This window comes from Mytilus edulis, chromosome 11 (assembly GCF_963676685.1).
Source record: "Mytilus edulis chromosome 11, xbMytEdul2.2, whole genome shotgun sequence".
Taxonomy (NCBI): Eukaryota; Metazoa; Mollusca; class Bivalvia; order Mytilida; family Mytilidae; genus Mytilus; species Mytilus edulis.
This window is the reverse complement of record NC_092354.1, coordinates 59575136-59647224: the sequence shown is the minus strand read 5'-3', so window position 1 is coordinate 59647224 and position 72089 is coordinate 59575136. Positions and strand designations below refer to the sequence as shown.

The window sequence follows — 72089 nt, the reverse complement described above, 5'->3', positions numbered from 1 at the left end:
GAGACCAAGAGACGAAAATCAAGGACGATAACTGTGTACTCGGACCTAATAGTAGAACATGGTAAATGTAACCTGGTTTTATAGCTAGCTAAACCCCTCACTTGTAGGACAGCCGCATAAAATTTCACTATATGGACAACAATGTGTGACCATAACAAACAGACTTGATATGTATAAGTGTCAATACAGCATTTAACAATATGATGACATAAAAATAAAACCGGAAAAGGTAATCAACATTGCACTAAATAGAACATGTTCATTGGAGATTTTTTTTTTTTATATAAAAATCTAATTATACAAACGCCGTTTAAACTGATTTACACCGGGATACTCCATACAGATAAAATTAAGTTATTTATTCTATATGTCTTGTTGCTTACAAAATGTAAAAATCCCGTGGTAAATCAATGAGGAATGAGTAATGAACGTCGATAGATGTATGGCTCAAAAATGGAACATATAATTTAGAAGCTCCGGTAGATTACCAACGTTCTAAACTCGTATATACATTTGTACAATTTGAAATTTACTAACGATGATAATAAAAAAATCTAACGGATCACATGACTCAAAACAGAGCGGACCGGATGCTTGAACTAGTAAATTTCATAATACGTGAGTCAATGTTTCAACCGCCATTGCACGTTATACGCAGTAAAATGCAATTCTAGGACATGAAAGATTTTATAATTATCCAGACCTGCCCTTTCCTTTAAGTAGATATTTGCATTTACCTAGGCTTTTTAATGAAGGAAAGTTTGCTAACTCTTTTACATTTAGTATGATGTTTTATCGTATTATGGATGAAGATATCAAATGTTTGGATACACTTGTAGAAATGTATATGGCAAAATTCATTTTCAACTATGTGCAATTTGCTAAAACCTTCATTTGACATTCTTTATCCTTGGTTTGGGATCAATTCAGTAGTGAGGCTAGCTATTATTAATAGGAAAAAACTTCTTTAGTTGACCATTTATCAGATATATACATAAAAATGTATCAAGATAAAAACGATGTTCTAGGCGATGAAACATATTTTGTAAGTAGTGAACAAAAGGGGAAACATGATACACAGAGGAACAAGTGGTAAGTATGATTGAATTTAAATTTTAGTTTCTTGTGTACAATTCGGAAATTAGTATGGCGTTCATTATCACTGAACTAGTATATATTTGTTTAGGGGGCAGCTGAAGGACGCCTCCGGGTGCGGGAATTTTTCGCTACATTGAAGACCTGTTGGTGACCTTCTTCTGTTGTTTTTTTTCTATGGTCGAGTTGTTGTCTCTTTGGCACATTCCCCATTTCCATTCTCAATTTTATTGAGTTTCTTTTTGTTTAAACTTTCATGCAATCTGCTTGTTTATATATAAAACAAGAAGATGTGGTATGCATGAGACAACTCTCCCCAAGAGACCAAGTGAGAAAAAAATTAACGGCTGTATGTCAATGTACGGCCTTCAATAATGAGCTCGTTTTTGGTGTTTGGTTTTTCATTTCTAACTTTTACAGGTTTGTTTAAGTTTCGGATTGTACAATAACAGCATCAATGGATACACATTGTTTATCAAAATAGACAATATCTGTGTTGATGCACCGAATGAATCATGATATCAAATTTCCAGTTCACTCAGCCATATTTACCTAATCATGAGTTCATTTGTGTGATTTCAGTTTCTCTTAAAGTTTTTGAATTTAAAAAAAAAAATGTTTTTTTAATAGATGGGTTTGAAAACAAGCGTAACGTTATGGTATTGTCATAAACAGTTATGAAAACCCATAGTAAGTATCAAAATAGAGCTCAAAATCTAATTTGTGGTATGCAGGTTTCATCAACGCAACTACGTGAAAATGTAACTCGATCTATCAAAAATCATCCATGATAATAAAATTATAAGATATTAAGAAAATATGAGTGACTATAATTTCTTACATCATTGCGGGTCCACTTTACATTCGGTGTTGGGAATCCCGTAACGTTACAGATTAGTCTAGCTTCTGTGTAGTATTCTACTTGTATAGTTGATGGAGCATGAATCAACGGTGCTACATGAGGTTTTTCATTTTTAGCTGCAAAAACAGTTCTTAACACGTAAAACATTTTTTAGAAAAGTATAAAGCTCAAATCGATGTTGAAATACGGCTTAAACTTACAGTGAGATGACATTTTGTGCTCCATATTTAACTTTTAACTCTGTGACTATGAGATAATGAACAGTAATACACCAGTCTTCCTCAGAACAAACATACAGAGTAAAACATTCAAATGGAGACTTTAAATAGAGAATAACTGTTAAGTGTCTTTAAATATCAGCTGTATGTGTACAAGGCTAATAAACAGGTGTAATGCGTGCTTTAGCGATCTATTGCTCCTGTTTCGAGCAGAGTACAAATACATCTGATATTTAACTGATACTTAAAGACACTAAACAGTTATTATCTTTATCCTGCACTTAATTCTGTATATTGTTTGTGCGTTGAAAAACACATCGTTTTGCATTTATTTTCGATTTAAAATCCCTTGAGGCCCGCGTAGTAATATTAAATTTAAAATCATAAATTCAGCCGAAGACGGATACACAAAAAAGAATCTCGAATGGTCAACAATAATATATTGCTCAAGGTAAATAATTGTCTATTTTAACATAACAACTAATTTCAACAGTAAAAACAAATAACAAAAAATATTGTCAAGTTTGAAACATTAGTGTACGATTCACAATTTTTAACTGAATTTGACATTCACTTAACATACATGCTGGAGTTGACATGGTTGATTTTGTTACACATGCATACATTCAAGTTTTGAAATTGATGATTGTCGTCGTAGAACATACTGGGGTTCATGTTTGTCTGTTATCAGAAAATTGGTTTAGTTCTTATTGCTCTAGAGAAATGTTTGAAAAGAAAGTATAAAAGTAATTGTTATTTCGCATAAGGTCAAACAATGCGTCATTGGAATGCGACTGCAATATACATTCTGAAGTCATGCAGGTTCATACAACACTCGTCAACAGCAATACACAAATGAAGTCCGGTAGTAGGAGGAGCTTTAAAGCGATATCTGTATAGTATACAGATACAGCATAACGATACTCGTAGAGCTGTATCTGTATAGTAAGACACCCAATTGCAGGATAAATGAATGTAAATCACATTATAGCAACTTTGACGTTGCCACTTAAACTGCCTGCACCAGATGAGCTTTCCTAAAATTAATGTCTTTCAATGATGTTCGAGGTAAAAGTATATGAAAATTCTAAAACCTCAATACAGAAGCTGAAGAGCTTATATGATGTGCAAATAGCAGGATGAATACAGCAGCACAAGAAGTGTAAAATCTAATTTAATAATCCTGATGATTAAAATCTTCTGTTGAATGAGGACTGATCTTCAACAATCTTACCTTTTACAATTACTTGCACTACTTTTCTATCAATACCGACTCTGTTCTTGGCTGTACAAACATAGTTTCCACCATCAATTGTAGACACATTTGTAAAAACTAGATAATGCGCTACCTGCATTGCATTATGTGGTAATGCTGTTGTCTATTAGAAAGAAAATAATGTCCATTTTTGGAGGGGCACTAGCTAAGAGATACATACAAAAAATAAACTATGATTTTTATTGTTCAATCATTAACGAAAGTGAAATAGTGAAATAACAATTCCTTACTATTAGCAGCTAGAATTGTTCAATTTTGTCAAAATAAGCTTAGACACATCGATGATGAATAATTCACTTGCAAGTGAATAATTCGACCTCATTGAATTCGTACTCATGTGAAATTCAATTTTACTTCTTTAGCTAGAGATGGATTATGCATGATTGATGCGTTTTGGCTATTGAAAAAAAAGATGTCAACATTAAAACTGAACCAAAAGTAAATCGTTTGATTGACTGATTCGATGCAACAAAAACCTTTCTTATACAAGTTAAAATCGAAATTAGCTTATTTTTGTAACCTCTAAATTGAAATCAAACAGACGTTAGAATCATTCATTTGCATGATGTCTATATATCTTTTTATATTCATGTTTATGTTTGAAAGACATATAATGATGTTATATGCTGATAGTATACTCACTTCAAGAGATTCCCAGGTGACAGATGGTATTGGAATTCCTTCTGCATCACACAAAATAGTCAATACACTAGATCCCTCTAAAACTGTTTTAGAATTAGCAAGCAATACACTGGGCTTGATCATAATGGAAGGCTCTTTAAAAAAAAGAAACATAAACTAATGTCCTAGTATGTTCAATGTGAAATAAAAGAGCTGGCTGTATAGTGACGGCGAGTGCATGGCAGATGTTCAAGAATCGACAGAGATGCATGGATAAGGTGTCATGTATAGCAGCTGTGTTTATTTCTTCTAAAACGTTCATCGGAAGACACCAAAATAAATATTCCGTAGCAACTTAACAAATAACACACGATGTTTTGAAATATAGATGCTAAGTACTGACGTTGTTATTCATCTTTATTAACTGTTGAAGTGTTCTTTTATTTTTATTTTTATATTACTTTAACTGTTTAGTTTATTTCATTAATATCCATTTGACGTGGCTAAATACTTATACATTTTATACATCCTGTCAATTTGTTGTTGTGCTATGGTAGACTTTGGTATTCTTGTCTTTCATTTTTGATAAGGTGTTTTGTATATTTGCCTTTTTGATTTTTCTTTGTTTACATATTTGTTTGTTTTTACAACGATTAAGATTATAACACGATGTTGACTGCTGTAATTCTATGTATGACATTTTTACTTCTTATGTCTGTTTATTTTATTTCAACATCAGTGTCAATACAATCTAATTTTATTTCGACGGTCATACAGGTGAAAGGTTAAGCAAGGCATAATACCAAGTTTAATGCACCATTTTTTAAATAAGGGAATGCCTGTACCAATTCAGGAACATAACTTGTACAGCTGCTTTGTACAATGGTTGGCTGATTGCAATGAACAAATAAATACAAAGAAAATAACAGTGGATCGAATAGTCAAGATTTTTATACAGAATTTCATGACGATTGAATTAGCAGGAACAGGACAATTTATCAACTAAAGTACCGTTGAAATAGAAAGTCGCATACTACAATGTACTATACCTTTTTCACAATCATTTCCGGTAAATCCGAGAGGACAGTGACAAGTATGACCAGTAGTTTGGTCATCTGTACAGATCCCGCCATTATGACATGGATTACTATGACATTCTATATCTTAAATAGAAAGCTATATTTATACGTGAATATGATTTTTTTTTTATACAAGTCAATAACTAAAAATCCGTAGTTTATACTTAGAATGTTACCGAACGGTATAAATCGCACTGGACGTATTAAAATATTTAGTATCTTAACATATATTTATAATAGTTCGTTCTTGCCTGTTTTATCGTCCAACACACATTTTCTTTAATGATATACAAATCCCAAGTATAAAAAAGAAGTGTAAAGACACGTTCTTATTAGCGATTTAACATAATACAGTGTTTTTCACTAACTTCAAGATATTCCCAGGTGACAAATGGTATTTTCCTGTATGATCCCAAACATATAGCAAGCGTCGGCTGAGCTATTCAACGTTTAAAACAATATAATATAAAGCTGCAACATTATCTGTTTGGTTTATTACACATACTGTCTCATATATAATATTCAAATAAAAGATGGAATAATACGACTTGGAATTTTATTTTTAATAAGAACACAGTTTGAAAAACATGCACATATATATGAATATATCGTATCACACTTACTCATTTCGCAATGTTTGCCAGTATATCCTACAGTACACGAGCATGTGTAGTTATTATGATGGTCTATGCAACTTGCTTTATTTTGGCATGGGTTGCTTGCGCAGTCATTGATATCTTCAAATACATTTATTTCAAGAGGATAAGCTATCATATGATAGTAACTGCTAGTAGTCCTTTGTTAATTTATGTATTATTGTCATTTTGTTTACTTTGTTGTGTTAACTATTCTGACATTGGACTCAGACTTCTCTTAAACTGAGTTTTACTATGCGTATTGTTGTGCGTTTGTTTGTTCTACATTGGTTGGAGGTATAGGGGGAGGGTTGAGATCTCAAAAAAACATGTTTAACTCCGCCTCATTTTTGAGCCTGTCCAAAGTCGGGAGCCTCTGGCCTTTGTTTGTCTTGTATGATTTTTTACTTTAGTTTCTTGTTCATAATTCGGAGTTTAGTATACCGTCCATTATAATTGAACTAGTAACATATATGTTTAGGGGCCAGCTGAAGGACTTCTCCGGGTACAAGAGTTTCTCGCTGCATTGAAGATCCATTGGTGGCCTTCGGCTGTTGTCTGCTCTATGGTCGGGTTGTTGTCTCTTTGACACATTCCGTATTTCCATTCTCATTTCAAACATATTCTTAAATGCACCCTATACGGATTTTACAGGGTACTTTTCCTAAGGAGTAAAGAGAAAGAACGAGAGAACGAAAAAAATCGGCACGACATTTTTACGGCCACATTAAAAACTAGGTTGACCGATACAATGTATATGTTTTTCAACTCACCAGCGATATGTGTTTGACGTATATTGTTATCCATCAAAATAGTCGTATCATCTTTTATTCGATCCACAGCATTGTTTTTCGATTGCGACAGTTTGATTATGTGTAGATATGCATTGTAGACGACAATGCCTGCATAGCAGAAGTTGCATACCTCGACAATCCTAGATGCTTTCTAAAAATTAATGCAGTTCCCCTAGATTTTGTTTGTAACCTTGATTTGTATTTTTATAAATGTATATATGAAAGCATGTTGTCTTGAATTAAACCCCTTTTAAAGCAATACACAACTGTACAATTATTTAAAAATAAAATCTTAGTTAATTTTTTAATATCTATTTACCCATTTCACAGTTCTGACCAGTATATCCAGATTTACATGTACATAAATACCGGTTTACATAATCGTGACACACTCCAGAGTTCTGACAGGGACTACTAGCACATTCGTTGATATCTTAGGGATAAAAAATAATAACTGATATTATTATATTATTTGAAAGCTTATAATTGTGTTTGATCGGGGCCTTTGTTTGCCAGTAGTTGTCGTATGTCTTTTATCGATTTTCGGATAACTTTATTTACTCGAATCTGATCGTTAGTGATCTCTTTAATATTGTTTCACACACTCTGTTATATGTTATTATATGGTATGGGCGTTGTTGACATGTAGCTGCTTTCATAATTGTCCTAACTATCTTTGGAGTTTGTAGAATAGCTGTCTTTTTATCAATCATGTCCGCATGCATTCATGATGTAAATAGGAAGACACCCACATAAGTCCAGAATATTTGTCTCGAAAAGGAGAAGTAATCATAATTTTTTTGATTTTAATTTGAACAAAGCAAAAGAAGAAATGTTTACAAAAAAACCCTAAAATAAACAAAGAAAAAAAACCACCCCTAGATATTATTCCGCAAAATTTCAATACAACGATAGAAGACGGTACCTAAAATTAAGTAAAACTACAATAACTATAATATTCAATTTCCGAAATAACAAAAAGAGGTAGCATTTAACATCATTGGAGTACATATTTTGATCAAAACTCAATAGGAATATGACAGTTGTTATGTATTCGTTTGATGTGTGTGAGCTTTTATTTTTTGCCATTTGATTAGGGACTTTCCGTTTAAATATTCCTCAGAATTCAGTAGTTTTGTGCTAACTTTTTATCAATATTGATCATTGCACTATAATGTTCTTTTTTTCACATTGTATTATCTATTTAGGAATTACATTACATTTATTTTTGGGATTTTTTACTGTGTGAAGATTCCATTTAACGTATTGTTATTATTATAGTCTTCGCCGCCTTGACACTATGATTTCCAAACATAAATCAAGCTTCCAAAGTAAAAACAGTACGTTTTCAGGCTTCAAGTACTATTATCAGCTTTGATGTGTCAAATCTGACCCGATGATTTTTTCATCCCTGAAACTAGACACAGATGATTTTTTTTTTATTTTTGATATCAAGAATGTGTATATATTCTATAAGTGCAAATTTATGAAACAGAAAAGACAGATACACCATGGATATCCCAACTTATTAGTCTAAAACAACTGAAAATGCAATGCCAAAAATAAAACACACTTAAAATGATGGACCAAATACAAGATTACTAACACAACCTAGAAAACCAAAGATATGGAAAAAATGCATTCTGAAACAATGCATTATACTGATGTAAAACAAGAAAGCAAACACGAATTATGGATTAGGATTTACTGATATATTGTCTTGTATCATATTTGTGATACATTGAACAGTTTCTTTATTAACGTTTTCATGAGTCATTGTTTTTTTCTAGTGTCAATGGTTATACAGTTTGGTCATGTCTGCTCATTTTGTAGCTTATTGTACTATATTGGTTCTTTCCAATGTGAAAAGCTGTATGTTTAATTTGATTTAGATTCTTTTAGTATTTTTTTTTATCGAAATTAAAACAAAGGTTATGACATTTATTTCAAATGTTCATTGGTTTTGTTTTTGTAATGACGTTAAAGGGTTAAAAATTGTGTATATTTTATCATAGAAACGGAAGACAGTATTAACGTAGAATAATTACAGGAAGATCACGTTAATACTGTTTTCCGTTTCTATGATATAATATAAAATAAATTCCATGCTATATGAAAGTATAAAGCTATCTTAACCTTGAAACACACTGTTTCAGAAGGATTAGTGTTACAATACTGTTGACAGCTTAATAAAAATGGTATATTTTGGTATTAAAATTGATTCATTTATAGTGTCTATTCATTGGAAATAAACACATTTATTATAAAACCAGTTTTTGGTATGATACGGATTACGTTCTTCTCATATTTTTAATGATGGTATGAACTATACATCTTACGGGAGGAGTTGTGCTTGATTTTCATACGATGAAGACATAATCTTTCAAGCAGCATAATTAAGGTAACTGCTTGTAGTCCTTTGTTAATTGATGTGTCATGTTCATTTTGCTTAGTTTCTTTTAGTACATATTCTGACATAGATCTAGGACTTCTTTTATATTGAGTTTTACTGTGCATATTGCAGTGTGTTTGTTAAATCTACATTGACGTTGTGTTTCGGGATAGGGGTGAGATCTCATGCACAAAACATACTAAATCCCGCAATATTTGTTCGCCTGTGCGAAGTCAGCAGACTCTGGTCTTTGTCATTCCTGCATAGTTTTTAATTTGAGTTAATTTATATGTTTTGGAGTTTAGTATGACATTCATTTTCACTAAACTAGTACATATTTTTGTTTAGGGGCCAGCTGAAGTCCACCTCTAGGTGCGAGATTTTCTCGCTGTGTTGAAAACACATTTGTGGCCTTAAAATGTTTTCTTACTCGTTTGGTCGGATTGTTGTCTTTTTGACACATATCCCATTTCCATTCAATTTTATGAGTTATTTATAGCCTTACAGTGAAGATCAGGGAATTTAAGAAAAAATAATTTTATGTGATTTGCATATTAAGGAATACGTTGATATGATTGATCGAGGAGGCTCTTGACGTTATTCATATTAAGATAGACGACGTTAACGGAACTATTTTTTGTAACCAATGTAAACAAGAAGGCGATGACCATAATCTATTTTCACTTCGAGTTTATTGTAAAATTAAACGTTAAACAAAAAAAAAAAAATCATTCGAATGATTATAAGTTATTATTGAAGTTTATTTTTTTATCAGATAGCAAATGTCATGGCGCTCTTTTTTTTTGGCGTAATCAAACAATAACTTCATGCGCCAGGCCAATTCGACATTTACGTTTAAAGAGGTTACGAATGGGGAATTAAATTCCCTATCTCCTTTTTTAAAAAGTTATAAAGATTCAACGCCATTTATAGGAGTTCATTGGTATACAAACTGGACTAGGTCACTCACAAACATTTCATAAAAGTCCGTATGACTCTAATTAGTTTGCGACTGAATGGGCGAGTTTATACACCTATAAATTATTGCTTCAAAAATCCTCGAATAATTTGACGTTGTGGCTCGGTATGTTTCATTCTCAGGTGTCATCAATTTATGGTATAAATATGATGATCTGTTTGATTTATGTTATACAACCTTTATCACAGTTACTTCCAGTGTATCCAGCATGACAACTACAACTGTAAGATGCTATTCCATCAGTGCATATTCCATGGTGACAAGGATTGCCTTGGCATTCGTTAATATCTGACAAAAATAATTATAGATGTTATTGTAAATTATTTGTTCATAGTCAATGACACATAGACGTATCAGGGAATGGCGGAGATGTTGTTTAAGACAAAAAAAAAAAAAAGTAAATTTAAACTGTCTTTTGTTGAGAAAAAAATCTTCACTTTTAAACTTTTAGCTCAATTAATACAATTATCGTAAGTACACGATTTATAATTTAGGCGAACGAACCTGTCGTTCCACCAACAGCAATCGGTAAATAAGAACTGTAACATAAAAGAAAAGGAACACACAATGAACGTGAGATACCTATATATTTTTTAATTGTAATAAAACGGTAATTATTGAAAAAAATCCGCCCGTTTAATATTTTTGACAAGATAAAAGATAAAGCAAGAATTTAACTATTTATTCAGCAACGCATGTTAATTGGTGGCAGATATTTTCCGGCAATTGTTCATAACTAAAACAATATTATTTAGAGACGTAAAAGAAATTGCTTTGTGTGTAGGCAATGTTACATTGTCGAAATTTAGAATATGAAATTTTCTACTAATTTTGAACATACATTGAAAATTCCTATGATAAGACACGAATTTAAAAATTTTAAGTCAACAATTTTTACGAGGTACACGTTGTATTCGTGACATCTAAAATATTGGAAAATGTCCACTAAGTGATCATTTAGGTCGCTATAGAAACGAAAAACTAAAATAATATCGTTCTTTAATTGTAACAGATTATTCGAATCATACCGAGAAGAGAGTGGGCATTACTTTTTAAAAGCATATATAAAAATGCTAGACTTTATGATCACCATCATATGTTTTATATTTGTCAGTAAATTTTGATGAAAATATCAACACAGCATATTGTTGTGTTGATAGATTTTTAAATTCATCTCTGATAATTTGCATTGTTTCACAAATCAAGTTCATACCATCTTCACAACATGAACCCCTGTAACCTGGATAACAGCTGCATAAGCAAGACGCATTGTAACAGCCAAATGGGCGCCCATTTTCACAACCGTAACATGCATCTACAATTGAATAAAATATATATGAAAACACATACTACTCCATGGCCTATACAAACATAGAACACATTTTTTGTTTTTACTATGACACTTAATCATATGTTAGAACAAAACAAGAACAAAAATTTAACAATGCAAATGAAAAGCACTTTTGCACTTTGATTTGAAAATATTTCGGACACAACATATTAGGCGAGTAACATTCAGACCTAAATCAAGTTTGTAATGCACCTATCTAACACACAGTTACATTTTATGTCTTTGCAAAGAAAAAATGTGTAAATTTCATTTTGCCCGGTCGTAAAAGTGAAATATGGTGCATTTTGTTTTAAAAATCTCGTTTATCGGTCGGAGGAGAAAATTGTCAGAGTTCACACCTTTTTAGCATTATGAACTAATTTGAAGCTGTGATGTTATGAAATCGGTTTTTGTTTACTTTATTCAATATAATAATATTGTTTCTCCAATTGGAAACTATATACACTTCATGCAAGAGCGGTAATGACGTCATTTCGACGTTTCAACTCCTCTGATATGAGTAGAACATTACTTTTGGCAAGATATGACTGAATACTTATGAATTTGATATTAAACGAACAATTTTATATTGCAACTTTGGTTGTAGCATGCATTTATTAAGAAAATAATGATGTTTTTATTTTAAATATACAAGTATAATAGTGAGATAAATATCTAAAATAAAACGATGTCAAAATTAGACGTTTTTGTCGCATCAACAATAAAGAAGGCCTACTGTTTGTCTAAAGGCTACCAACCACTTCAAGGTCGTAGACCGTCTGGCAGGTTATTTTCTTTTTTATATTTTTATATTTTTTCTTTTCTTAGATAATGTTTAGGGTACATCAAAGGGTTTTTGATTATTTGAATACATTGTTTTCATGTCCATTGTTAACTTATGGAACGCAATGTTAAAAAAATAACCACACTTTGCGACATTTCATCTTGCGTGATTTCTTAACACTGAAACCAAATTCACTTCATATTTTAAAATTGAAATGAAGTCTGAAGAGCTTCTTCTATGTCGTTATCGTCAGGGCCCTGTTGAATCGTGAATATATTAGAACAGAGGTCGCTTCCTTGACAAGGACATAGTTCTTTGCAACACACATTTTGTTCAACACAAACACATTCTCTACTACAAATTTGTTTTCCTTTACAAGAACAAATCAAATCCCTAGTAAATTTTGATGATATAATTAAAGTGATGCGAACTGGGATTGGATCATTGTAACTTTTTTTCCAATCTTATTCATATGGTTGGCAGCTGAGCTTCTTGGGATGTCATCTATTTGTTTGTTTGTATGCTGACTCTTTGAATGACGATTCGTCCGGTAGAAGGCGAACAAGAGAGCAGTCTTTGCTAGTTGCAAGTCCAACACGTAAAATGTAACTTGTATCGTAGTGACTTGACCTATATTTGCATTTTGATCATACAACTTAGATACAAGTTTTCTCGCAACATAGATATAGATGTAAATATCTGAGTATCTTAGTTGTGATTACAATGTAATCCAGGTGTTGAAAGTACAAATTTGTATTCTAATGTAGAATGTTATAAATCTTTTGTACGCAAACTCTGACTGTGTAATAAATATGAATGTAAAACGTATGTGCAAAAAATATGAAATAGATTTTTTTTATAGTAGAGTTCACTGTTGATCCCTGGACGATGGATCATTGTAAACACAGGGCCCCTTGTGTATACTTCTCTGGGTTATACAAGGTAAATTATATTCAGGTGATTTTCAATAAATGTATTTTATGTCTTTAATAACAAAAAGTTGTGATAGACGCATCAGTTCTGCAGATGAAGATTTCAACAGCTTAAAACAGACTTTTTTTCAATGCCAATATACTTGATGTGGTGTCACAACCAGTTAGATCGTGAGCTGCTGGTAGAATTTCACGTGTCATGTTTGTAAAGGAATTACACAACTCATGCATGAGGATGTATCGCCTACCAACCTTACCAATAGTGACAGAAGCCATGAATAGCCATAGCTGATCTGTGTTAAGCATTATAGGAAAGTAATGAACAGAAAGAACTAAAACATCAGTGTTGGAACAATTGACAATCGTTCTCCTTCTAACATTACACTATTTGAATTTGCATGTAGAGCAAGTGAAAAGTAAAATCACAAAAATACTGAACTCAGAGGAAAATCCAAACGAAAAGTCCATACTCACATGGCAAAATCAAATGACAAAACACATCAAAAACGATTGGACAAGAACTGGCATATTCCTGACTTGGTACAGACATTTTCAAATGTAGAAAAACGAATCTTGTGTCGTCTTCTTATTGTCTGCTGAACAAGCTTGCACAATCAGTTATTTGATCGAAAGTTACTTTTATTTTACGATTTCCAGATTTCAAAACGTCCCTGTTAGATATAATGTTTGCCCGACAGGCATAGGATAACTGGCACAATAACATTTCGAAAATGAATTCCCCGGTGAAGCAGATCGAAGCCTGTGTATTTCTGTTGTTTGCCAGGATTTGTTTCCAGTCTGGAATACCTCTTCCTTCATTAACATGGTATTCATGCGTCCACCAGCTTCTTCAGACCGACACATTCCATTGAATAAACCAGCATTCGGATATATAGCAAAGAACCCATCATTAAAGCGTGCTTCAACTTCTGCGGGTAAATTGAGCATATCAGCAAGATAAACAGTAGTCCATCCAGAATAATTATTCCTGTTGGTCACAAAAAAATACTGGAGCACGGCGCGGATAATTTAGAAACAAATCCCAAACCCTGACCGTAAAGGACACAGTACAGCCCTTTTCCTTAAACTCTTTCATTAGAGGCGCTAGATACATGTCATCAAAAGAATTCAGGGTGGCTATATCCTGATTCCATAAGGACATATAACCAGAAAATGTATCAGAAGGGCGTCCGATATAATATCTGGCATGTTGATTATATGATTTGAGGTCCTATATCAATCACATTAAGAGGACACCCATAGTGAAATCGTTGCCTCATATGTAAGAGTAAGAACTCAAACTGCACTGATGCAATGGTTTCAGAAACCATTTGAACAACGGTATATGCTGCGTATACTCCAAAATCAACTAGTAGATCTGACAGACCACAATCACCCAGAGTTTTTCAATATAGGCAATAAAGCATGCTACGGTGTGAAACCCTCCCAAACGAATGATATGATCCTGGAATTCAAAAGGCCTAGACCATTTGATCTGTTGGGCAAAGGCTTATTACTATTGGTAATAGGTATGAACTGAATACTGCTGACCGGATTTCATACACATAGCAACATGCCTTTGCATGGTAGTATAAAAAGTAGCCATATCGCTTGGTTTGGAGTCACCGACGATAGATGCATATTAAACTATGCTGACGAAATCTACAGGACACAGATGATTTACGGTGATAGCCTGGCCATAAAGAAATATTTTGTTCACCTCAAGTAGGCAAATAGAAATCAAGAGTATGTCTTAAGAGTGGCATTATATATGCCTAAGCCATGTCGTATTGTTTCAGCACTTCTGGCATCACAACTGGCGATCTTCTTGACTTATAGGCTCCGTGCATTTTTCGTAATGTAGACAAAAGAGGGACGAAAGATACCAAAGGGACAGTCAAGCTCATAAATCTAAAATAAACTGACAACGCCATGGCTAAAAATGAAACAGACAAACAGACAAACAATAGTACACATGACACAACATAGAAAACTAAAAAATACACAATGAAGAGATCAGATGTGGCCTCTGTCACTGAAAGGGAACGCACTTGGTTTACGTCTGATCGTCATTTCAATTCCAGAATCATTGGAATGAGACAAAGACTGAACCTAAAACACCGCCTTGGTCATCGACTGGAACGTCTCCATACCATCTATTGTCTCAGTATTAATGTCTACTTTTTAACAAATCTTTAAATGACAAAATATTTCCAGAACAATGGAAGATTGCACATGTTATTCCCTTATTCAAACGTGGTGACAAGTCATTACCTTCTTACTACAGACCAGTCTCCTTATTATCATGTGTGAGTAAAGTCTAAGAAAAAAGTGTTTTCTAAAATATTTGTAACCATTTACATGAAAATAAACTATTATACAAGTATCAATCTGGATTTATTCCAGGATGCTCAACTTCGTATCCGTTGATATAATTGTATAACAAAGTATTGAGTGCACTCAATGAAAAGCTTTTAACAAGCATTATATTTGCTGATATAAGCAAAGCGTTTGATACTGTTTGAATCAAGGTTTTATTTCATAAACTTGAAAAATGTTGGTGGAAACGATACTTGTCTAGACGATCTCAGAGAGTTGTCATAAAAGATTCATTATCAAACATTGGAAAACATAACGTTGGTGTGCCTCAGGGGTCGGTATTAGGACCCCTGATGTTTTTAATTTACATAAATGATATAGCTTATGGTTTGTCTGGTTTCGGAAGGCTTTTTGCAGATGATACTTCAATACTGAATTATACTTATTACTGTGTACAAGCATGAACAACACGACGGGTGCCACATGAGGAATATGACCTACGTACCCTTCTGGAGCATCTGCGATTCCCACCATCTTTTGGTGGTGTACGTTTTGCTCATTCTTAAGTTTTCTATATTTTGTTTTGTGTACTATTGTTTGTATGCTTGTTTTTTTTAAGCCATGGCTTTGTCAATTTTATTTGAACTCAATAGTTTGAATGGCCAACTTGTATTATTCGCCTGTCTATGTGCACCATTAGTATTTGTAATTTAAGTATAAATTGGAATGATTCACAGTGAATATGTATTTATTCGACAAGCCTCTTTTTCAATTACTCATTGAAGTTTCAATAATGTTCTTGTTGATTCCATGTTGCTGTTTTGAAAAAGGCAACAGGATTCTGATAAAATATATAATCTGATATATGTAACTAATCGTTTGAAAAGGTTTGAAGATATTCAACTTACTTACCCACTTTACGGAATAACAGCATAAATATTCCTGAAATATTTAGACAAATATACTTCTTCACCTGTTTGAATCAAAACGAGTACAAAAACATGAACAAATTGATTTTTCGAAACATTTCAATATTTACATATCGATTTGTCATGTGAGAACTCGTTAAATATAAACGAAAATGCATTTGAGTTGTTCGTAAATACCACTGCAACATATCGACACCAACACCAACAACAATGTATTTTATTTTGACCTTTGATCATTCTGAGTATTGATTTTTAAAATGTAAGCCAAAATTGTCCATAAAAACCAAATTCTGTAATTGACAGAACAAAAAAGAAAGTCATGCACGTGGTTCATGTAATAGATAAGGGCATAAAATCAAACGCTAGAACATCCTTCTTTAATCACTAGCAATGAAGCCCCAGCCAGTACATGAGCTACCGCAAAATTGAATAATTTAAGAAAATTACCCGTTTTATTATAATATTTTCAAGAGAAAACATCGTTTAGACAGGGAGAAGTAAAGGTCACTACAAATGAATACACGTCCACGATACTTAATTCGTTGATACACAGATGATGTTGTTACTTGTTGAATCTAATATTCCATACATATTCAACATGTTTAAATAAAATATTAAGTTTAGGAAGTATAATTACCAGTTAAAATAATCCAGGTCACTTTGTACTTCGTCATATTATCTGTCTTACACAGGTATAACAGGCACAAAAGAAAGATAAAGCATTATTTCAAAATAAATTGAAACACATGCAAAATTGCCGTAATCTAGTGATAAAGTATTTCATATTTACATCCAATATCTATCTTTCGAAAACGGAAATGCAACCGTTAGGGTTTAGATCGAAGGCATACCAACTTCAACACCACTACGTTCTTAGAAGTCATTTATTATTATACGCCGTCTTTTAGCTTAATGAACTAATTGTTGAAAATAGCTCGATATTGAGATCACTACCTTGGTAGAAAAAATATTTATGACAAAAAGAGATATGTACCGCATTTATATCATAAAGCCTTTATAAAAAACAGACAGAGGAAGCATTCCAATAGGACTATAAATTACACAACACCTCTGTGAGAGTGAAAATGAAAAGACGAAAAAAGTAATGAATTGTTATAAAATATAGAAAAAAAGAAAACTTACTTGACAACACGATTTCAACTCATAAATCTTGTTCACCAGAAATGAAAGCACAACATAATCAACTTGTTTTGAATTATGACAGTAAAATAGCAAAATTTGTTATAAATGATCAAAAATGGTTAAGATTTATCGTGTGTTTTTCTATGTTGTGATGTTATGCTTTTGTTTCAGAAAAAGGGAGAAGTTTTGGTACCAATAAAACGTTAAATCCCGCTGCAAATATATGCACCTGTCCTAAGTCAGGAATCTGAAGCACAGTAGTTGTCGTTTGTTTATGTAATTTATACTTGTTTCTCGTTTCTCGTTTTTTTATTTAGATTAGAGCGTTGTTTTTCCCGTTTAAATGGTTTTACACTAGTAATTTTGGGGCCTTTTATAGCTTGTTGTTCGGGGTGAGCCAAGGCTCCATGTTTAAGTTCGTACATAGACCTATAATGGTTTAATTTTATAAATTGTTATTTGGATGGAGAGTTGTTTCATTGGCACTCACACCACATCTTCCTATATCTATTACGAAAATGTATCTATAGTCATATTAATCAAAACGAGAAATCGAGAAAAAGTAAATTAGACTAAAGAAAATAAAAAATATATCATGTGTTTATTATCATATCATTAAAAAAGTTGAGACAAGATAAAAAAATGGATAAATGAGATATTGTTTTCCGTAAGTCAGATATTGCTTGCAACCGTACATACAATTCTGTCTAATAAAGTTTAGGTATGAGTTATATTCACAAGCAGTTTAACGGTTTGGCTAGAATGGCCGCATTTTCACCTTAAAATTTACAGACAAACCTGTGGATCTGGAAAAGGCATGGCATGCCTAAGATAAATACATTTCAAATATGTTTTGTGTTTTAGAAAAGTAAAAACATGCCAAAATAAGCAAAGTTCGGAAAGATGTTTGAGAACTTCCCAACAGATAATAATATATTGAGCTGTATTGATTGAAATGGACGTAGACACTCTTTCCGAATGAATTAAGACAGTGAGGTCGTTGATACAAATCAGAATTAAAAAACTGAATGGGTCTATCAATGCCCATGCTACGTCAATCTTTAAAGACCCAAATGTTGCAAAACACCTATCCTACCTCCATGACAAATATGTTGTTGTCCTCGCAGATAAAGCCCTAAACAACATCGTTTTTGTGTGTAAAACTCATTGCATTAACTGCTTCATAAACGAATTAGGTATTGACAATTCACTTGAAAACTCAACATATACCCTCACGACACTTACCAAAGAGGAAATCCTGGATAATCATAGGTCTGTTCTATGTTCCTTTGGAATTTCAACCAAAATTAAGAACTGGATATTCCATCACTGTATTGGATACCTAATATAAACTACATACGTGTCTTTACAAACAACGGTATATTGCTGGGTTTTCTAAGTGCTCCACGAAACCACTTTCTAAATTATTAACATCTGTTTTATCAGCAATCAAAGACGGGCTTCAAAGTTAATGTGAAACTGCCTATTCTAGAGGTGGCGTGAATCAGATGTGGATACTTAAAAATTCCAAAGATCTTTTAGAGTACATACAATCCAACTCTCTTTCATATTGTAACGATATTAAAACATTTGACTTTTCTACTCTTTACACAAGTATTCCACATTCCAAACTAAAAGACAATTGAAAGAGTTGGTATTGCTTTGCTTCATAAAAAAGAATTGCCAACGTAGATACAAGTATCTTGTCTTAGGGAGGGATAAATCCTACTTTCTAAAGGATCACTCTGATTCAAACAAAAAATTCTCTGAAACTGATATTGTCAAGATGCTTGATTTCTTAATTGACAACATATTTGTTACGTTCGGAGGACGTGTTTTTCAACAGACTGTCGGCATTCCAATGGGAACAAACTGTGCCCCTCTACTTGCTGACTTGTTTCTTTATTATTATGAGGCTGACTTCATGCAGTTACTTTTTTAGAAAGAAAGATAAGAAGTTAGCAATATCCTTTAAGTCTACATTCCGCTATATAGATGATGTTCTTTCACTAAATAATTCAAAATATGGTGACTATGTGGAACGCGTCTATCCCATCGAACTAGAGATAAAGGATTCTTCAGATACAGTTAAGTCGGCCTCATATCTTGACTTACATCTAGAAATTGAGGGTCGGTTGAAAACAAAACTTTACGACAAAAGAGATGATTTCAGCTTTCCAATTGTGAACTTTCCATTTCTCAGTAGCAACATTCCAGCAGCACCTACATACGGGGTATATATCTCCCAATAGATACGATATTCCCGTGCTTGGTTTTTCCTATCATGATTTTCTTGATAGAGGGTTGCTGCTCACAAGGAAGCTATTTAACCAAGAGTTCCAAATGGTGAAGTTGAAATATCCCTTCGTAAATTTTATAAACGCGATCACGAGTTGGTTGACCGTTATGGAAAAACCGTTTCACAAATGATATTGGATATGTTCCTTACGTCGTAACTACAACCCCCTTCGGTTTTATGATTGTGACCTACAGAATTAGACTATTTACCGGATTTGTTATCAAATAAGCAACACGACGGGTGCCACATGTGGAGCAGGATCTGCTTACCCTTCCGGAGCACCTGACATCACCCCTAGTTTTTGGTGGGGTTCGTGTTGTTTATTTTTTAGTTTTCTATGTTTTGGCATGTGTACTATTGTTTGTCTGCTTGTCTTTTTCATTTTTAGCCATGGCGTTGTCAGTTTGTTTTATATTTATGAGTCTGACTGTCCCTTTGGTATCTTTCGTCCCTCTTTTAGCAAAGTATTGCATTTGTGCTCTTTAATCTAACAGTAATTGAAACAGTAATTTACATTTATATTTGGAATGGAGAATGTTGCAGGAACATCTAAGTTAACTCCACTAAGCAATTTGATAAGTAAGATATGAAATCAGCTGCTTCAAAGGTAAACACTGTTGCTTGATAGGATGTTCTATACTGAAAGTCTTCAATTTTTAAATACACACAGCCAATATTATAGTAGAAATAATTAGAGCATCCAGTTTAGTACAACATATTTTTTCACAGATAATTAATTTTCATATTACAAAAATAGTACTTAGATACTGAAACACTTTTACAAACATTCGCCTGCTGATATGGGTATCGTATAGTATTGAGAGGTAAAGCAACGAAAGGATGAAATTTCAGTGTTAAATTGGTAACCTTTTAGTATAAGTTTATTAGAAGGATCGATAAGTTTACAAGAATAGGGTTCTAACTTTCCGGGCACGGTAAACAACATGGCCGTTTTATAAATGAACTACCCAAATTCAGTGAACGATGATATACGAACACAATAACATTACGGGAAAATGCACGATTGTGAAACCAGTAAAAGAGGGATAAAAGATACCAAAGAAACATTCAAACTCATCAATCAAAAATAAACTGATAACGCCATAGCTAAAACAGAAAAAGACAGACACACATTGTTCATGAAACACAACATAGAACACTAAAGACTAAGCAACACGAACCCCACCAAAAATTTGGATTGAGGTACACAAAAATTGACAACGGTGTAATTAGTTGGTGTTTAAATTATTATGATATCATCCGGGTAACTAACATGAATGATTTGTAGTCTTACCAGTACTCGGCCTACGAGTGTGATAGTTTATTATAGAATCGGTATCATCCCTATATTGCCATTGCCATGACATTATAAAATGCTCTTATGGGATCCGTAAGTCAAGCATAATGATTAATGAAATAATGAAAATCAAATCAAATAGTACTGAAATGATTTATTAATGCATAATTTTACATCCAATAAAAGTGTTTCAGTTTCTTCTCCTTTTATCCAACAGGATTAGCTATAAAACACAAATTACTTTCGTATCATATCATCATTGTCATATACGAAAATTTTAAGTAAAAACACAAATTTAGTACATGAATGTCATGGTTGTAGCCACATAGAGTTTGGATTTCCAGTTAAATAAATCGTATTGCGGTGTTCAGCTTATCTCAAATATTTGGAGGGGTTTCTATTGCTCAATCATTATATTGTGATGCAGTGTTTTTCGAATGTCTGTTTCAGTTTTATTTTGACCTATGGTTTTGATAGCCTTCTTAACATCTCCTAATCGTGCGTTTTTCAAATAATGAATGAATATAATTAAAAATGCGCTATATGAACCATTAAATTGTTGATATGTGAATTATTTACAGTTTTAAATATTTCGTTGGTAATCCTAAATTGATTCCTTTCGATGTGAAAGTAAAATAGAATAAAATATCGAACTCTGGCAAAATCTAAAGCTCAAACACATCAAACAAATGAATAAAAACTGTGAAAATCGTTTCATAAGCTTTGAAGGCTGTAGATGTGTTGCTGCTGAGCACAGTATCGTCAAAACTAGTTCAGAATTAGCTTAACTCTTTTAAACAGAAGACAAACAAACTTACGACTTCTCACAATGACGGAAACGGAAACGTGATCTTCCCCGAATTCATTTTGTGCAGTACATGTCAGCAGACCAGATTCTTGTGTGGTTTTATAGTACAAAGTAAGAACTGTACCACGATTATGCAGTTGATGTGATGGCATTTCGGTAGTGTGTTTGATGTACTGTAAATGCAATCGAAAATCAGTTAATAAAAACACAACCAATTAACACCTTCCTCCTATGAATCAACGAATATATAATATGATTGTGTTAGGAATGTATTTTTTTTATCTTCCTCTAATTATTATATTTTGTTTTGTCAAACTTGAACTTTGTAAAACGTAAAATCATAAAAATACTGAACTCCGAGGAAGATTCAAAATTAAAAGTTCCTCATTCAATGGTAAAAACTCAAGCACATCAAACGTTGGATAACAATTGTCCTGACTTGGTACAGGCATTATCTCAATTAGAAAATGGAGGATAAAACCTGGTTTATAGCTAACTAAACCTCTCACTTGTATGATAGTCGCATCAAATTTCATTTATTGACGACGATGTGTGAACAAAAACAAACACACATAATAGGTATCAATGTCAAAAATAGGGGTTCAGTTGTCAACATTGTATTATACCAAATATCTACTACTAAATAAAGAACTAAGAATGTCGAATATAAGAAGGACACGTTAAAATGCGCTTACAAATTGTCGGAGTGATTGGAATCCCGAGGAGAAAGCCAAGAAATAAACACGTAAAATAAAAATTAAACATCAACCGACCATTTTGTAAGTCCATTTAATGCTTGGTTTTGGGTGTCCCGTAGCTATGCATGTAAAATTATGGGTTTGTCCAACCATTATAACAGACGTTACAGGAGGGTTTATAATTTTAGGAACATCTGAAAAATTCAATAGTAATTAATTCTGCATTGAGGAGAAATTGTATTATTGTTTTATTTTGAATTGTTAGAAGAAAAACAAACCTTCTTTATGCTAAACAAAAGAAATGGGATTATTAAACGAATATGTAAGTCCTCTGCATCAATTTTTTGGATCTTTATTTCCTTAGATAAAATCAAAATATTGATTATGCGGATTTGTGATTGTCTTTTCGTCGTGTTTTCGTTGTTTTGCCATGGCATTGTCAGTTTGTTTTCGACTTAAGAGTTTGAATAATCTTTTGGTATCTTTGACCTCTCTTTTATGAATTGACGACTTTTGTGGTTTTAAAACTTGAAAACGAAAATAGTTATTTTGCTGAATGTTTATTACGTGAAAGTCAAAATTGCTCTATTGTAAAGTCTTACTCTCACACAATTTTAAAATGCACGTATCTGTCTCGTATTAAAAAGCAGGTAAGCAAATATGAACAAAATGACGGAGTCATTTGGAGTACCTTAAATGTTTTTCATTTTAATATTATTCCTGATTAGGCATCTTTAAATAAGAAGAGTCTATAATTATATTTTGGTTGTATAATTTTCAATTAAAAAACACTTACCATACGTTACTTTCAGTTGGATGTTTGCCTGACTGGTACCTGCTACATTTGTTGCTATACATGTGTAAGTACCACTTGTTGCATTTGTCACTCTATTGATTACCAATGTGTTTCCAGAAGACTGAACGACATTCTAAATAGCAATACATAGAAAAAGTAAAGCCGAGATGTAACAGTAGACAGACACAATTACAAGTTCTTTGCCATGGGTTTCTAGGAAAATAGACAAGCTCTTATGAGTTTGGAAAATTTAGGAACATAGATAAGTGTTAGGTCCTGCTTCTGTGAAGTGTAATCTGCTCAGTTGCGATTTTATATCATTTACAATAGAATAAATCTGATCACAAAATCAATTTCGTGGCGTCGGACCAATGTATATGTATAACAAAAAGAGATTAATTGTAGCAAATGTTATCGTGTCTAAATATATATATATATCTATATATTAAAATAATTGTTAAAGTTTACTGTTATTTCGAAAATATTATTATATGTTTATTATAATTGCAACAACCAAATGACCTTCACGACAGTGCCAACCATTTCAAAAGAAAGACAACCGAACGGCAAATTAAAAAAGATTATTTAAAAGCTGTTAAGAAAAGACAAAAACATAATTAAAAAATAAATAGATTAACAAATAGTAGAGTTTTAGCATTATTGTTAGCAAAATCTTACACTATTGTGCTTCCATATTACTGTTGGTGTTGGCACACCTGTGACGTTACACGTTAGTCTTCCTTCTAAGTAGTATTTAACTTCAACATATGACGTAGCATATATTACAGGTGCAATTCGCTTTTCGTCTGTTGCTGCAATTGTACAGTATCTAATACGTACTTGTGTTCCGTGTTTAAAATATATTCTACATTTTTATAAAGGTACAGTGTTCATAAATCTAAGGTATAAAACGTTACCAGATATCTCATATCTCCATTGATACATTTGCTACGGTAACCATGATTTGTTTTTTATGGGTAAGGCTGTATCTTTTGTAGACAAATTGTAAACTCTTGAAATAATCAAGCCTGAAGGTTGATTGGAAGTCTTAATGAGGTAAACATGATTCATTCAAATCTCTTCATTCAAGTTTCAAACAGTCTGGCCTAACTAATTTCGTATCACAACGTAGCGGTACTAAGGAACGTGGTCCTATAATTTGTTTTGAAGAAACTATTTGGAAATGGATTTAGTTTAGACGTTTCGTTGGAACTTGACCTTAACTTACATTTTGGGTCATACATAATGCACATTAAAAAGAGAATGCTAACTGTCGCCTTGGAGGTTAACAGTTTTAAATAAATTAACGTATACTGAACATATCGTAACTTTCACTTACACGATTTAGTGACTATAAGTATTATAAAGGGTTCATCAGGTTGCCTTATTTGAAGATCTTATTGTTCTGGTCATTTTTCGCCCATGAAATTGCTCTCTGTTCGTTATGGATTTTAAGATATTTGACGAAAACTGCTAAGTAAGCAAAAATTACATTTCAGGGACAACAGCTCCAAAATGAATTGCACGATTTTTTCTGAAAATTTTGCAAGATATTGGTTCCTACGTCAGACTTGCCCTTACAGCTTTAGTGTTTACGAAATTCATCCGAAATAATCCAAAATAGGAATGTCCGATTTTTTAGAAAATTTGTCCACAGATATACCTTGACCTGACCATCACTTATACCCATGTCAGATTTACTCTTACTGTTTCAGTTTTGAAATATAAGCCAAAACTAATTTTATCCAATGTTATATGTTTTACAACAGATTCTATAATTGTTGATAAAATCCCTAGATACTAAGAGAGAAGGATACAAAGGGACAAGAACATCTTAGAGATATCAAGGTACATTTTTGTTTAGTAAACAGTAAAACGAAAAACAGCTTTCTATTTGTAGATGAAAATCTTATTTATTTATTTTGTTATACATCGTCAGCAAATGTACAGAACATACCTGTTACAATAACTTAAATAACTTTTATATCGGTACCAACTTTATTCTTGGCAGTACACATATAAAGTCCACCATCAATTGTTGAAACGTTTTGGAAAACTAGAAAATGTGCAAGCTGCCTTCCATTGCTGGGAATGGATACTCTCTAATAACAATAAAATAGACCAACAGCTTTGAATATTAATTGTTCTCTGAATCATATACATTTGTACACCTTTTAAGCACACTGGATTTGTGTTGGTTATTTACTGGTGTGTAAGAAAGTTGATTCATTGTTAAGTAGTGAAATGCATAGTGAGCGTATAGTAGTTTTTCTGAGTTTAAAAAAGAAGATGTGGTATGTTAGCAAATGAGACAATCCACTAGAGACCAAATGACACATAGCTAACTTTAAGGAGTGGGTTTTGTCTGGTTGTTGAAGAATGTATTATATGGTATTTTTATGATTACATCCACTCTATTGAACTCTAGTATGGAGTTGTTGCAACGATAACCATACCAGAGTTCCTGGTTTGCATTTTGCAATAGATAATAATTGATATAAAATCGTTTTACTTTTATCTTGAGTTTAAGATGTATACTTACATCAAGAGAACCCCAGGTAATTACTGGATCCGGAATTCCTTCAGCATAGCATGGTATTATTAATGTTTTATGTCCTTCTGGAACAGTTTTTTTTTCAGCTAGATTTATTTTCGGCTTAACCAAAATGAAAGGCTCTGTATTTTTAAGAAATGAAACACTTAGTTTAATTATGCATGGCAAATAAAATGATCATGACAACTAAGATAGAAACAACATTTAGATATTTAAGTACAGGTCCATATACACGGAATATGGTGAAATTTTGGGAACTTTGTAAACCATTAATAAAAGTAACAAAACCATAGTATTACATCAATGTATGCCATATTTGTCTAGAAAAAATAGATTGAATGCATTCGCCGTCCGCATAGATAACAGTGTAACGCATTGAAAGTAGGTCAACATCGATATTGATTTTCTGTAAACAGCAGATGCCTAGCACACATATTTTATATCAAATCAGCAAAAAACATTATCAAATATGTCTGTTATCTTATTGAAAACTTATGAAATCGATTCTAGCAAAGCAACTCATAGTTTCTAAATTTGTCGAAAATGTACTTACACAAGTAACACGCGGCCTATGCAACCTGTGGTTTGGACATCAAGGAATGTATATAATTTACCGGATCACCCGAGATCACCCCAGTTTTTATCATTATTATTATTTTTATTATACAATATTTATATAGCGCATTATATAATTTGAAAAATTACCCTAAGCGCTTAACATGAATAAACAAAAAATAAGATGTATAAGGTAAAAGCAAAATATACAATCACATAAATACAATTTCTGAGCAGTGGCGTGTAAAATGAAAACATTGATTTTCGGTTAAATAGAATAATATAAAAGAATGTACAACCCACACAAAAAGTATCAAAAATTTAAAATTAATCAAAATGAAAGAAAAGTAAAAAGTTTCAAAAAATAAAAATGAGTTAAGAAATTTTTTTAATTTTCTCTGTATAAATTTAAAATAATGATTATCATTAAACCACAGTGACTCAAGTATTAAAAATTATTAAGTAAAAGTTCACAATACAATCAACTGGTAAAACAAATTGTTCATAAATTTCACGATTTACAAAAAATCAATGAAAGCACTTCGGAAAAAATATGTCTTAAGATCCTTTTTAAAAACGTCAAGAGATTGTTCATTTCGTAAGGATGAAGGTAAGCTGTTCCAAAGAGTTGGTGCGGCAATATCGAACCGTCGTTCACCATAGCGTTTTGTCCTAACATCGTTTTGTAGTCGTAACAGCATGCTTTTCTCCGATCGCAAGGCTTTACCAGGTTTGTAATGTTCAACTAATTCCTGTAGGTATGATGGTGCCTTGACATGAATTGCTTTAAAAATGTACAGCAGGAGTTTGTACTGACAACGAAAATGAACCGGTAACCAGTGCAATGAAATGAGAACAGGTGTTATTGAATCGTATTTTCTCTTGCGCGTTATTAGCCGTGCTGCTGTATTTTGCACACGCTGTAGTTTTGTTATTACACAGCTATTTGTTCCGTATAACAGCGCATTACCATAATCTAGTCGTGATGTAACGAGTGAGCACACTAGAGTCTTACATGCCTCATCTGTAATCAGGGATCTAATTCGACCAATATTTCGTATCTGATGAAAACATGCTTTTGTCGTTGCACTAGCTTGTTGTTCCATGCTGAGTGTTTTGTCAAAATAAAATCCAAGATTTTTCACACAAGAAGCAACAGTCAATATAGTTCCATCGAATGTTAGTTGGAAACTGGATAGTTGCTTTAGTTGTTGTTTTGGTGCAAACACAATTAATTCGGGTTTGTCTTGGTTTAATTTAAGCATGTTGATACTCATCCATGCACTGATATCCGACAAACAGTTCTCAAGATGATTGGAGAGGTCCGACCAGTCTCCAAGAGGTTTAATGACTTGATACACTTGCGTGTCGTCAGCGTATGAATGGTAAGACATCCCATGTCGCCTGCAAATTTCTCCGACTGGTTTGGCAAACATACAGAAAAGTTTTGGTCCCAACACAGAGCCTTGTGGTACACCAAAGCCGAGTCTGATATCATCCGATTGTACCGATCCGATAGAAACACGCTGAGTTCTATCTGTCAAATATGATTTCAACCACAACAGTGCCTCATCAGTTATTCCAAATGAAAACTCTAAACGATTGAGAAGTATTGTATGGTCGATAGTGTCAAATGCAGCAGATAAGTCAAGCATAAGCAAGACGACACAACAGTTATTATCAAGTGCGCACACAATATCATTATGGACGCGCAAGAGAGCGGTTTCCGTAGAATGGTAGGCACGATACGCTGACTGAACATGATCATAGAGAGAATAAGACGTGATGTGATTCCCAAAACGAGTGGCAACGACTTTCTCATTTATCTTGGATATGAATGGTAAATTTGAGACCGGCCGATAGTTTTTTAACACTTCTTTGTCTAAACTCGGTTTTTTCAATAGTGGTCTCACTACCGCATGTTTAAAAGGCGTTGGAACACACATTTCCGATATCGATCTGTTGACTATATTTGTAATAGCTGGTAACAAGTAGTCCAAGCATTGTTTTAGAAGTTGGGTTGGTAATGGATCGAGTTAACATGACTTTGTTGGAGACGCTAGAATTATTTTCCGTATTTCTTCATTGGATGCTGATGACAGTGATGTTAGTTGATTACCTTCAAATTTAATGTTAGCTCTCATAGGATTACTGTCACCTGAGGAGGTGTTTGTTGTTGACAGGCTATACATACTAATCTTCCCAACAAAGAATTCACAAAACTTTTAGGCAAGTAACTTGTCATCCTCATGCTCGGGTAGAAATATTTCTCTTTTATTTCCCATCAAAGCATTAGTCAAGCGATGCAGTTGTTTTTTATCGTGTCCAATTTCGGAAACTTTACTGGAGAAATAGTCTTTCTTGCATTTTATAAGAAGTTGGTTTGTTGTAATGCAAGACTCTCGGAACATTTGACGATGTATAGTCAGTTTCGTTTTCCGCATACGTCGTTCTGCTTTGCGGCGGTTTCTTTTAGCGACACGGAGGTCGTCTATATACCACTCGGTATTAGGTCGTAGTATTAAGTTTTTAGATATTAATGGTGCATGTTTATCAAGTATTGAACTAAGCTCAGTAGAATATAAGTTCATCAAGTCTTCGAGAGGTCTTTCTTGATTCTGAAAAATTTCCGAATTGACCAAATCGTGAATTATATCATCTGTACTGATATTACGCAGTTTTCGATAAGTCACTTCTTTGCGTTCTCTTGGAGGTTTCGATATTTCCAACGCTGAAAACAATGCTTAGTTTTTTTTTTACCTTAATACATCCTGTTAGAAAGATGCGTGGTTCCGTCTTCAGGTGAATCCTCCTTCCTCGGCTGTTTCGGCGCTGTCCACTACAACCTCCAGAGGTGCGCCGACTGGGGTGATCAAGTCCCAGCCCGAAACCACTTGGCTATCCATCCCTGCCTCTACACTTTACTGCTTCCACCCACTGTTCTGACCTTTTCCTCCATAACCACATTGATGCTGTCTCTGCCTCTTTACACAAGTTCCCTATCAGTTTACTTCTTTCCCCTCCAACAATACCAAGTGCTCTCAATGCTCGCCACATAGACTGTCCAACAAACCCTCTGCTTCCCACTTCCACTGGAAATAACCAAACCCGCCATCCATTGTCTCTACATTCTGCAAGTAGATCTTGGTACTTCAGTCTCTTTCTTTCGTAGGCATCTTCTATTCTTTCTTCCCATGGTACAGTTAGTTCCAGCAGGATTGCCTGTTTTGTTGAGGCGGACCAAATGACGATGTCAGGTCTCTGGTTTGTTACTGCAATCTGTGGAGGGAATTGTAACTTCTGTTAAAGATCTACCAACATTTGCCAATCAGTTGCTGTTACCAATATACCACTTCCTTCCACCTTATTCTTCTGACCTTTCTCTCCTTCCTTAACAAAATTGACAAAAGTAAGTCCTTCCTTGTTTTTCCTTGGCTTCCTGATGTTTCTCTCTAGGGTGTCTGCTAGTGTCCCTAATACCTTGTCGTGTCGCCATGTATACCTCCCGTCTTTCAAAGCACTCGAGAATGATGATAATATGTGCTCCAAGTTTGCTGGCTTACCACAAAGAACACACTTTGGGTCGTCTATCAATCCCCATGTTGCTAGATTTGTTGGGCTTGGCAATACATCATATACTGACTTCAGCTTAAATTGCAACCTTTGTGGCTCCATCTTCCAGATCTCATTCCATCCTAACTTCTGCTGTCTTGCTCCCTCCCAGTTTAACCAGCTTCCCTGCTTCTTCATGCTCACTGCCTTTACCATTCTACTTTCTTCTTTCATTGATCGTACCTCTTTCTGTACCAGATGTCTTTTTTCTTCCACTGTTGCTGTTCTCCATTTTGCTGTAGGTGTAACATCTAGCCCCTGTCTTCCAACTGCAACTCTGCCCACTATCTCACTGTGTTTTAATCGTGACTCAGCATCTTCTATCGTCTTCTTTGTTGACCACTTCCTTCCAGTTCTTATTTCTACTTTTGCTGATCGTACTTTCTCATCCCTGCTGTTTTTTAACGTCAGATGTTGTCTAACCTTGGTCACCTTGAATTCCTCAGTGATTGACTTGAGTGGTAGCTGTAACTTGGTTCCTAAACTGTATAGGCCCACACTGCTGAAACTGCGTGGTACTCCAAGCCATCTACGTAAGTAACTGTTTGATATTCTTTCCATTCCCTCTACCGTTGTCATTGGTACATCATACACAAGAAGTGGCCACAGCAACCGAGGCAATATCCCATGCTGGTAAATCCATGCCTTGTACTTTCCTGGTAGTCCACTCCTATCTACTGCCTTTAACCAGTCGTCCAACTGCTTATATGTATCTTCCACATTCAACTTATCTGACAAGATGTTGTTGAACCATTTTCCGAGACACTTAACTGGCTTCTCTGAGACTGTTGGTATTATTTCGTCTCCTATTTTAAACCTTTCCTCCTTGACTTTACCATTCTTCACTACCAAACTTCTGGATTTGCTAGGCTTCACTTTCATTCTTGCCCAGGTGATCATCTTATCAAGCTCTTGTAGTGTCCACCTGGCTTCGATAACTGTCTTTGTGCTTATTGTCATATCATCCATGAATGCTCTTCCTGGTGGTTGCCGTACTCCTGACTTCATCCATGGACCTCTGCTCTTCTTCTCTACTGACTTCACAATCATTGCTGCGGAGAAAAGGATGACAGATATCGTGCATCCTGTCACTATTCCCACTTCTAAACGTTGCCATGATGTTGTAAAATCCCCAACGGTAAATCTCAGCTGCAGATGGTTGAAGTACTCTCTTATCAGCTCTCTTACAGGTACATGGTATCTCTCCAGCATCAACTCAACTAACTTGTGTGGTACTGTCCCATATGCATTCGCTAAATCCAGCCAGACAACTGCGAGCTCTCCCTTTGAATCTTTCGCTTCTCGGATTATCTGTGATAATACGCTTGTGTGTTCAATGCAGCCTGATACACCTGGTACCCCTCCTTTCTGTACTGCAATGTCAATGTACTCGTTGCTCAGCATGTAGTTTGTCATCCTTTTAGCAAGAATAGCAAGAAATATCTTTCCTTCTACATTTAACAGTGAGATGGTTCTAAACTGTTTCAATGTTTCTGACTTCTCTTCCTTTGGTATAAAGCACCCTTCTGCCTTGTGCCAACTCTCTGCTAGTCGACCTCTTCTCCAGATGACTCTTATTAACTTCCATAGACGTCTTGTAATTCTCTGACAGTTCTTGTATACCTTATATGGTACTCCATTTGGACCTGGTGCTGATGCTGCCCTTCCTTGCTTGATAACATCTACTACCTCTTTCAACTTTGGTGGTGATTCATCAAAAACCTGCTCTGGATCCTCCGGGCGTATAAGTTGTTCTATATCTGGGAGTTCGTCTTCCCTTTTTGGATCACTGTGCATTTCTCTTAAATATTCTTCTACTTCCTCTTTACTAGCTTTTAGTTGTCCTGATCCTTTCTTCCCCAACAATCTTGATGTAAATTGGAAAGGATCTGATGTAAATTGAGCTCTTGCTTTCTCTCTCTTTTTCCTCCTTTTCCTAGTTCTCTCTGCTCTCCTTGTGATCTTGAGTTTCTTCCTGATGGTGTCCCTCAGCTCAGATAATGCTGGTTTTTCATCCTCTGATGCCTGATTATATCTTTTCTTAAGTTGCCTTAGGTCTTTCCTCATCTTTGCTATTTTGGATTCTCTTCTGTTCTTTTGACCCTCTCGCCTCACCACCTCTTTCTCATCTGCACCAAATCTGTCCATACCTATGTTGTAAATAAATGATGTCATTGATTCTATCTTCCTGTCTATGTTACCTGCCAATGTTGTGTTCAAAATTGCATCCACATCCTCATCAAACTGTTGCCATTCACTTTTACTTTTATTGTTGGGCCATTTTACTTTCTTTCTTCTTATGTTCTCACTTGTGTCTGGTGTTCTTTTTGGCTCTTGTGGCTGTCTGTTGTTGTCTAAGCCCTCCTTTTCCTGTTGATTCCCCTCTACCATGCTGTCCTCCTCATTGTACAACACATGGAGGCTGTGGTCCCTGTGGTTTGAATCTTGAACCACCTCCTCCTCCGTCTCACCAGGTTGCCCTGTGCGTTGTGTTATGCTCTGATTTGGCTTGCATTTCATCTTTCCCATATGTATCTTCAGACCTCGTTGGTTCTTGCAAACTTTCCCACAGATGCACAGATAATACTAAGTGATCACCGGATGGATTTCCTTTCCGATCGCACAAGGAAGGATCTTGGACGGATGGTACTGTCTTAAGCATTAAACTGTTTTCCCTTTTAATTACCACGTCAAGTGTATGACCATGGTTATGTGTTGGACCTCGTACATGATGTACAAGACCATGGTCTCTAAGTGTCTCTTGAAATTTTCGAGTATCACAATTGGATAAGTATGCTTTGTCTTTTATTTTCTACGTTGTGTTTCATAGATGTATTTGTCTTTAAGTAATTTATAATTTATTATATATCATTATCATTATATTTATGAGATATCAACCCTCCCCCTATACCTCTAGCCAATGTAGAAAAGTAAACGCATAACAATACGCACATTAAAATTCAGTTCAAGAGAATTCCGAGTCCGATGTCAGAATGTAACATAAGCATGATAAGAAAATAAACAAAATGACAGCAATACATAAATAACAACAGACTAGTAAGCAGTTAACTGACATGCCAGCTCCAGACCGCAATTAAACTGATTGAAATATTATGTCTTCATCATATGAATATCAGGCACAATTCGATTTAATATGGCTATATACAACCATAAACAAAACTTTAACCTAACTTAAAAAAAAAAACAAATACGAGACCTACGGAGGCAAAAACAAAAACGCTTCTGATCTATCGTAGGCAGGGCAAATAAAATAAGGAATTAGTTTATAATAATAGTGTACTGCGTTCTCAACATTTTCCAACTTATTGAATACTTTGTGTTGTTTGTCCTCTCGATGTCCTCAAGGTTTTTCACGATAAGGTTGCAGATAATTGGAATTCGTCCTCTTCTTTATTCTTTCAAATGTTGAAGGTATTTGTTTAATCACTTATGATTTTTTAAATATTTACCGTACGAAATTATAACCCATTTAACTATGATGATATTGCACATCTTTTTGTGAGGTAAGTTTTTTTTGTTAAATGACATTATATCCCTTTTGCTTCATGCAAATGCAACTAATACAATATAGACTCGATATATTATTGTTTAAATACAAAGTTTATAAAAAGTAAGATGTGGTATGATTGACAATGAGACAACTCTCCACAAAATACCAAAAATGACACAGAAATCAACAACTATAGGTCACCATACAGCCTTTAACAATGAGTAAAGTCCATACCGCATATTCACCAATAAAAGGCCCCGAAACGACAATGTAAAACTATTCAAAAGAGATTTTTTTTATGTCATTTCGATATTTCTTTCATTTAGCTTCAGATCCCAAAGAAGTTCACCAACTTCCACTAAGCCACAGTTGTGCAACTTTGCGGTCTTAGTTCTTGTACATTTACATAATTAATAATAGAAAATTACCTGTTGAACTCTCATTTACACGAGACTAATTCAAATCTTTGCAAATCAAAATGAGTCAATCAAAGATTATAAAAGATGATACATTAAGATTACAATTTATTAACAGTAATAACAAAAATTTAAACATACTTTTATTAATTTCATTACTTTTTGTAGTTGCTCCATCATTAATTATTTTGAAATTACTTCAACAACATGATGATGGCTGTATCCCTATTTTGACTATTTTACATTTTAAGTATGTTTTGTTCACGCATCGTTATAAAAGTAATGAATGGAATTTAGTGCCACTGTCATACAAGTGAGAGGTTAAGCGCTATAAAACCAGGTTCAATCCATCATTTTCTACTTTTGAGAATGCTTGCACCAAGTTAGGAATATGACAGGTGTTGTCCATTCGCTTGATGTGTTTTATTATTTGATTTTGCCATTGAATTAGGGACTTCCCGTTTTGAATTTTCCTCGAATTTCAGTATGTTTTATATTTTTCTGTTTATTCAATATTTTCATTTCATACCTAGAGTTTTACCGAAAATGAACCATTTTATTTTATATAATAAATGACGGTATTGTTTTTTTTTTATATTTCGTTTGTTTTATAAACAAGAATTCTGAATAAAATATTAAAATATAGTTAAACAAAATTCACGCGCAACAGTTATAAGGACATTTGAAAGACGTTTGATTTATAATAAAAATAAAAAAAAAGTTATCTCGCATACAAGAACTGCTTTGAATACATGATGAATCAGGGGAAGAGTTAATCTCACTTGGAAATGTACAGATGTATCAGAAGAATACAAAAAAGATGTGCATTTAACAAATACATTTTAATTTAAAACTTATGGTGAACCGTGCTCATGTTGGTCAAATGCTGATGCCTTTGTTTTCTGTTCCTTAGCTGTTAAAAATGAACTACTTAATATAATGTTAGATGAAGGATTCATATTATACTTTGATAAGAAAGATGTCAGTTGTCGATGCTATAAAAAGATAAACATAATGTAACCCGTTGCACAGTTGTGCCCTGTAAATCCAAGTTGACAGTGGCAGGTATGTCCTGATGCATAATTATCTATACATATACCTCCGTTTACACATGGGCTGCTATGATACTCTAAATCCTTATAAAGCCAATGACATTTAACTGTCCAAATTGTCTATGTAAATTGTAGGATATTTAAGTGTCTTACCTTGTTCACAGTTGTGCCCTGCAAATCCAAGTGGACAGTGGCAGGTATGTCCTGATGCCTGATCATCTGTACATATACCTCCATTTAAACATGGGCTGCTATGACACTCCAAATCTATTTAAAGAAAGGTTAATCGATTACTTCATATTAAAGTATGTTCAAGTCGATTATTTTGTTAATCATATATGCATTTCTGCATAACCACAATGAAAATACGATAGAGACTTCCTCCTTGAGTAAAATTTGTCTTCACATTATTTGTAACTGTCAACAAAACCCACAGAACGGATTAATATAACATCAAGTTAATGAGCACTGCATCAGAAAGGTAAGTAGCAATAAATGTCTTTAAAGTGATGCTCGAGGCCAAATTATTTGAATAACTCAAAACGTCTACAAAAGTTTTAGGTTGTTTTTTTTTTTAACTAAAAAACATCTAAAAGATAAATATTCAATAAGTAATTTTATTAGTTTATACTTTTAAAATCAGTAAAAAAACACATAATCTTAAATTGTGTGTAGTATATGTGTTTTCACATGTTGTGTTCATTAAAATATATCATTCACCGCTGGTATTTTTAATTTTGCGTTATATTGTATTTCAGGAAAACTGTTACATTTTATACATTACGTGAGCCAATGTGGAATAAACAAAGACACAGTAATACCAACTAATTCCAAAGAAGTTCGAATTTGATTTTAAAATATGTAACAAAAGAAATTCAGCAGAACTTACTTATTTCACAGTGTTTACCAGTATATTGTTCAGGACAAACGCATGTGTTTTCAAGCTCATGATCTATGCAGCTTCCTTGGTTTTGACATGGACTGCTGGCACATGCAGTTATACCTTAAAATGTACTTTAAGTAGTATTTGTTTTCCATTGATTTTAAATGAACACGAACAAATTTAAAGTCATTTCCACTTAAGTTTTCAATGATATATACTTATTTTGCTAATCAAGAAGTGATTAAATAAGGTTTTTAGTTTTCAACCGAAGCAGATTTTTTATGAGTTTTGCTATTCATTATTTTTTTTCAGTTTCATGTGGTTCTTTTTTTAATCCATTGATTTGAATGTGTAAGTTTGAGTATCTAATGACGGTTAACCAATACACACTTTGTTGCAAGAGATTTAAAAAGTACTACATGTATTTGCATTTCACGATATGAACTTCAATACATCACCTGGATAATGGATTTCAGATATTTATACGGTTGTTAACTTCTACGTCTTTTTTTTATTGGATATCTGTCTCATTTGCAATCTTACCAGTCCACAACTATTTTTATATAAAGGCAATAATTAATGACGCATACGTCACAGTGATGTTAACCGTCGGATATTGAAGCCATATAGGACATATAGCGACATCAGAAAAAACACAGATGAATTTTTTAAATTTTAATAGCATTAAATAAGGACCAAATATACAGTAATCATTATCTATGTTTAAACAATAATAATAAACAAATAATTTATATTTTTACAAAAAGTAAAAGCTTAAGTGTTATCATGGTTCCGTTCTACATTGCGATAGAGTTGGTGGGTTTGATCTCAAGTCGGGTAAAATAACAAATTTTAAAAACGGCATTTACTGCTTCAGAAATAAGACCGCCGTCTCTATGAGTATGAAAAAGACTTGAACTTGCACTTTAACAAAAATGGTGATCTATTTTAATCTGGAAACTATCTCTATAGACGCATGTGACGATTCCAAAACATCATTATATAGCTCTCAGGATATACAAAAATAACCTGGATACCTTAAGTGATACTTTTTCATTTTATTTTAGTTATTTAGTTATTTTAAGTGGTAAGAAAATACATACGATGTGAACAGCAACCTCCTTTCCATCCGCTATCACATACACATGTGCAGTAAGGGGAAACACAATTCGTTCGATATCCATGGCCACACCTTAAGTAGATCAGACACTCTCCTAAATGTTTTAAAAAACAGAACAATAATACGAAATTAAGTAGATGGTACACGTTGACAAGTTGAGACAATTGTATTAGTTTGTCCGACAGAAACCTATACAGATATTGAAATTTGTAGTTGATACTTAAAATGTGATACCAACAGTTGACCTCACTTTAAAGTTCTTACCTATACATTTTGTTGTTAGTTCTACCCTTGCACTGATTCTGACTGTTGAACGCTTAACATATCATGAGGGTCCTTTTTCTAGAACATGTTTGGATAGCAATATCGATAAATAAGTATACATTTAATTGTTAAATTGAATTCATTGAATGTGTTTCATTACTTATCTATATTGATTTAACTATTCATATAATTTGATACATTACTTATTTTTATTTGTTCAACCTGAAAGAATTTTTATTGACTAGGATTGTCAATTTAGCACTGCATCTCGATTCTCTCCTTTATCCACCATTAAAAGCTAACCGCCACGAAATAGCACTAAACTTTTGAAAATGGAAACAACAATAAATCAAACAGTCAATACGTTGTCGGTGAAGTCGCATCAACATTGAATGTGTTACTAAAGCCTCGGTCATACCTTAACGGATAGCTTGAACGGACGCTTAACGGATAACTTTTTTCAATCCGTTCATATACGTTAGACGTCCGTTCTTATCCGAGAGACGTTCGTTCATATCCGTTGCATGTCCGTTAAGCGTACATTTTATCCGTCGACGTCCGTTCTGTCCGGTGGAAAATTTTGAGCATGTTCAAAACTTTGAACAGATGTCTAACGGCCGATGAAATGTCCGTTGAACGTCCGGTAGCCGTCCGTTTTGTACGATACTCGTCCGTTTTGTTTTCGTTTTGTATCCGTTACGTGTCCGTTATACATCCGTTGGAGGTCTGGCAAATAAGTTCACCAACGGACTTCTAACCGACGTCTAACGGATAAAACGGATGTTGAACGGATGTGAAACGGACTTCTACCGGACGTATAACGGATAAAACGGATGATGAACGGATCTGAAACAGATAAGTGCCAATTGAAAATTTCACGTCAGAAATGCCAATTAGATTCCTTAAGGTTCATGATTTTGTTTTGAGTAAGGTCACGTCTTCACAATCAAGCAGCTCTTATTAAGGCTTTGACGGCATTTTGAAGAACAATTCAAAACCAGTTACACAGAAACATTTTGAATATTAATGCGATTTACATGTATTATTATTGTCGCCGTTAATTTTTCCGTATATCTTGTTTATCCGTTTTATCCGTTGCATGTCCGTTATGCATTCGTTAAGCGTCCATTTTATTTGGTCAGTACATCAACGGACTCCCAACGGATAAAAATTTTGTCAACGGACAACTTTTATTTTCATCCGTTTGTCTTATCCGGTAAGGTGTGACCGAGTCTTCAGGAATGTTCTTGCACTTTCTACTTAATTCCTTTGAAAAGTTTATTTTTGATTAATAAAAGTATTAACTGATCAAGGATTTCAAATTTCGAAAAATAATCAACTCGTGGCCGAACACCACTGATATTTGTTTCATGCGTTTCGTGCATTCGTGAATATCTACATGCATCACCAACAATGCGAAGCCACATTCAGTCTTAATGTCACATTTTACCACAACTTTACATTTTTTTGGTTGTGAGTAAAGACACAATAATTACGTATCAGTCACTGTCGGTGTGGTGACTGTAAAATTTTGTAGGTGTTGATTTCACTCGTTCTTTTTCATAACTTTGTTGGTGCAGATTTGATGTATCGAACACTACTTTGCACCTGAAGTTAGGATACTGAGAACATGCATGAGTATAACGTATCTTTTGAGATATGCAAACGCCGTAAGTTGCGGCAGATGGTATGCTACTGCTAAGAAATTGTAAGCTGACTATTGAACAGTTAAATCAATCACGTTTGTTAACTTACGTAAGTATCGAAAGAAGATCAAGAGATGAAGCATATATATTTTAGTTTTATTAACAATTGTTTTGACACCCATCAATTGGTAAATACAGAAAATTTATCGTTGTTTATACCGTCAAAAGGGTAAATTAGCGAATCTTCTAATATATGATACATGATATTCTATATAAAATGAAATATTTTATATGAAACCTTCAGATTGATGAAAATTGTTGTTGAAAACAACAGGGAGTTAAGCTTCTACAACACAATGGTTTTCATAATCTCTGATCAACAGGTGGCAATATTGAAGCTGAAGTCATATTATAAGCGTAGAAAGTCCGTTTTCCTGTAGTTGAATAGGTTTTGTTAATATGGGTTATTCAACGACCAACGTTTATAATGGTTTAATTTTGTACATGTTATAACTTATAATTTTGCATTGTACACGTTATAAAATGTACATACTCACAACTTGTACACGACATATATATTTCAATCAAAAAAGTAGTTTTCTATTGATCTTACCTTTTGTCAAAACCAACAGAACACTCTGTATAACGATATCTGCAACGACATATGATAATTTGTACAAAAATTCAAACAAAATACATTTATATCTGCAAGTTTCCCTTCACATTACAGATCGCATTATATTTGTTACAATGACATCTCGCCATTAATGTTTAATAATTCACAGATTTCAAACTGTTCTATCAAGTCTATATGGTACCATTGATGTGCAATCGCAATGGATCAAAGACATATTTAATAATTTTAAACAAAAACTTTAATTAACGTCATATGTAGAAGTTAAACATGAAGCAAATAAGTTTTAAAACTAATCACCAAATGTTTCGTTCATACTTTAAAGAAATATGAAAATAATTGAAATTACACTGTGTTTATCAAACTACTAGGTCTTGTATTGTTTTTTTATGTGTTCAGGTTGTAATAAACTCATCAAATATAAGGATATTCTAGTCTTAAATGCATGCTTCGTCATAAGTTGTTTTTGGCTTTGACCTAGCTGCCAGTAACTGCAAGTCATACACTCAGAACTGTACTTAGTGTTATTGTTTAGGGGTTACACGTACCCTTTCACGTTTAATTTTTCTATGTTAGTGTTTATGTTAGATTTATTTCTATTTGTATTCTTCTGATGGTATATTTTATTTCAACTGATTTGTACATCACATGTACAGTTGCAGGTAAGTACAAATCAGTTGAAAAAGCTATCTTGTCATGTGTTAATGTGTAAATAAAACATAAGGATATATGTTTTGCTAAACATAACTAAGTTATTCTATTCTTAAGCTCCTTTGAAATAAGTGACACCGTGGCAAAAGGCGATAATAAATCATTTTCCAATTAAAGATTTAAATAAAAAATAAAGAATACAAATCTTATTTGAAAAAAAAAGTACACGGATATCAAAAGGTATCGATACGATGATGTAAATCCCATATTAACCACAAACATAAGTTTTATACTAGTGATGTTTCTTTAAACAGAGCACTACATAACTAATTAGAACATAGTGTTGTAAATTCATTTATCTTATTCATTTACTTTATTTAATATTTCTGCAGGTATTTTTATACATACGTACTCAAAAGTTTAAATTCCATTCCAGACGGTTCTTCTTTATCTGTTTTGACATTGACACTGACAATGGTTGACACGTATTAATAAAAGGTCAAAAGTATAACAAAGACAGTGGGTATTACCTCTGATAACAGATATCGTCACACAAGTCAACTACCGTATACATGAAATGCTGGCATTGCAAGTTTTTAAATACCAAAATAGTTTTTTTTTTATCTGTGAGATAGTTGATGTTGTTCTTTTTTTCTCTCGATTATTTCATTTTTACTGTATACTCAAGAAAATACACACTTGATGTTTTATTGTATACTAAGGTTGTCATATTTTGAACGCCTGTCAGCTTGGATGCCGAGGGCTAATATCGCACTTAATAAATTCAGTATATTTTTTAATTTTTATTATGTACTACATGCATCAGGTTTTATCCGTGGATGTGCATGGTGATATTGCACTTTTATGCTTTGTATAAATAACAAAACTTTTGTTTTAATTCTGTTGTTTTATAATTGTATATAACAGTCTCTCATAGTTCTTTTAAGAATGGCAAATGCATTCTAAATTTTATATTGTGTAATTGATATTAATTGTGTTTATACTTGTATGTATGTGGTGATACTTTAATAAACTATTGAATCTTCAATCTTCAATATATCAAAAACAAATGGATCAACATCGACTGCATTAAAAGTGAAATTGACGTCTATTTCGTGGTATGCATCCCCCGTCAGCGTTTAATGTATAAAATATAAATTACGGCAAAAGCGTAATAAAACCCAGATCAAACGACTTAGCTTGTACGAACAGATATGAGATCTTGAAAACACGTCGCTTGTGAGTTGAGAAATACTTCGTATAGGTGAACATGTTTATCTTTTATAATAAAAAATCAGAATATCTAATTAAAATTTGTCATGTTTGTAGATTTAGCTAACAAAGTCTTTGTATTTGAATAAAGTAACATTAGTTTATTTTGGAAAATTGTTTTAACGTTAAATAAGCTATAAATAATTGTTTGCTAGCATAGGTTGTTACACTTCGTTCATGTATTTGTCTATAGGGATCGAATAATGCAGATAAATTAAGTTTTCAGAATTTTAAACACCTTATTAAAGCAACAAATGCTTAAATTAGTAGCAGGATGAATGCTGTTGCAGGTTAGATGATGTGGACACAATTTATTTAACAGTCTGAATGACTACATCTGTCTTTTACACGTATTAGACAGTATCCTGTTCTGTCTGAGGCATTGGACTTATCAAGTCTATTTCAGTACAGTGTCGTACTACACACACTGTCCTGTGAGAAAGTCTTGCATGTCGTTGTCGTAAATACATGGGTGTAACTGAATAATATTAAATAATGAACGGTTCTTTGTATTTGTATGTAAGAAATAATCTATGTATTTCAAAATTTTATTTAGACTCAAAGTGGTTGCTATCAGTTAAGTCCACATCTTAACCAACTGGATTCGCTGTAAAATAATACAAACAAATCAAATAAATTTAAAGGTATATGTTTGTTAAGGGCATACGGTACAGTTTTGATCCCGCGGTAAAGTTTTAGAAACATTTGCATACACGCTATTTTTCTCCTACTTTATTTAAATAGTTAATAAAAATATATCTTCATGAGCTAGCTATATAGAAATTCGGAATTTTAGACATCTACTTAAAATTTCGGTTTCTATCTTTTGAACAGACACACTTAACTTTTTATTGTTTCAAAGGATATCAATCACATGCGATTTTTTGTTAAACGATTTGGAATATCTGTGCACAAAAGTATTCTCTTAATTTGTGTAGAAATTCTTATAAAAGAGTCATGATTTTTGCTGCACACAACATAATTTTCAGTGTCAAGTCAAATGTCCTTTTAAAAAAGAGGAGTTCATGTACTCGTTTTCAAGCTTATAATTAAATCACTGGAAAAATGCATCCTTGCCCGATATGTAGACTTCTGATGTCGTTACGTCATTACAGTCCCTGTAACTGTATCGTATGCTTCTAATCATGCATCTAGCAAAACATGACACCGGAACGAAATTATATAAATGAAATAAAAGTTCCCAATGTCTATTGAATAAAATGTTCCCTTTTTTACTCTTTTTATAACGTAGACATTTAAAAGAAAAGCAAGAATGCTTTCTACGTTAAAAATCATTATGAATTTCTGAATTTTTTCCGGCTGCAAGTTAATAATTTTCTAATACCTAACGATGACAATTTCCTTTTAAATTTAAAAGGTTGTGTTCATTTTCTAAAACTGCACCTAAACCTTTTCTGATAGAATGCTAGTCCCCGCGAGTATTATCAGCTCAGTAGGTGATTCTTCAATAACGAAACATGGGTTGCAACTTTTACTTTGGTTTTCTTTTCTTTTCATTTTTTCCAAGTACTTATACAACATGGCTTCCAAATTATGGGGTTTAAGAATTCACGCAGAAAGTTTATACATAGAAATGTAAACGTACCAAATATATTAAGTGTTTTCATTTTGTACGATTGTACATATGTAAATATACTCACGACTTCTCACAATAACCGAAACGGACACATGGTCCTCTCCAAATTCATTCTGTGCAGAACATGTCAGTAGACCCGATTCTTGTGTACTCATAGAGTTCAAAGTCAGTACTGAATCATGTTTAAGCAGCTGATGTGACGGCATGTCTGTTGTATGTTTGATAAACTGAAAATTGAAATGAACAATGTTCATCATTTCATAAAAGACGATGTTGTCTACAAAATGTGGCGGTGTTAAACATGTTTGTGAACGCTCAGTCACAACATACGAAAAAACTATGAATTCAGTTTAAAATGGCTTGAGTCATCATGCAAATAATTAATATTATTCCATATTGATAAAACTTTAGTAGGTTTTTCTATATGAATGGGATTTTGAATAAATAAGCATATTCACCTGCGGAAAAAGGATATTCACCGCGCATAACGTCGCGTGCTTTTACCTGCACTATTTTGGTAAAAAAAAACGATTGATGTACAATTGGTTTTGGTTAATAACTGCCATTACATACATTTCTCTCGGAATATGAATATCATTTTTTCAAAAGTCAATAAAACCGCATATTTACCAAATCAAAAGACAGTAATTGTATAATGTTTTTCAGACCAAAATGTCAATCAGTGTAATGGATTACGTGTAAAAAAGTCATACGAAATTTGAGTGCCAAAAAAGTATAGACATGATATAAAATCGTAAATATCTAGTTATGTTAAAATTTCCTACTGTAAAGTCTTGAAAAAAGGCGACCATACATGATGTCACATATATAAAACACAACTGTCTGGCAATCTTTGAAAAGGAAGGAAAGGAAGGATAAAAATCAATAGAAACAGATGCCACCGTCATAAATCGTGTCCTATGACATTTCTCTACTCTCAACAGATAAATTTTAAGCTTTAAAAAGTTCAGCAAGCCTCGCGCTTTATATATTTATATTTAAGTGTCTCGAGTGGTGAAATATCGTAACACACTCGACATTGTTTCATCGAAATATTTTTGTTTGCCTTAAAACCGTAATTTTTATCGGTACGGCACGCCTCTTTTTGCCCAAGACCTGAATTTTCCCTTAGCAGTTACATAAATAAATGATCAGAAAATAATCACACTTACCATGTTTAATATATGTCCATATAATTGTTGGTTGTGGATGTCCTGTTGCTATACAAGTAAAGTTATGCGCATGTCCAGCAACTATAACTGATGTTACAGGAGGGGAGACGATTTTTGGAACATCTAAATGACAACAGAATCAAAGACAATGTATACACGAGGAGTTCAAGTTAAAGTAATATTGATGATTAAAACAACAGGCTTGCTACATAAAAGACAACTGTGCCTGCTGACCACGTTATATTAATGTTTTATATGGTATTTAAATTTCACGTGAAGTAGCTGCGAAATCTTGTTCGATGGTCACGTAAATCATATTTTCTACTTTCGAAGCCAAACGATTGCTGTTTCTGCTAGAGGAATAGTTATTACTGTAATGGAATGGAAGAGTGTACATTGAGACAGAAAAAATGTAGTAACGATACGATATAAATCTTTAAAAAATAATTTGAAGGAAATTCCGCCATCTTAAAACAACAAATAAAAATAAAATTGAAAGTTGATCGCGTAACGTCTAGTACCAACTAGTTTTAATGTACTGAAGTCACGGAACGACCGATTAACATGTAGTCAGAATAATTTATTCTGCCTTTTTTAAGCTTAAAAGTTCTATCAACAGCACTAACATTTTTTTGCACCTGACCAAATGGTACAACAATAATTAAAGTAGCCTAAACGTTGACATACAACTTTACAATCTCTTCAATACACTATTTTGTTGTGGAAATCTTCTTTTTTAAAATATCAATATGGTATGACCACGTTAAACATTAATCAAGATACACACCCAGAAGTTGAACTTCATCAACACATTCAAGTACAATACCATCTATTTCAATACAAAAGAATAAACGAAAAGCAAATGTAATATACAGCAACAAACAAAAGCTCAAAGAAAACTAATAGAGTACTCGCAGTGACGGAAAGTTTTTACAAAGCCAAGAACAGAGGACAAATTTTGAGGACGATTACAAAGTTAAATAACAAAATTACTGAACTCCAAGGAGATTTCAAAACGGACATTCCCTTATAAAATCACAAAATCAAAAGCTCAAACACATCAAATGAAGAGAAAACAACTGTCATATTCCTGTATAACCGATAGAGCTTATCTGACACAATATTATTATTATTTTTGTTTATTTATATATTTTAAAACTCAAGCCTTGAATAAAGTGTAGGCGTATTAGTGGTCATCCTTTGAATTCTGCCATTCATGTTAAAATCCCGTATACTTTTATTAATGTGACCTACCGAATTAGACTTATTACATGGTATGTAATTACATGAACAACACGACGGGTGCCAAGATATACTTACCCTTTCGGAGCACCTGAGATCACCCCCAGCTTTTTTTTGGTGGGGTTCTTGTTGCTCAGTATTTATGTTTCTATATTTAGTTTTTGTGTGCTATTGTTTGTCTATTTGCCTTTTTTCTTAAACCATGGCGTTGTCTGTTTATTTTACACACTTCAGTTCAATAGTCCTTCTGGTATGTTTCGCCCTTCTGTAAAAAAGAGGCTGCCGTTTGATCGTGAAGAATGTATAAATTAAGTTTTTTTCATATTGAATATTCAGGAATTATTTTTCACCGAAAGTATAGCACACAACAAAGGCTGCAATTTTTCTTTTAGTAATCTGTAACTTTAATCTGAAAGCTGACACTGTTAATTTTTTCAAAAGAAATTTCTTCAGCGCTAATTTCGACTTTTATAAGTTGCTCTATGGGTTTGTTGCTAGTTCATCAATAAAAACCACAAAGCATAAACGTTGTGTTCTTTTGTCTTCAGATAAGAAAATTCAACCATTCGGTGTTATTGATAAATGTTCTTTTCATAATTCAATAATTAAAAATGTCATACCTGTGTATTCTTCTTTCTTAATTTGAAATTATAGGTTTCCTTGCAAATAATTTTCCAAACTCTAACCACATTTTCTTACCGTAGGTCACTTTCAATATGATGTTGGCCTGACTGCTACCTGCGTCATTTGTTGCTATACATGTATAAGTACCAGTAGTTGCGTTTGTCACACTGTGTATAACCAGCGTGTTGCCCGATGATTGAACAGGATTCTGCACAGTTTAAAAAAAAAGGAAATTTTAAGAAGGATCTTAAAATGTGAGAAGATGCAAAGAGACCAATGAACCATCATAATCTGGACAGGGATCGATATATGGTATACCAGGAAGCAGATTTAATTGATATAGATACTAACACATAATGATGTGATATGAATATGAAAGCTGCTTTATTAATGACATTTTCGGTGTTTCAACTGTCTGTATCAGTCTGCTAGGCACTTCATAAAATTGCACTTCACGGCTTTGTGACGTCAAATACGTTGACCTGGCCTTAATATATCTGAACCGGACATATATCACAGACATCATAATGAACAGTACAATAACTTTCTTTTTTTAATTTAATAAAACTAAACACAACACGATGTTGAAGGCGGTATGACAGTGTATGGTTTAGAATAACTCGAAAAACTACTTATTAGTACAATGTAGTAATAGTGCAGTTCAATGGCCTTACAATCTTAACGCTTAAGAAAAGATTTTTTTTCAAATATATAGCATAATCCTTGACACATTTTGTTTAGAATTTATGCATTTACTGAAGTTCAACAGTCTTGGTCCTTTATAATACTACAGAGAAAAAACCCAAGTCGAATGATAAAAAAGATATTAAACATGTATTCCCCGAGTCCTTCGCAAACACGATGTAAAATAAATCTTGGAGTGAACGCCGCTAGTTTTTACTTTAAAAAAACATCCTCAGATCTGTGATACCTTCGTACCGCCAACCCCTAAATCCAAATGACCACTGCTTCACCTTCAATGGTTATTACATATTTATATTTAAGCTGAGCTTGTATACTCGAGAAGAAAAAAAAAAGAGAAGTATTGAAAAAAATATTTGAAAAAAAGTTCGTTGTACCGTCACCCACGTTGCGCTTTGTGCTAGGTTAGCAAAAAGACGTGTGGATCTAATTAACGCAATATATTAAATCTTTGTCATCTCAATCACTTTTTAATCCTTTATCTAACTTAATCTACTATAGATTATGGGATTGTCAACTGAAATTAATGTTTTTCACCTTTGCCTTTGACCAAGGAAGTTGTACATACATTATGACAAACCCTCTGGTGTTGGTTAATATACATGTGAACTATAAACTATAAAATTATAACTGTTATCAAGATATAGGACGGATATGATCTTTACCATTGAAGATGGGGTTGTCAACGGAAACCAAAGTTTTTAACCTTGCACTACGACATGGGAAGTTGTACAAACATTATGGCAAAGCCTCTGGTAATGGTTCATATATGTCAAGTATAAAGTATGAAATTATAACATATCTCTAGATAAAGAGCTGACACAAGTAGTTACGGACAGAGAGACGGACGGATAGACTGATCATTATAGGACGACCCGTCACTAGGTGCGGCCGTAATGCTAATTATTTAAAATATTGAACATAATGATAAATTCTTACATCATTGTGAATCCATGCTACGTTCGGAATTGGGTCACCGGTCACGTTACACGTGATCCTAGCTTCTGTGTAGTATTTTACTTGTATGGTTGACTCTGCATGTATCACTGGTGCTATATGAAGGTGTTCATTTATAGCTGCAATACAATTTTGATTGTTTCACATAAAGACGTTTAAAATGACTAAAACCATTCAGTTGACACGATTCGCTTTGCATTTGCCCTGCGATGAGAGTTTTGTTTATCCATGGTGAAATTCTATCTGTGAATTTGAGAAAAGGACAGACAACACACGTGCAGCTCGGACAAAATAAATTAAAACAACTAAACTGTACTTTCGTTGAACAATCTTTAGTAAACACTGGAAACGGAGACTCCTACATAATTGTAATCAAATTGAACGCCATGAAGGACTAATATGGAGATAACATGACCTGAGTGCAAATTCTAGAAAATGTTCATATTTTTCTAACATTTCTTGTTGAAAGAGATAATTGTAGAAAAAAATAGGTCCTGAAGAAGAACTCGACAAGGACTCAAAATATTTGTGTATAAAAAATGTCAAAATTAGCAATAAGTTGACCGTTTATATATTTTCAGTCACAAAACAATACTCGTTTTATTTGTGGAGACAATTTATTGCAAAATCTACAAAAGACTGAAAATGAGATGGAAAGATGTCTGAAAAATTGCAATGATACAAATATTCATATATCGAAAAAGAAAACAAAACTTTGTGATTTTGTAATATGTGTTGACGTTTTATTAAAATAAATAAATAAACATGAAATATTTATTTATCTAATACCCAACCATTTCTTATGATAAGTATCCCTTACCTTTCACAATTACTTGCACTACTTTTCTATCGATACCGACGCTATTCTTGGCTGTACACACGTAGTGTCCACCATCTATAGATGATACATTTTCGAAAACCAGATAATGGGCTACCTGCCTTGCATTATGCGGTAATGATAGTTTCTGTTAGAAAATGAAAAAAAGTATATTTTTGTTAATGGATTCAAGCCGATTCTTATCGATCAAATTATAACTCTTTCATCATCATAGGAATAGTTTTCCCTTCGGACTTTTATTACCTGTAGCAGCATGAATTGGAAAATGTTAAGCTATAATATACCCATGAAACAGATAAATTATTGCATCAAGTGATAATTCCATTTGTCTGAGTATATATATATTTTCAACATTATATGAAAGTTAACATAACAAAAATCTACTAATTTTGTCATGTTTTATGATATCTGGATGATTCCAATGAAAAACAGAGTAACATCATCTCCAAGCTTATCTACTTATATAAATTTCGAAATTTATCTACTGGATGATTAACTGTAAAAATATAGACTGCGACGTCATTACAGTTAATGAACTGGACATAGACATATTAACCGATTGTTAACTTGTCAATATAAATTTAAGTAAACAGAGTATATGTTTGAAAAAAATAACTGCGGACTACTCTACGATGTGTTACATTTATAATTTAATCTATATACATTACTATATCGCTGTCATTGATAAAAGCAGGAGTTCCAGTCCCCAAATTTATTTTATGTAAACATCTAAAAAAACACAAATAGTATTGTCAAAATAGTCCGTGCTTTTATATTGTCAGTTTAAGAATTTTCATAATAAATATTGTTAAATCAAGGCGAAAGATACCATGGGGAAATTCATTACTTATTGCAATGGTTAGAGAGAAACCCATTATATTGCAGGAAGAATCTGAGAGTAATCGCACTGATAAATCAGACACATTAAGACAACAGTAGTTTACCGATGTTCAAATAACACTAATCGTTTAAGGAAGACAGACCAGGATATAAAAAATAACTAAGGAAATAAAATTGTTGTTGGATGAAAGTTCCTTTACTTATTTTAGTTTTGGGCAGATTTCCTCCTTCATGAGGAATTAATTCTGGAATCATAATAATGGTATTTAAAATTCTTTTTATAATAATGCTTTTCATGTTATATTTTCAGCCACTAGTTTTTCACTTAATATAAAATCCAACTATGAAAAACGTTTATAAAAACATACGTTTTTATTATTCACTTTAACGCAGTGTTTGTACTCACTTCGAGAGATTCCCATGTTACAGATGGCACAGGAATTCCTTCTGCATTACACAAAATAGTCAAAACACTAGATCCTTCTAAAACTGTTTTAACATTAGCGAGGGATACACTTGGCTTGATCATAATAGAAGGAGCTGTTCGAATAGAAATATATTTTTTTTTTTTTTAATAAAATTATAAGCATACTTATGGGAAATCCGAAGTAGATAATATGATTTGATATTGCAGGAGAATCATTTATTGTTATACGTATCAGCTATGTGTGAATATGATGAACTGATAAAAAAGAGTTCATCTAAGCTCAGATCAGACGATATCCTCCTAGCTATACAATATATAAAATATGTATTTTATGAAACACTCTAACCAAAGTATGTATCTACTATTTTCAACAGATACAACGAGTATGAAACAAGTTTTTTTATTTAAAAAAAGAGAAAAGCAATACGTGAACCTAAGACTTCTGACTTGTCACCAGCAAATTGTTACTGAATTTTTGTTTCAATTTGAATTGAAATAATTGAATATGAATAGAAGAAGAGAATGATGAAGTTAAACTACCTTTATAAGAAATATGTAATATTGTGTACATTCTTGCACACGTCGTTTGAAAGTACTGTTGAATAGTTGTGATAGAAATGTGTATATATACAGCTACTTTTTGAATATACATTTCAAAGATCGAATATGTCATTTGTTACTTGGGATTGTACATCACATTTCATAAACCTATTGCAAATTCCAGTTTGTACAAACCGGATATATAACACATATTGGACAAACAAATTACAATATAAATTTAAGCACTCAGTTTGCTTTATAATCTGGTAGATACTGTATAGATAAATTTTCCATGTGAATAGACGACCTATGGCATGCAACTTTTAAAAATGTTTCGTATATATTTATTGAGAGTAACACACCAGCTTCATGTGGACCTATTATATAGAGACTTATTGTGGTCTCATTAAACATCTCAGATTTTAAGGATTTCCTGACATTCTACAGGGAAACATGGTTTTGAAGAATATCTCATTTTCAGAAGTTTTATGAATACATAAACATAATTTCAAAAGAACAAATTTAAAAAGAAATGCAGATTAGAAAAGATACCAGGATTAACATGTTGTACGCCAGACGCAAGTTAAGTCTACAAAGACGAAACCAGTGACGCTCAAATTAAAATAGTTAAAAAAAAGCCAAATAAAGTAATCTATTCCTTAGGTAGAAAATCCTGTCAAAATATATAAAAGGACAGTTACTTAAAAGAGAAAACAAAAGAGGCAAAGCTAGAGGTACAGCTAGAGGTCAGAATACCGTAAACAATGATGATCGTGCTTGAATATCACATTCCAAGCTCACACTACCTGAATTAAGATCAGAAAAGCGAAAATTCGCATTCGTGAATGAAATTAATATGCATACCTGAACGCAGTATTTTTTTACAAATAGAAAGCATATGCACTGATACTCTGGATAAGAATACGCATTTGCTTCATCACATACATTAATCTAATATTTGAATTCGGATTTCAAACTTCCTTCCTCAAGTGTCTTGACTCCGGATTCATTGACATTTTATCCTGAATTTTTGTGAACGCAAATCGATAGTATGCCTATGAACAGGGTGTACAATGTGAATGAATCAAGACGTGTATATGTAGTATAGCTGGTCAACACAAAATTAATTCAATTTTCAAAACCGTATCATAGTACAGATATTTAGATGGTATAAGGTTGAACTAATAAAAGAAAGAAAAAGAAAGAAAAAAAAAGAATGAAATTTTATAATAAACATACATTCCTGTTTGTGAATTTTTTTTTCTGAAAATAGGTTGATTATAATATCAATAGCACAGATGTCAAGTATTTACGGATGGACATTTTATTTATCAAATGAACCTCTTTTTAAATGTTATGAATATATTGCTATACAAAATATAAGCAGTGACTTATAATTCCCCGCTAAAACAGTATAAAATAAATGACATTATGATAGTACATTGCATTTAATTATCATTTTTTAAAAACATAACTTACGTTTTTTGTGAGATGCAAGGATTTAAAATCCTTGTGAATTGAAACCACGCAAGTATTTTTTCATTCACGACCATTTAAAATTTACATATATAGCTAATTTTGAGTACGCATCCCGGCTCATTGGTGCATACGTTACAAATAGTTTTCATAAATGTAATGACTGATCAAACATGTGAGACATAAGGCACGTATACAATTACAAGTTTGATTATCATATTTTATAATGATTAGGAATTAATTCAGTTTCAGTTTAACCTTAACAATGAATATTTCCTTAATCTGGTAGTTTTTATTGATGAAATAAGCTATTAATTATTTTACAGAAAACATCCTTTTGTTTGATGATCTTTCTGCTTTCCTTAGATAGATATTTAAACAGAAATATTGTTTTCCTATTTTTTTTCATGCTTGCCGACATTTTTCATGCTGTGAATCGCAAATGTTTAACGTTCAGAAATAGTTTATTCTTAGTCATTGTATGTCAATAAACTATTCCCAGGTTTATAAATCCTACAAATACAACGAGTACAGGGACCATCTCAAATCATGAATTATATTATTGCATTATCATTATACTTGATAATTACTAAACATTCATATTATTGAAAATATATATGTTTTGTGAAAAGGCAAATAGGTTCTAATATTTAAACGATTTTTTGACTGCAACTTAGTCTTTATTATTTTACTTTCCAATTTACTTTGAGTGTTAAAACATACAATGTCACGTGGTAGCCTAGCCATAGAGGGACTGTATCAAAGACGTAGATAACCTCACCAAAGACTCAGATAAGTACCTGTATAAATAATCGAAAACTTTTGAGACGTTCCGAGAATTTTATTCTGACTTCCGACCGAGATATATCTAGTGGCCCACAGACACATTTAAAACTCGCCAATATATATATAAGAAGGTTCACGCAAAAATATACTAACACATAAAAAAGAGTTATACACTTCTAATGATGTGCACAAATACTTTCAAATAGCTAATAGTGTTGTGATTTCAATAAATATATAAATAGCAGTGAAAAGAAATAAAACAACTTATCATACTATCACACAACAAATAATTGTCCATTGCGATCGTTGTATCAAAATCAATAAAAATTTAGAATAAAGGAAGATACATTTAAATTCATATTTGGTAAAAAAACAAAATAATTCTATAACTTAAAATATTATTTGAATCAGATTTATACATATTATATTTATAGAAGGGAAAGGGCTTATGCCGATGTTTTGTTATTAGAGTATGTAACTTAATTTTTATAGTTTGCTCTGTTGTTGTGATGTTTCATCACTGTTTATGGCAAAGGTTTAACTCTCACAGAATTGTGTAGTTTTGTCATATTTATTAAGTCCATGTATTAAGTCATGAGCTTGTAAGTGTGTGGTTTTTGTTGATTTGTTGGTTCATGTCTGTCATATTTTGTTTTTAAAAAATTGAATGATTATAAATAAACCAATCATAGATACCAGGATTGAAATATTGTATTTGCGACAGAATCGTGTTTCGTCTACAAAAGACTCATAAGTTACGCTCGAATAAAAAAAAGGTACAAAAATATAAATATAGTTCGAGGTGGAAGAGTATTCCTAAAACTTTTACCAAATACTGCTAAGGTAATCTCTTCCTGGTAGAAAAGCCTTAATTTAAAAAAAAAATCCAATTTTTGTAAAAAGTTATTTTATAATTAATACCATATCAATGTTAATTCATGTCAACACAGAAGTGCTAATTACTAGGCTGGTGATGCTCTTGAGGAATAAAAATTCCATCAGCAGAGGAATCGACCCAGTGGTTGCAAATAAACTCATCATATGTACTAGGATTCAAATTTTACATTTTTAAATAAGACTGAGTTTTCTGTTGTTTTTTTAAAATTTCATTTTGGAGCCTTTTATATGTGACTATACATTATCAGTTTATCTAACTTGAGAAGGTGACCTTTACTTGCTCCAATACACTTCATTTAAACTATAATGAATACTTCTATTATTGACTTATCTCCATATTTCTTTTAATATGTATGTTTTTCAAAATGTTTTCTTACTAAAAAAAACTTTTTTATTATTCTAATGTATTTGATAATTATTTCAACATATGAAGTTGTTCAGACTTTGACTTAAAATAATAATTCCACTTTGTTTCAGGCAGTTGCAAATCGTGTTACTCGCCTTTAAATAAAAAGGATTCCGAAGGGACAATGAAAACTGTAAGAGAGACCGACAAAACCGTGGTAAAAATGAAGTGCGACAAATATGAAAACAACAATCATTTTAGAAAAAGAAACAATTCATCGCACAGTAATATTTGTATCAAAGATGCCAATACAATTTTACTTATGGTCAGAGATATCGGTGAAATAAGTTTTATGGAAATAGAAATTGGGATACTGTACCTTTTTCACAATTATTTCCAGTAAATCCGAGTGGACAGTGACATGTATGGCCTGTTGTTTGGTTGTTGGTACAGATACCGCCATTCCGACATGGATTACTTTGACATTCTATGTCTAAAATGAAAATTATATTTTTGAATATGAACTATAATGTCCTGATGTTCTTGTAAACGAATACACTTCTGAAACATCAATTGTTTACACTCATAACGTTCCGAAAATTATAACTTGCTCTTATAAGACAGTAACAAAAAATTGTAAATTATGAAATAAAAATTCAGAAGGGGCTTCCTATATCGAAAACAATAACTTTTGTGTGTACGTATTATAACTGTTTGTTATTTTCATACAATAGTCAATGTTTAAAAGTTCTGTCCTCTGCATCTATTAAGATGAAAAATGTGTGAAAAATCCAAAACAACAATAAAAACTATTATAAGCACCTCACATGTATTGGAAGATTCTTCACAAGTACATTGGAAAACACACGTTGTTTGGAAATTAAGAGAGATTTAAAAAATTGATCAAATTTAGCAACAAAACTGTATTTGGTTTAACATTGCTTAAAGGAAAAGGCAATATTTTAGGTTATCGTTAAATAATGTATTTTGTTTTATCTCGCAGTTTAGCAATAGTATCTTGAATATTATGTTCGTAAAAAACACACTGTCTTTACACCAATGGTTCCTACTGGGACTGAAAGTTCTAAGTAGCTATACAGACGTTTTCGAATTTTCTACTCAAGATATTAAACAATGATAGTACCAGGATCGCAGTAATACAAATTTGAAAATTCAAAATTCGATGAGAAAGAGCATAAATACGCTAGAGAATATGCACAAGACACTAGAAAAGCACTCAAATTTGGCTGAGAATACAATTCCTATCATATCCCATGACATTAATATACGCTATGTGGTCTCAACAGGATAGTGCTCTGATAGAGAAACGAGGAAGAACGACACGACATAAGTTTTACCGTCATAATCGAAGTTGAACGATTCAATTCATATACGTGTTTGAAAATGATAAGATACTATGATAGTCGTCTGATATAATAGTCAATCGATACTTAATGCAATTCCCTCCTTTTTGTGTATGCTACCCTGTCTTTAACAAATGTATTTATTTAAGTACTATTCCCTCCTTTTGAAAGCACCGCACAATTGTGCAATGTAGTATTTTGAAATCATTAATGAAGTTTTTAACATTTATTTACCTATATCACAGTTTTGACCTGTATAACCAGATTTACAGGTACAAAGATACTAGTTTACATAATCATGACAGACTCCAGAGTTCTGACATGGACTACTAGCACATTCGTTGATTTCTAGGTAGACAAAAACAATATTAAATAACTGATATACATTAGCATATTTTAAGGCTGATGAACGGATTTAATCGACAACTTTGTATTCCAATAGTTGTCGTATGTCTTTATCGAACTTTGCTTAATCTTATTCACTCATAATTCGCTCATTGGTGATCTTTTTTAAATGGTTCACCGAGTCCGTTTTATCTTATTATATGGTATGGTTTACATGTAGCTGTTAACATACCTGTTCTTATGAGTTTTTATACTGCACTCGTTCTATTTGAGCAGTCAAAATGCGTTGACTGTATATTTCTATGCCATATACGGTCACTGACCTGATATCACTTTTCCTCATGTATATTTAAATAGAAATTGTCGAAATTATATTTATAATTATTCATACGACCTCTTAAACCTGTTCTTGTTTCCAATGTAAACAACGATACGTTTAACGACTCAAACTTGTTTCTTTTGCAATTTTTGGAAACATATTTCACTTAGTAATATTTTTTTGTTTGTAACCTATAAATCATTATGTTTTATGTTTATTGATGATATTTTAGTCTGCAACGAATTCGTTCATCATTGATTGCGGTAATGATGTACATTTCAACGTGTTTTATATTTCTCAGTCTGTGTGATATGAGGCCTTTTTAAACGGGGATTTTTCCCAATATTTAAATCAAATAAATAACATTAACACAATAAACAACAATTGAAAATGTTTTTTTTAGATTGCAGTATAAAGACAATAATAGTGCATTGACTTGACATATCAACGATATAAGGATTTGGCCCGAAACGGGGAAAATGCTTGGCACAGCCTCGCATTTCCCCGTTTCTAAGCCTCAACCTTATATCGTTGATATGTCAAGTCAATGCACTATTATTGTCTATATATAGCAACCAAAGCTACGTGCATGTTGAGAGGTTGAAATTTAATTACGTTCTAAGAATTTTATCTTGAAAAGGAAAAGAAATCATTCTTGTTTAGAATCAGAGCAAGACTGAAATCAAAACAAAAGAAACATTTTATTTTACATATTGTATTATCTATCTAAATATTATTTATGCCGTAATTTATGTGTTAACTACGTAATTATAAAAATGAAGATGAGGTATGTTTGTCGTAAAGACAACTCTCTACAAGAAACCAAAATGAGACAGAAATAAACAATTGAAGGTCACCATACTACCTTCAACAATGAGCAAATACAATCAGCTTGAAGTGTCGCAAATGAAGAAATAAAGAGAGTCAAATTATTATAATGATGTGAACACATACTTTCAAATACCAATATTGTTGTGATTAAATAAATATCTAAATAGCAGTGAAAAAACCCAACTCATGATAGTATCACAAAACACATACTATTCTATTGCGATTATTATAACGAAATCTATATAAAGATTAAAAGAAGGAATATACATTAAAGTTTAAATTTGATAAACAAAACCCAAAACATTCTATAACTAAACAAAATTTATATAGGAATTTTTTATAATGGGTTAGGAGGCTTTTGCCGATCTTTTTTGTTTAGCGCATGCAACATATTATTGTAGTTTGCTCCTATTTTGTGCTGTTACACCATTGTCACTTGGTTTGGGGTCGGAGCAAAGGTTTATAGCTCAGAAACATATTTAGTTCTATCACATTCTTCAAGTCCATATTTTAAATCATAAGCTTGTTATTAAGTGGTTTTTGTTAGTTCATGTCTGTCATATTTGTTATACCTTTTTCACAATTGTTTCCAGTAAATCCTGAACAGTGACACGTATGACCAGTAGTCTAAAATGGAAAGCTGTAGTATAATATGATTAGATAATATTATGTCTTGATTATTTTTGGTACACGTTAAGTTATGAAACATCCATTGTTTAAACTCGTAATGTCTCCGAAATTTTTTACTTTATGTTGTAGGACAGAAACAAAAACAAATGTGAATTATTGGGATTGATTATTCCTAGATGTCGTTTAGAATGTAGAAAGCTGATTTTTAATAGTCTTTGTTGACCGATGTTTTTAGTTAGACAGCGAAGTGCTAGCCGTTTCATATGAATTCTACTTAATATTGAACACTAGATATCTTCTCTTGTTCAATGGTGCTACAAAATCATATGTTCTTAGTTGTTCTTTCCATATTGGATAAATGGTTGATAGAAAAAGGATGTTCTGATATAAATCACCGACTGATACCGAACGTCAGCAAAAAAATAAATAAATCAAAGTTTAAAACAATATAAAACTAAGTTGCCACACTTCCAGTGTAATCATATCACAAACCTTTCCATCCCATATACAATTTTTAAAGAACAATTAAATGAAATAACACAGATTGTCGTTTAAAGATACCATTTCTTTGTAAGAACACACATTTGACTAAGACACACATATGCATGTATATATTATACTTACTCATTTCGCAATGTTTGCCAGTATATCCCACATTACACGAGCATGTGTAACTACTAAGATGGTCTATGCATCTTCCGTTATGTTGACATGGGTTGCTTGCACAGTCATCGATATCTGCAAATATATTTGTTGCAAAATAAATCAGTAATTGGTTTGAATATTGATATAATTGATCTTAAATCATACCTAACAGCACAACATTATTACCATTACTCTCTTTTGATAAAACACCAAAATATGTTTTTTTTAAAGTAAAAATAGTATCTGGAAAAATTATCATACTAAAGTAAGGAAAGTCAATAAGAGATGTTTTTGAATAACCGAATTATCGTCAAGTTTTACGTCAACGTATTCGTAATAGTATGAAAGCAACAAAGTACTAGGTTTTGACTGATTGATACCACAGGAACTGAAAGTCTTTAAGTAACGACGATAGAAAATAAGTATACTAATGATTACTATGGTCATACAACTTCTTTTCATAACTGCGTTCGCTTATCACACAAGTGACGAAATATTGTGAAAGTTAATCTGCTCCGTCAATGACAACAGTTATATCTTTATAAATGTTTTACGCTCGTGCATGTTTACGGACTTAACAAGTTAGTGCTTCAATAGTAACGCGGTAACATAACTTAATTCGTGACGACATAAACTAATATAAACTGCCCAACTCGCTTGCTTCATTATTTTGCGGTTTTAGATCTTTAGTTATTAGAATAGACACCTGTTATCCATATCAAATTATCAGTTGTAATCCCTGTTGTGATATTTTGACTAAGTGAAGATTTGATCGGCAGGTGATGCATGCAAAGTAGATACTTACCCTCAACATGCTCTGTTCCGCGCCTGTTGAAGATCATTCGATTTCGTCAGGTTTTTTTTTATTGGATTTCTGAGACAACTGTTGCTTCGTTGTCAGTCTATTTGAAACACTTTAGAATTGTGCAAAGTTTTTAAAAATGTATTTGAACATATATTTACCTATTTCACAATTCATTCCGGTATAACCAAATTTACAGGTACAGGAATGCCGGTTTACATAATCGTGACAGACTCCAGAGTTTTGACACGGATTATTAGCACATTCGTTGATTTCTGTGTAGATAATAAATTCAAAATACAAGATAATTAAGAACATCAGTTGTACGATCTATTAATCAAATGCGTTTTGTTACAATAGTACAAGTATCCGGCCACGTCCACTTGTATTTTTGTCCATCTGATGAGTTAAGCATTTTTATATTTCGTTCTTATGTTATACCACTGTCCGAGAATAAGGGGAGGGTTGGGATCCCGCTAACATGTTTAGAACCGCCACATTATGTATGTATGCGCCTGACCCAAGGAGCCAGTAATTCAGTGGTTGTCGTTTATGAGTGGCCGTTCGTGTCATTGGCGGTATGAACATACCGTATCGAATTTTCAACGCGTTGGTTTTTTACTTTCAACGCGTAGGTTTTTACTTTCAACGCGTTGGTTTTAATTTCAACACGTTGGTTTTCACTTTCAGCGCGTTGGTCTTCACTTTCAACGCGGTGATTAGTAATTAATACGGTATGAAAAACCAACGCGTTGGTTTTCAATTCCCTACCGTAAGGTTTTCATTCCATACCGTAAGTTTTACACTTATGTTACCCAATCAAAATCTTTCTAACAAAATACCATCTTTGTTTTCAACTAATGAAGAATGCTTGGAAATTAACAAGGTATCCTTAAAGGTGCAAACCTTGTACTCTGCCTTCATAGAACTAGTGGAGAAGAGAATGAAATTAGATTTCCCGTCCTCTAGAAATGACTCTTAATGATTTTCTCTACGAAATGTTTATATTTAGCTATAATACTATGATACTACACCACGTCTTCATTTCTTTGTGTTAAAATAAGCCTAAAAAGCATATTGCCAAGTATTACACAGTATTAACCGTTTCTTGGAGTATTGCCCAGCCCGCAAAAAAACCCGGGTTTTCCTCCCGGGCACATAATACTTCGCCAACCCTGTTTTACGTACCACAACCTCTCTGTCACCCTGTCATGGTTTATTAACTTTGGATATTCTCATGGCTTTTCTGTTCTACTCTATGGTTAGGTTGTCATAAAAGAAACCAATAATGTTAAATCATTGATATCTAGTATTAAGTTGTGTAATCTATTACTAAGTTGTCTAAGCATTTGCCTATTTTGTTTCTTTTAATTTTTTTGGCCTCACATCGACAGTTAAATTTTTTCATAGCTCTTCATCTTTTATATAAGCTTTGGATTTCAAATATTTTGGCCACGAGCATCACTGAAGAGACATATTTTGTCGAAATGCGCATCTGGTGCAACAAAATTGGTACCGTTGATTTTATTACATGTTTTAAGTGTTGCTATGTTCGTATGAAGTGTTGAAATCTAAAATATCATTTACGATAAAGTAAAGAATAAATATAGGTCGTTTAGTAATTTTACGTTATTTTTTTTCCAATTTTAACAGCAGGAACCGTCATTATCCAATTACATTTAACTACATTCTAACATGTGTAAAAGAGGGACGAAAGATACCAAAGGGACAGTCAAACTCATAAATCTAAAACAAACTGACAACGCCATGGCTAAAAATAAAAAAGACAAACAGAAAAACAATAGTACACACGACACAACATAGAAAACTAAAGAATAAACAACACGAACCCCACCAAAAACTAGGGGTGATCTCAGGTGCTCCGGAAGGGTAAGCAGATCCTGCTCCACATGTGGCACCCGTCGTGTTGCTTAAGTGATTACAAATCCGGTAAATAGTCTAATTCGGTAGGTCATATTCATGAAAGGGAAGGGGATTGTAGTTACGACGTAAGGAACATATCCGATATCATTTGTGAAACGGTTATTCAATAACGGTCAACCAACTCGTGATGGCGTCCGTAAAATTTACGAAGGGATGATTTCAACTTCACCATTTTGAACTCTTGGTTTAATAGCTTCCTTGTGAGCAGCAAACCTCTATCAAGAAAATCATGATAGGAAATGCAAGCACGGGTGTACACGACTCATAACTATGTAACCTTAAGACAAGCATATGTATATGTAATCACAGGTGCTTGTCTATAATGGGTCAGGCAGATCACTTGAGCTTGGTAACCACAATACTGGAATACCGAAGTTTATTCAGTTTTATGAACGGTTAGAGGGATACACAAATGACGACAGGATATCTTTAGAAAATACTTTGTAACAAACAATTTAATTGGTTGACAAAAGTGAAAAAAACACGGTATGGAATTGAAAACCAACGCGTTGGTTTTGCATACCGTATGAATTACGAATCAACGCGTTGAAGGTAATAACCAACGCGTTGAAGGTAATAACCAACGCGTTGAAGGTAATAACCAACGCGTTGAAAATGGAAACCTACGCGTTGAAAGTGAAAACCAACGCGTTGAAAGTGAAAACCAACGCGTTGAAAGTGAAAACCAACGCGTTGAAAGTGAAAACCAACGCGATGGAAATGATGAAAACAACGAGTTGAAAGTAGAAACCAACGCGTTAAAAGTGAAAACCAACACGTTCAAAATTTAATATGGTATGTTCATACCGCCAATGACATGAACGGCTACTCGTAGTCGTTTGTTTATGTGTTTCATATTTGTTTTTCGTTGATTTTGTTTAAATTAAATTAGATCGTTAGTTTTTTCGTTTAAATTGTTTTACATTGTCATTTCGGGGCCTTTTATAGCTGACTATGCGATATGGGAATGCTCAATGTTGCAGGTGGTACGGTGATCTATAGTTTTTTTTTAATTTCTGTCATTATGGTCTCTAGTGTACTGTATTTAGACCCCCCTACAACGAAATTTGTTTTACATGCACACGTATATAAATTGAGGTTTTTATCCAACGCAATCATAGGTTTCAACGTTGTTTCAACAAAAATAAAGCTTTCGGTGGCCGGGTGTTACCTTTCCTCGTCTTTTCCTCGTCAGTTGTTTTATCGAGCTTCGTAATACATTACATGATATGATTTGTATGATCCTTTACAATATATATTTAAGTTGATCTTTAACAATTCCATCTTCATGCCTTATATATCGTGAACTGTATTAGGACGCTAGATTAAAACTGACGAGGAAAGGTAACACCCGGTCACCAAAAGCTTTTTGGGAGTCTAGGTGTCCGAGTGGTCTTGCGTGTCGGATACAGTGCATAGCGATTTGGTGTAACAATATCCCAGCATGAGTTCGAATCCTGGCGAGGGGAGAACAAAAAAATTGCGAAAGCATATTAAGAAATCTAACATTGTTGGGCTGATGTTTAGAAGAATTATATTATAAAGAATGTACATATCCTTGTATCACCATCACTGCTAGTGATCCGATGGATAAATCTGTTTAAGAGTTGTCATTGGTTCAGACATATCTACATATTTTGTAATATACATTCCTTGTAATATTCATTGGAATGCACATCAAAAGCAGCAATCATCATTCATTTTAATTTGATTTAAAAAAAGGACGGTCTTTGATTGTTTTTATCATTTGTTGTTTTTACAGAAAAAAATTAATCAGGGGTTACGAAATTTCTTTCAAATGTGACATGGTTACTTTTCATGACGTTAAAGTGTTGTTGATTTTTATACCAGTATCTGATAAAACAAATAAACATATAACTGCATGTGATCAATAAACTAGGTATTCTTGTAGTAACTAAATACCCCAAGATGAATGTAATGTTATACGACACGTAAATTATTTAAAGAGTTACAAATAATGATCAGGAAATGTTAAAGAGTCTCTTGTAGTACCATCTTTTGACGTGATTTTACGATATTTGTATTAATCGATGTATACGAATTATAGTCATTTCCTACCCTAACCATTTCGTACCCCCATTTCGTACCCTTGAATAAACCATTTCTTACCATTTTGTACGTTGACCATTTCGTACCTCATAGGGTATTTACATGTATGCCATTTTTTACCTCATTAAAGATTTGTATGCATATCATTTCGTACCCCATCGAAGATTTATGTTTTTCACTGCGTACTTCATGAGTGATTCATATTAATACAATTTCGTACCTCATGGGAGATTTGTATGTATACATTTTCGTACATCATGGAAGATTTGTATGTATACATTTTCGTACCTCATGGAAGATTTGTATATATACAGTTTCGTACCTCATGGAAGATTTGTATGTATATCATATCGTACCTCATGGAAGGTTATTATGAATGCCAAATCGCACCTTTTGGAAGATTTGTGAACCTTTTTGACTGTATTTCCTCATAGAAACAACTGTTTATAATGTAACAAATAGTTACAGATCAATAGCAAATTCTTTGTTCTACTGCAGGATGCATTTTATTTATGTTATACATGTTTATATTTTAAAACAAAAAACATTTTAGAATGTTAAATATCTTAAAAAGATTATGATTGTTTTTACAAATATATGATTCGAAATATGTAAACACGAAATGGTTGATGCATTTGGCCCATAGGGTACGAAATGGTTTTCTCGAGAGTACGAAATGGTAAATGTTGGGTACGAAATAATAATTTTGGGTACGAAATTACAAAGGTACGAAATGGTCATGGCACAAAATGACTTGCTACCATATATACAAACATGCCGGTCTCTGTTTGTTTTTATAACACACCATAAGACAAGTTATACAACCTCTGTCACAGTAACGTCCAGTGTATCCACCATGACAACTACAACTGTAAGCATCTATTCCATCGGTGCATGTTCCATGATCACAGGAATTCCTGTTGCATTCGTTTATATCTAAATACAATATCATTAACAGACGTAAAAGTAAATGATATTAAAACAAGAAAGTATATATACAAAGAATACAAATTAACCCAAACAGCATAATCAACAATATAAAAACAAGTATGTAACAGAGATGCAAGTAAACTTTAAAAAAAAATTCATTGAGTAGATCTAATATTAACAGCAATAAACTGTCCATTCATAGATTGGAATATTGTACTATTACACGAGAAACTGTACAAAAAAGTTCGATATAAATAGACAAACTTTCTTTCTCTAAAATAAACTGATAACGACATGACAAAAGAAAAAAAATAGCAACTGATACATGTGTACGTACTCGTTATATTTCAATATATCCTATGTAACAACACATAAACAAGATACGTACTTTCTGTACAACAATCTCCTGCCCATCCCCTATCACACTGACAGGTACAATGTGTGTGATAACAACTGGATACATGCCCATTTTTGCACGATGACCCAAAGTATACTTCACAACAATCTAAATTGTAATATAATTAAAAGCCTTTTTTTATGTTTTTAAGAAGTAATTTGTCTTTTTGTAAAACTATAGTCTATTAATCTGCAATTTTATTTTGTATCATACTTAAGATAACTAAATATGAATCCCAACGAAAATATCAAAGGTAAGAAGGTGCGGCTTAGTTATGATACAATATGTTCATTTTATATTTCATAACTGAAGCTCCACTGCATTTTCGGATAGGTATATCCCCTCTACTTTATTAGGGAAAATACAAGGTTAATGAGAACAATCAAAATCTGCAGGTAAAATGTAGATATATTTAGTGTTTGGTAATAATTCTTACAATTGCATTTTTCGACTTATATAAAATTTGATTAAATAATGAGAACCATTAAGTAAACTGACCTTTACAAGAGTTTTTCTTTAATTCTGATACACAAATGTAGTTGTATTTCTCATTTTTTTTAAATCAATTCACTTGAAGGTCTTTTAGACATACTTCAATCAAACTTAAGTGAAAGTCACTACCTTAGAATAATTTGCATCACACATAAAACATGTGATTGTCTTGTCTCAGTGATCTTACCGTATTGACTAACCACCAGTAAACATAACAAAACAAAACCTACAACAATATCGGAAAACAAGATATATTATATATAACATATAACATGTATAACTAGACATGTTACGAAAAGGTATATTCACGACGCTGAGGTTGACAAATTAAACTTTAAATGTGGGGACTGTGTCAAAACACAAAAGAGATTATCTGTGTTTACATTGAATATTATTTAAAAACTGCATTGATCCTTTTGGAGGCAATTCCGTATGGAACGAATATTCAATAACATTTGTACCATAAGAAATATAAGAAATAGATATTAATACATTCCATAATATTTTTAAGAAACTCTAATGCAAAAAAATTAGGGGGGGGGGCGGTCATGTAAATGCAGTAGATGTACGGGGCAACGGAGACACGGGGTACATACGTGTGTAAATTCTTCGGCGAGCCCTTAATAGACCTTGCAAATAATCTTAGGTATTATAATCTGTTTTATACCTACTAGTGAATATATACTGAGTGCCAATGAAAACGCAACACTTGGTTTTTCAAAAATAAAATTTATACTAGAAATGATAATCTTTCAAAATAAATTGTTCTTGAAAATTAACAATTTTAACAATAGATCTATACCAAACAAAAAACTGTTTCCTTGTCATCTTTCGTGCGCAATAGGTAAACAAAACATCCAATGTCGAATCATCAACTCACAGTCCTAACACAAAATGTTAGAGCCCTGTGGTGCAGTGCAATCTCCACAGGGCCGTGGAGTTGATCATCCCGGACGTTTAATGTGATCCCGAGGAATTTTATTCCACTTGTCCCGCAAAGCAAACTCAAGCTGACTTTATGATATTGGTGGTGGTTTTCATCGTCGAAACCATGTTAAATCTGATGCAAAATTTGCTCGATTTGACCAAAATCCGGCGAAAAGCAAGACTTTTGGCCAAGGCGCGTACCAAATGTCTATGTAACCACCACTGATGTTTTTTGGTACATAATGAATGTTTTTTGGTCTACAGAATTCGATGTTTACGCCGGACGGCCGTTTAGATGTCACTAAGGAAAGACTGTGGTGCTCTTCAACAATTTCTGCGCAAATGGTGCTCTACTGAAATTGCTCCAAATGTTCTACCGTGACCACCATTGAACTCTCGTGACCTTTGAGCAGCCATCAGAGTCGATATCGGATATGTTAAAGACCAAATGTATCGGTCTTGCTGAGCGTTTCTTGCTTTTTGTATCCCGGGATGTGGCTTATCATTAAATGATTCATTTTGGTTGAATTTGTCGATGATTCGGGTTATTGTAGAGGCTACAAGTTCAGTCTTTTCGTAATTGTATACTGTGAAAGGCTTCATTGGATCATGCCCAAAACTGCATGTCGCTGGTTGTCAGAAAGTCCTGGCATTTACTCAGATGTTTATTGCAGTTTGTTAACAATAAGGGCGGGAAAATTCCTGACATTAGCCAAGCTTTAAATGACAAAATCGTCAAAATGGTGGGTATGTTGAAAAGCGGTGAACTCGGTTTATGTCCGTTCAAAATAACCCTTACTTCGCATTTGTTCCAAAAATCACTCAACCGTAAAATTGTCGACAATTGTCTTAAAAGTCATTTTCAACCAACTATACAAAGTTCTAATATAAATAAAATAAAAATTATAAGATTTTTTTGAAAAACAAAAGTGTTGCGTTTTCATTTGCACTCAGTATATATGTAATGGTCATGTTTATAATTATAGTTATGAAAAACAAACAAGGGAGCGTATGTATTTTGATCCAGTTGTTTGCCACCTACATTTTTAATTTAACGGGGTCTGTTTTAAAACACCTAACACACGATTTTTATACAATTTCAACTTGAAATATGTTGCATTATAGCTTAAAAATACTTACTCCCGGTCATATAGCTTCGAAGGCATGTATTTTCTTCCTTTAGTTCCTTCCAACTTTGTCGTAATTTAAATAGTTTCAGCTCAATTTGTATTTTCTTCAGAAGGGGTTTGTGATTGATTGATTGTTGGTTGATTAACGTACAGTGGCAAATATTTCATGTATGTTCAGAACGATAAGAGGTTTGTGTAAAATATGAGTCACTACTGACCGGTTGAACAACCCATCAAGAGTTTCAAAAACATTGCATAAAGACTTTGTATTTACACCTTAACACCACCTCATGCAGATATTTTGTATTTTATTAATTCCTGAAACGTTTTATTGAAATTGGATTAAATGAAAAAGACAGGTCAGGTGTTTTGAGTTAAAAAAAAAGAGGGCAGAATGAGCAACTTGGCCAAAAAACAAAAGGCAGGATGACAATTTATGTAAAAAAAAGAGCAGGATAAATTAATAAAAAAACAAGGACGTACAGAATAGGGCGATTAAAATACAGAAAATATATTACAAACATGTTTAAGCCCGCAGTACATTTTTTAGTAGCCTGTCCCAAGTCAAGGGCCTGTAGTTCAGTGGTTGTCGTTGGCTACTGTCTGTCATATTTGTTCCGCGTAAATGGTTTTGTTTTAAATTATTTCACTTTTTCGGGATCTTTTAGAGTCGACTACTAGTATACGGTATAGGTTTTTCTCATTGTCAAATACCTTATGATTGCTAATAGATAGATGGATAGTTGTTTCATTGGCACTGATACCACATCTTATTATTTTTGTAAACTACGCGGGGAAAATATGAAACCATGCTTTTATTTAACTGCTTTCACTATCAGAAGAGTCCACAGTCACTCCCATGTCTTTAAGGACTTTCGGCATAGTTTTCTAATAAACTTTTAATGCAGCAATTGATTTTCTATAGCAAGATCAAGAGTTGTGCGTTATGCGCGTTTTCTCTTTTTATAAATAAATGAATTTATTCCAATTCTTTGGGAAATATATGCCCCCAATATTTCTTGGCCAACCGTAGAAAATTGGCGCCGACTACGCGATGGGTGGTATACATTACCCACAGCGTTAGCTGCAATCGACGGAACCTCTCATGCCATTTACAGACCACAGACTTAACCTCAAGAACAATTTTACTCCGGACACAGACACAGACATTGCATTCATACACAGGTGATTGTGGACAACAGAAATCATATAAGATTTATTCGAATTGGTTTCCTAGGACATCAAAATGATGCCCAACACTGTTGGGCCAACAGTATAATCTATTGCCTTTAATTGGACCAGGTTTGGAGTTAGATTGCCCCCAGAATTTATCATCTTAGCGGATTAAATATTTATCTATGTCGATCGCCCGTCGTTACCCATTGCAGACGCCATCAGCTAAGAGCTTAACCACGAGCAGAAAGAAGAAAATGTTAAGAAAAGGAATTTGAGAATATTAGAGTGTCGGGTATATGTCGAACACGCTATAAGGCGCTTAAAACTTTCAGAGTCATTAGAAGCTTACGGAGACACCCGAGAGAAAAGATTAACCAGACTAGAGCTTTGTGTGGGATTAGTGGAGCGACAGATTGAAATTTTTCAGGAACTGTAATACAACAATAAAAACAGCATCTAACTGGCTTACTATGTATATATTATCAATATAGAATTGAATGAACTTGTATAACTCTCAGCCCCCCTTTTTCTAGCCCACCCCGCACTCCTGCACCCGTACACCTTTCATGTCTTATGAGAGCCAGTAATGATATCACAAAAGCAAATGTCATATAGGATGTTAAATGATGATGTTCTAAATAATGTGATTTGAATTAACCAAGACGCACAGGATTTAAATTTTACCTGATTTAATCGATAATCAATGTTTTGACACCTTCCTCACATTTAATGTCTAATTTGTCAACCTCAGCGTCGAGAATATACCTTTTCGTAACATGTCTACTACAATTTAATCAGGCAATTGCAAATTGCGGTAACTTGACTGAGTCGTCAAAAATATATTTGGTATCTTTGACCAAATAATGAACTTTGAACTATGTTATTAAAACAATGGTTACATAATATCACACGAATAAAAAGTAACTTTTTAATTATATGATTGACGAATCGATTTAATTATTAAAAAAATGTTATTAAAAGAGCAATGTTTTATTCGTATTTCAACAGAAAAACCGAACTCAATGTTTTCAAATTACTTTTGTTTATTGGTTGCCGATTCAAAGATCTTTAATCCAGCAGTTGTTTTTATTATAAAGAAAAACAGAGAGAAATAAAATAACACATTTGCGCAAGTTTTAGAGAGGCGTTCTGTTCAAAAATTTGAAACTAGGGTTAAAAAACTTAAAACTTGAAACTTTTATCGTTCGAATAAACGAAAGACGTTTCTCCCAGCCATGAGTGTTTGGATCCTTTACCAGAACCATTTCATAACTCCTTCCACGTTTAATGGGTTGATTAAACCGAGTGTCGATTTTGTCATTTTTGACACATGAAAAAACGTTGTAATGCTCATTTGATGTGTTGTCGACGATTGGTTATAATCCATATTGAAGAACTTCTTGCAAAAGTTGGCTTCATTTTTGTACAACTTATATATTTTCCAATGGACAAAAGTTGCATTGAAGTAAATAACTGGGTAGCGTTCAACATTGACGGTTACGTGGATGTTTTGCAAACTTCAATGCTGAGATTTTGGTACTCCATCATACGATGCTAGAGGGTAACGTTTAACTAGTTCGATAGGTAATGCATATGCAAATTAGGAGATGGAGGAGGCAGTGCTGGTACTTGTAAAAGTACAAGTAGGTCAACATTCGACTTGGTCGACTGAGAAGCAGTTTTTTCTTGCCCTATTAAGACTGGTTTAAAGACTCGTTTAGATCACGACTATACTTTCTGTGTCAAGTAGTTATTGTAAGTTACTAGATTTGATGGTATACTTTTCATCCTGGAATTTCACATGGTGCGCGTAATGTTGCTTGGAATAGGCAAAAATTAGTATAACAAACATCATTTTAAGTAAAGTAATTGCAAAAACTCCCTTAAGCCTTTGAAAGCGTTTTAAATAACATTCTCTAGTGTTTGATAGCGTTTGAAAAAAAAAATATCGTTAGATGGTGAAAAATCCGTAAGGCTCAGACCAGCATGAAGTTGTGACCACCTTGAAGGCTAGGTCCTAACATATGTCACGGTGAATATGTCTGGGAATTCTTGTTTTATTATTTAAAGAAATCTTGACAAAGTTGGATCGTTTTTCGAGAGAGTTTCACGCAGTTTTGACAGATGTAGAATCAATCAGCGTGGTTGAGTCCTACTCGGATGTAGAAGTCTTTGCACTATTTTGCTTACTCAAAAACCACTATAATTTTACTGTAAGTCTCAATTCCCGATGGTCTGTTTGAGGACGAAAAATGACATCAATGAGTGATGTGGGACATTTACTTATATTGGATATCAGGTCGCTTATGTTATTTTGTGAGATTCTCTTCCCCAGTGCTTATTTCAGGAGTAGATAGATAGGTTGATGAAGAGATTTTCCAAACTGTCGTATAATAAATACCGTCGGCTTACGGCAGTCTGAAGTGTAAGTAGAAGACAAAACAGTCGCTTCGAATTTACGACTAGCAATTTTGACGCCAATCACTCGAGGCTGCATTTTTCGCAATAGGATACATTAATCAACGCCATGATTAGGGCATTTATCCAAATACAATGAAATAGTTGGTGTTTGATTTTGTTGTATTTTATTGTTTCTATAAATGCGTGGTTTGCAATATAAGAGAGGGGTTTAGATAAAACCAGGTTAATTACACAATTATCTACTAAGGAAATGCCTGTACAAAGTCAGAGATATGACAGTTGTTTTAGCTTTTGATTTTACAATTTAAGAAGGGATTTTCCGAATTTTCCTCGGAGTTCAGTATATTTTGTTGTTGTACATTTTACTTCCTCAAATTAATAATAAAATACAATAATGTGAAAATTAAAACCACTCTATCACACACAGTTGTGAAACAAATGTGTTTGACAGAGATGTTTTAAATAAAACATTGATAAAATACAAAAATATAAATAATAAAATAAATGAGTATAACAATAATAAAAGACAATAATGTTTTATTTATAACCACTCTGTCACAGGGTGGTTTTAAATAAAACATTATTGGATTAAAAGAAAAAATTCAAAGTACAGTTAAAGCATGGATATATTATCAAAAAATAAATCCAGATAATAGTAAAAGTACAATGATAATCACCAGTCAAATAAATCCACATCATGTATATGTAATTTCTGTCATGCAAAGGTATATATATAAGATAAGACTTATTGGTAATCAGTGTATGTCAGTAAGTTCAAACATATGCCAAATTCCTAATCTATGTAAGTAGAAACGAGACATTAATCATATTTTGATTTTCGAAAACGCAAAATATCCAGATATTAGTTTAATTCGATGCCACTACTGGTGGACGTTTCGTCCCCGAGGGTATCACCAGCCTAGTAGTCAACATTTCTGTGTTGACATGAATATGAATAATGTGGTCATTTTTATAAATTTCCTGTTTACAAAACTTTGAAATTTACGAAAAACTTAGGATTTTCTTATCCCAGGCATAAATTACCTTAGACGTATTTGGCACAACGTTTTGGAATTTTTGATACTCAATGCTCTTCAACTTTTTACTTGTTTGGCTTTATAAATATTTTGATATGAGCGTCACTGATGAGTCTTATGTAGACGAAACGCGCGTCTGGCGTACTAAATTATAATCCTGGTACCTTTGATAACTAATTAGACCTAAAACTACTGCTATTTTTATTTTGAATAGACCTATATATTTTTTTTAGTGCATTACAGTATAAATTTAACTTGTCATTGGTCCGCAAATAACTGCTATCATTGATAAAGCAACCATATTTGAACAGTTTTTTTTTACAATTTTGGCTATTACACCAGTCCACTGGTCCATGTTAGTGGAAGATTTAGCACTAACGAACCTATTTATCCCAATCCTCATTTTTGACTCCCAAATTATAAAAAAGTCCGAGAAGAGACACTTTCATGTGGATTGTACAAACAAAACTCATTGTTAAGTTTTCTAATGTATCAAATAAAAAGCAACATAGATACGTACCTGCATTTCCCACAAAACTGAGTGACTAATTATCGGCACGAAACACGAAAGACAACAAATAAGAAGACAACACTCATAAACTGGTGATTATGGTACCTTTTGAGTTCTTTTTGTGTTTTAAGTCCTCTGTCTCATTGAAGTATAAACCACACCTCATATAAACATGAGTAAAGGATTAAAACAACAAAATACATCATTCTTAAGTAAAT

At 33.0% G+C, this 72089-nt stretch overlaps 2 protein-coding genes and 1 long non-coding RNA gene across 3 annotated transcripts in view; all 3 read right to left on the bottom strand.

Annotated features, from left to right (window-relative positions):
- LOC139494434 (uncharacterized) overlaps positions 1-13945 on the bottom strand; it is a 23715-nt gene extending 9770 nt beyond the window's left edge. The window contains exons 1-10 of the mRNA XM_071282597.1: positions 13805-13945; positions 11165-11266; positions 10850-10874; positions 10129-10239; positions 6900-7013; positions 5775-5888; positions 5122-5235; positions 4094-4227; positions 3410-3554; positions 1937-2073 (exon numbers count right to left, since the gene is read on the bottom strand). Coding sequence (XP_071138698.1) covers positions 1937-2073; positions 3410-3554; positions 4094-4227; positions 5122-5235; positions 5775-5888; positions 6900-7013; positions 10129-10239; positions 10850-10874; positions 11165-11266; positions 13805-13945 — 1137 coding nt within the window. The remainder of the gene's footprint in view (positions 1-1936; positions 2074-3409; positions 3555-4093; positions 4228-5121; positions 5236-5774; positions 5889-6899; positions 7014-10128; positions 10240-10849; positions 10875-11164; positions 11267-13804) is intronic.
- Positions 13946-29293: 15348 nt separating this feature from the next.
- LOC139494433 (uncharacterized) lies at positions 29294-32527 on the bottom strand. The gene is made up of 2 exons (XM_071282596.1): positions 29738-32527; positions 29294-29674 (listed from the first exon to the last, which is right to left on the bottom strand). The coding sequence occupies exons 1-2, from the start codon at positions 32525-32527 to the stop codon at positions 29294-29296; spliced, it is 3171 nt and encodes a 1056-aa protein (XP_071138697.1).
- Positions 32528-47738: 15211 nt separating this feature from the next.
- Positions 47739-55614, bottom strand: LOC139494912 (uncharacterized). The gene is made up of 5 exons (XR_011657206.1): positions 55499-55614; positions 54280-54393; positions 49835-49968; positions 48571-48715; positions 47739-47869 (listed from the first exon to the last, which is right to left on the bottom strand). It is a non-coding gene; the product is annotated as an uncharacterized lncRNA (long non-coding RNA).
- Between the last annotated feature and the right edge of the window lie 16475 nt (positions 55615-72089).

Excerpts from the sequence above, each read along its gene's own strand:
- LOC139494433 (XM_071282596.1), bottom strand. The coding sequence starts at position 32,527 with ATGAAATGCAAGCCAAATCAGAGCATAACACAACGCACAGGGCAACCT. Across the intron at positions 29,675-29,737 it reads TGGAAGGAAGTGGTATATTG|ATTGCAGTAACAAACCAGAG; the intron begins GTAACAGCAACT and ends TTCCCTCCACAG.